The sequence below is a fragment of the Phyllobates terribilis genome, unplaced genomic scaffold (assembly GCF_046119375.1).
Source record: "Phyllobates terribilis strain yellow unplaced genomic scaffold, ASM4611937v1 Scaffold_5__5_contigs__length_657084704, whole genome shotgun sequence".
NCBI lineage: Eukaryota > Metazoa > Chordata > Amphibia > Anura > Dendrobatidae > Phyllobates > Phyllobates terribilis.
The window spans coordinates 77,264,336-77,336,424 of record NW_027362765.1 but is presented as its reverse complement, the minus strand read 5'-3'; the positions used below and the strand labels follow the sequence as shown (position 1 = coordinate 77,336,424).

The following is a 72,089-nucleotide window of genomic DNA, read 5'->3' as shown; positions in this document are numbered from 1 at the left end:
CAAGAATGTTAATTTATTTCAGTTCTTCAATACAAAAAGTGAAACTCATATATTATATAGAGTCATTACAAACAGAATGATCTAATTCAAGTGTTTATTTCTGTTAATGTTGATGATTATGGCTTACAGAAGTCAACACAAAAGTCATTATCTCAGTAAATTACAATAATTAACAAAAAACACCTGCTAAGGCTTCCTACACATTTAAAAAGGTCCCTTAATCTGTTTCAGTAGGCTCCTCAATCATGGGGAAGACTGCTGACTTGACAGATGTCCAGAAGGCAGTCATTGACACACTCCACAAGAAAGGTAAGCCACAAAAGGTCATTGCTAAAGAAGCTGGCTGTTCACAGTGCTGTATCCAAGCATATTAATGGAAAGTTGAGTGGAAAGAAAAAGTGTGGTAGAAAAAGGTGCACAAGTAACCAGGATAACCGCAGCCTTGAAAGGATTGTTAAGAAAAGGCCATTCAAAAATTTGGGGCAGATTCACAAGGAGTGGACTGCTGCTGAAGTCATTGCTTCAAGAGCCACCACACACAGACATATCCAGAACATGGGCTACAAGTGTCGCATTCCTTGTGTCAAGCCACTCATGACCAATAGACCACGCCAGAAGCGCCTTACCGGGGCCAAGGAGAAAAAGGCCTGGACTGATGCTCAGTGGTGTTGTTTTCAGATGAAAGTAAATTTAGCATTTCATTTTGAAATAAAGTTCCCAGAGTCTTGAGGAAGAGTGGAGAGGCACACAATCCGAGCTGCTTGAGGTCTAGTATGAAGTTTCCTCAATCAGTGATGGTTTGGGGAGCCATGTCATCTGCTGGTGTAGGTCCACTGTGTTTTATCAAGAACAAAGTCAGCGCAGCCATCTACCAGAAAATTTTAGAGCACTTCATGCTCTCCTCTGCAAATAGCTTTTTGGAGATGGAAATTTCATTCTCCAGCAGGACTTGGCACCTGTCCACACTGCCAAAAGTACCAATACCTGGTTTACAACCAACAGTATCACTGTGCTTGATTGGCCAGAAAACTGCCTGACCTTAACCCCATAGAGAATCTATGTGGCATTGTCAAGAGGAAGATGAGAGACACCAGACCCAACAATGCAGACGAGCTGAAGGTTGCTATCAAAGCAACCTGGGCTTCCATAACACCTCAGCAGTGCCACAGGCTGATCGCCTCCATGCCACACCGTATTGATGCAGTAATTGATGCAAAAGGAGCCACGACCAAGTATTGAGTGTATTTACTGGACATACTGTAGGCCATCATTTCAGACTTTAAAAACATTTTTCAAGCTAGTGTTATAAAGTATTCTAATTCACTGAGTTAATGACTTTTGTGTTTTCATTGGCTGTAAGCCATAATCATCAACATTAACAGAAATAACACTGGAAATAGATCACTCTGTTTGTAATGACTCTATATACACTGCTCAAAAAAATAAAGGGAACACTTAAACAACAAAATATAACTCCAAGTAAATCAAACTTCTGTGAAATCAAACTGTCCACTTAGAAAACAACACTGATTGACAATCAATTTCACATGCTGTTGTGCAAATGGAATAGACAATAGATGGAAATTATTGGCAATTATCAAGGCACACTCAATAAAGGAGTGGTTCTTTAGGTGTGGACCTCAGACCACATCTCAGTACCAATGCTTTCTGGCTGATGTTTTGGTCACTTTTGAATGTTGGTTGTGCTTTCACACTCGTGGTAGCATGAGACAGACTCTACAACTCACAGAAGTTGCTCAGGTAGTGCAGCTCATCCAGGATGGCACATCAATGCGAGCTGTGGCAAGAAGGTTTGCTGTGTCTGTCAGCGTAGTGTCCAGAGGCTGGCAGCGCTACCAGGAGACAGGCCAGTACACCAGGAGACATGGAGGGGGCCATAGGAGGGCAACAACCCTGCAGCAGGACTGCTACTTTCGCCTTTGTGCAAGGAAGAACAGGAGGAGCACTGCCAGAGCCTTGCAAAATGACCCCCAGCAGGCCACAAATGTGCATGTGTCTGCACAAACAGTTAGAAACCAACTCCATGAGGGTGGTATGAGGGCCCGACATCTACAGATGGGGGTTGTGCTCACAGCCCAACATCGTGCAGGACGCTTGGCATTTGCCACAGAACACCAGGATTGGCAAAGTCACCACTGGCGCCCTGTGCTCTTCACAGATGAAAGCAGGGTCACACTGAGCACATGTGACAGATGTGACAGATGTGACAGAGTCTGGAGACGCCGTGGAGACCGATCTGCTGCCTGCAACATCCTTCAGCATGACTGGTTTGAAAGTGGGTCAGTAATGGTGTGGGGTGGCATTTCTTTGGAGGGCCGCACAGCCCTCCATGTGCTCGCCAGAGGTAGCCTGACTGCCATTAGGTACCGAGATGAGATCCTCAGACCCCTTGTGAGACCATATGCTGGTGCGGTTGGCCCTGGGTTCCTCCTAATGCAGGACAATTCCAGACCTCATGTGGCTGTAGTGTGTCAGCAGTTCCTGCAAGATGAAGGCATTGAAGCTATGGACTGGCCCGCCCGTTCCCCTGTCCTGAATCTGATAGAGCACATCTGGGACATCATGTCTCGCTCCATCCACCAACGTCACGTTGCACCACAGACTGTCCAGGAGTTGGCAGATGCTTTAGTCTAGGTCTGGGAAGAGATCCCACAGGAGACCATATGCAACTTCATCAGGAGCACCAGGCCACACACAATACTGAGCCTCATTTTGCCTTGTTTTAAGGACATTACATCAAAGTTGGATCAGCCTGTAGTATGTTTTTCCACTTTAATTTTGGGGGTAACTCCAAATCCAGGCCTCCATTGGTTAATAAATTTGATTTCCATTGATGATTTTGTGTGATTTTGTTGTCAGCACATTCAACTTTATACAGAACAAAGTATTCAATGAGAATATTTCATTCATTCAGATCTAGGATGTGTTATTTGAGTGTTCCCTTTATTTTTTTGAGCAGTGTAATATATGAGTTTCACTTTTTGTATTGAAGACCTGAAATAAATTAACTTTTTGATGATATTCTAATTTTGTGAGAAGCACCTGTATATTATGTTGCTGATGCAAGTGCTGAACCTACACAGCTGACCATCTCCTCCCATTACATTCTATACTGTGCAGTTTCTGCTGATAAAAAAGCCACATATATTCCTATCCACTGTGTTCTAGCGCTGTACTGTATTACTACAGGGCACCGTACCCAGCACACAGCATATATCCTCAAAACTGCTGTCAAAAAATGGGATCATTTTTGCTTGTCTATTATTTTGTATTTTGAAAACCATTGGTTCTTTAATTTCCAAACAGCAAGCCTGCTGCTGATCCAAAAAAAATAATGCATAATTTTTGCTTGGCTGGTTACAAAGCCATTGCTTCATCGCCTTTTCAAACAGCAAACCTGCTTCTGATCCAAAAAAGGATAAATAATTTTTGCTTGGCTGGTTACAAAGCCATTCCTTCTTCATTTTCCAAATAGCAGACCTTTGGATGATCACATTAAAAGGAATGTTTGCAGTGAAAAACCTATTGTTTCTTCATTTTCCAAACAAGAACTTATTGTTAATGCCATAAAAGGATGTTTTGGAGCACAAATTGTCAAACAGAAATGTCTTCTTCCATGTAGAATGGCTGTGTATAGTGCATTGTGTTATTAAACAGGCTGTTGGTAAAATAAAACTTCATTTTCTCCCTGCAGCCGCTGTTCATTTAAGCCAGCCAGACACTATTTAACCCCTTCAGGACCCAGCCTATTTTGACCCTAAAGACCTTGGCATTTTTGTCAATTCTGACCAGTGTCCCTTTACGAAGTAAAAACTCTGGAACACTTCAACGGATCCTAGCGATTCTGAGAATGTTTTTTCGTGACATATTGCGCTTCATGTTAGTATTAAATTTAGGTCGATAATATTTGCGTTTATTTGTGAAAAAATCAAAAATATGGGAAAAATTTTGAAAATTTTGCAATTTTCAAATTTTGAATTTTTATTCTGCTAAACTAGAGAGTGATGTGACACAAAATAGTTAATAAATAACATTTCCCACATGTCTACTTTACATCAGCACAATTTTTGAAAAAAAAAAAATTTTTGGTAGGAAGTTAGAAGGGTTCAAAGTTCATCAGCAAATTTTCTTTTTTCCAGCAAAATTTGCAAAGCCATTTTTTTTAGTGACCACATCACATTTGAAGTCCCTTTGAGGGGTGTACATGACAGAAAACACCCAAAAGTGACACCATTCCAAAAACTGCACCCCTCAAGCTACTCAAAACTACATTCAAGAAGATTATTAACCCTTCAGGTGCATCACAGGAACTAAAGCCACATGGAAGAAAAAAATGAACATTTTTATTTTTCTAACAAAAATTTTCTTTTAGCCTAAATTTTTTAATTTTCACATGGGTAACAGGATAAAATGCATCCTAAAATTTGTTGGTCAATTTCTCCTGAGTACACTGATACCTCATATGTGGTCATAAACCACTGTTTGGGCACACGGCAGGGCTCAGAAGGGAAGGAGCGCCATTTTACTTTTTGAATGGAAAATTAGCTCCAAAAGTCAAATTGCGCTCCTTCTCTTCTGAGCCCTGCCATGCTCCCAAACAGTGGTTTATGACCACATATGAGGTATCAGTGTACTCAGGAGAAATTGACCAACACATTTTAGGATGCATTTTATCCTGTTACCCATGTGAAAATTAAAAAATTTAGGCTAAAAGAAAATTTTTGTGAAAAAAAAAGTACTTTTTTGTTTTCACAGATCATTTTGTGAAGCACCTGGGGGTTCCAAGTGCTCACTATGCATCTAGATAGGTGCCATGGGGGGTCTAGTTTCCAAAATGAGGTCACTTGTGGGGGAGCTCCACTTTTTAGGCACATTAGGGGCTCTCCAAACGCAACATGGTGTCATCTAACAATTTGAGCCGATTTTCCATTCAATTTGTTTGCGGACACCATGTCCCGTTTGGAGAGCCGCTGTGTGCCCAAACATTGGAGCTCACCTACAAGTGACCCCATTTTGGAAACTATACCCCCCAAGGCACCTATCTAGATGCATAGTGAGCACTTGGAACCCCCAGATCCTTCACAAATTAATCCGTAAAAATCAAAAAAGTGTTTTTTTTTCCACTTTTTCATTTTTATGAATCAATTTGTGAAGCACCTGGGGGTTCCAAGTGCTCACTATGCATCTAGATAGGTGCCTTGGGGGGTCTAGTTTCCAAAATGGGGTCACTTGTGGGGGAGCTCCAATGTTTGGGCACACAGCGGCTCTCCAAAAGCAACATGGTGTCCGCTAACAAATTGTCGACTCAAATTGTTAGAAGACACCATGTTGCGTTTGGAGAGCCGCTGTGTGCCCAAACATTGGAGCTCCCCCACAAGTGACCCCATTTTGGAAACTAGACCCCCCAAGGCACTTACCTAGATGCATAGTGAGCACTTGAAACCCCCAGGTCCTTCACAAATTAATCCGTAAAAATAAAAAAGTGGTTTTTTTTCCACTTTTTCATTTTTATGAATCAATTTGTGAAGCACCTGGGGGTTCCAAGTGCTCACTATGCATCTAGATAGGTGCCTTGGGGGGTCTAGTTTCCAAAATGGGGTCACTTGTGGGGGGGCTCCAATGTTTGGGCACACAGCGGCTCTCCAAATGCAACATGGTGTCCGCTAACAAATTGTCGGCTCAAATTGTTAGAAGACACCATGTTGCATTTGGAGAGCCGCTGTGTGCCCAAACATTGGAGCTCCCCCACAAGTGACCCCATTTTGGAAACTAGACCCCCCAAGGCACCTATCTAGATGCATAGTGAGCACTTGGGACCCCCAGGTCCTTAGGAAATTAATCCGTAAAAATAAAAAAGTGTTTTTTTTTTCACTTTTTCATTTTTATCAATCAATTTGTGAAGCACCTGGGGGTTCCAAGTGCTCACTATGCATCTATATAGGTGCCTTGGGGGGTCTAGTTTCCAAAATGGGGTCACTTGTTGGTGAGCTCCAATGTTTGGGCACACAGGGACTCTCCAAACGCAAAGGGTTCCAATTTGTTAGCGGACACCATTGTGTAGTGCATGTCAGGTTGGTGTGCGGTGTGGTATATTGTAGTGCATACACCACACACACACACACACACACAACACACACACACACAATCTCATACACTACAACACACACACACCAACCTGACATAGCCTCCTCAGCTGAGTACGCCCTAGACTGGGATGAGCGGGACGGGCGGGACATTTTGTGTGCTTTGTGCGTGTGTAAAAAAAAAAATAAAAAAAAATCAAAACTTTATTATAGTGTGAGTGTACGTGTGTGTGCTTGGTGTAACCTTCTGCAGTCACGTGTGGGGGCGGTCAGGCGTAGGGGCCGGTCAGGCGTAGGGGGCGGTCAGGAGTAGGGGGCGGTCAGGAGTAGGGGGCGGTCAGGCGTAGGGGGGGGTCAGGCGTAGGGGGCGGTCAGGCGTAGGGGGGGGTCAGGCGTAGGGGGCGGTCAGGCGTAGGGGGGGTCAGGCGTAGGGGCGGTCAGGCGTAGGGGGCGGTCAGGCGTAGGGGGCGGTCAGACGTAGGGGGCGGTCAGACGTAGGGGGCGGTCAGACGTAGGGGGCGGTCAGACGTAGGAGGCGGCTGAGGAGATGGAGGAGCCAGAAGCAGCAGCAAGGGGGGTGATCACTGGGGCAGGAGCCGGCAGCAGCAAGGGGGGGTAGGAGGCCGGCAGCATCGGGGGGTGATTACTGGGGCAGAAAGGGGAGCAGGAGCTGGCAGAAGCAGGGGGCTGATTACTGGGTTTTCGGGGGGGTGATCACTGGGAACAGGGGGGGTGAACACTGGGAACAGGGGGGGTGAACACTGGGGGGGTGAACACTGGGGACAGGGGGGGTGAACACTGGGGGAGGGGGTGATTATTGGGAGGTGGGGGGTGATATCACTGGGACTGGGGGATGGTGGGTTTGATCACAGGAGCAGGGCATTTACACTGAGCCTGCTGCTGCTATGATCACAGTCCACCGGCTGTCAGAAGGAGAGCAGCAGCCGGTGGATGAAGACGTGGGAGAGGGAGCGGAGGTCGGGGTGCAGGTATGAAAGTGGAGGGGGGGTGGAGAGGGGGTGGAGAGGGGGGCGGGGGGGTCGCGGGGGGGGTGGAGGGGGGGTCGGGGGGAGTGGCGGCAATACTTACCGCTGATCAGCGGTGGCGGCGGCAGACGCGATCCACAGGGTCCACAGCAGGGGGTCCGCAGCAGGGGGTCCGCAGCAGGGGGTCCACAGCAGGGGGTCCACAGCAGACGATCTAGGGTTGGGAAGGTGCTGGGAGGTTTCAGCCATCCCTCCATATCTGATTGGGGCTAGTATCCATGTGACGCTAGCCCCCCAATCAGATCTGGGGGGAGGGGGGGAACAGAGGTGACACTCCCCCCAGCCAATGGCTGATGCTGTAAGCATCAGGCAATGCCCAGATTTAAATATTACACCAATTTTCATTGGTGAAATATTTAATTCATACCGATTGGCAGTTTCACTAAAAGTGAAAATGAAACAGCCAATCGGAGGGGTCCCAGGCACGGGGGGGTTAATCCACCCCCCGGGGGGTCGACTTCAGGATGTCCAGTTGCAGTAGCAACTGTGACACCTGAGCGACCCCGCTCGCAGGCGCTGCAGGGGCTCTTTCCCTCCATGTCAGAGACGCTGTGACATGGGTCGGGAACGAACTGTTTTCCATGTCACAAACGGTGTGACACGGGTCGGGAAGGGGTTAAATGCTATTTACTAGCAGAATACCACTATATCTGTAGGTAAATAGTGTTTTGGGGTGCAACTTTTTCCCTTTTAGGTCAATTCACTATTTCTGTGTTTGCATTAAAGCGCTTGAAAAATTTTAGAATTCTAAGTGACCTCAGAGTGTTTTACACATCTTTTCAGAACAATTGGAGGTGTTGAATTTTTTTTTTAAAGTTCAGCGATGCTAACAAATTTGACTTTTAAAAGAGTCACTCTTCTCTATAATGAAATGTACATTACTAAGATCAATCCAGATTCCAGAGCATATTACTCATACGTAAAAGAAATTTCTAAAAATCATTCTCATCAAAGCCCAGCTTCAGTAAACTTCTTTTAGGCCATTGATGCGGCCTTCCGTGAGGCATTTTAGCATCTTCCATCTCCCAGCATCTATAGCGTCTCATGCGTTGACTAGGTTGCAAAGTCATGATGTCGATCCTATATAGCAGAGGTCCCCAACCGCCGGTCCGCGGACCAGGACCAGGCCGTTGGGGTTTTTCAGCCGGTCCGCGGGGAGAGGGGGCCCCTCCAGCAGGGCCGCCATCAGGGCATGACTGCCCTGACTCCAGTATGGGGCCCGGCCGGTAGGAGCCCCCTCGGAGCTCCCCTCTTGTGCGTCTCTCTCCTCATGGGGCCCCCGGCCGCATGCTAAGCGCCGGGTCCGGGACATCTTAGCGCTGCGCTGTTGCGGCAGCACCTTCATGATTCCCCTGACTTCCGGTCATGTGACGGCACCGTCACATGGCCGGAAGTCAGGAGAACCTGGTGTCAGCGATTTGGACGAGCGCCAGGATTCTGCAGGGATCGCATGGGGGTAAGTATAACAAGTTTTATTTTTTTTTAAATACAATTAACTAGGAGTGGGGGGAATGGGAGATGCACATGGGGGGAGGGGAGAGATGAGAGATGCACATGGGGGAGGGGAGAGATGAGAGATCCACATGGGGGGGAGGGGAGAGATGCACATGGGGGAGGGGAGAGATGAGAGATCCACATGGGGGGAGAGATGAGAGATGCACATGGGGGAGGGGAGAGATGAGAGATCCACATGGGGGGGAGGGGAGAGATGAGAGATGCACATGGGGGGAGGGGAGAGATGAGAGATCCACATGGGAGGGAGGGGAGAGATGAGAGATGCACATGGGGGGAGGGGAGAGATGAGAGATGCACATGGGAGGGAGTGGAGAGATGAGAGATGCACGGGGGGGTGAGAGATGCACGGGGGGATGAGAGATGCACGGGGGGTGGATGAGAGATGCACGGGGGGGGTGAGAGATGCACGGGGGGTGGATGAGAGATGCACGGGGGGGTGAGAGATGCACGGGGGGGTGAGAGATGCACGGGGGGGATGAGAGATGCACGGAGGGGATGAGAGATGCACGGAGGGGATGAGAGATGCACGGAGGGGATGAGAGATGCACGGGGGGTGGATGAGAGATGCACGGAGGGGGATGAGAGATGCACGGAGGGGGATGAGAGATGCACGGAGGGGGATGAGAGATGCACGGAGGGGGATGAGAGATGCACGGGGGTGAGCTGCACATGGGGGGGTGAGAGATGCACATGGGGGGTTATGTTTACATAACTTTGTTGCCTTATGAAGGGCGGGGGGGGCCCCCAAAAATTTCTTGCACAGGGGCCCACTACAGTCTGTGTCCGCCCCTGGGATGAAGTAAATTCAGCTGAACAGCAGCTGTCAGGACAGCTGCCCTGTCCTGCTGCAGGGCGTGATGGGGCCTCAGTGATGCGGCTCCTGGCACAGCACATTATGTGGGGCTCCTGGCATAGCTCCTGGCGGGGACCTGGTCTACACTATATGATAAGTATGCACTAAGCTCCAAATCCCTCCATTACCCCGCCCCCATATGACCAAAGCCCCGCCCACCCCACCCCCTCCTTGCTGGGCCATGGAAAAATGATCTTGCTTCAAGCCGGTCCCTGGTGCAAAAAAGGTTGGGGACCACTGCTATATAGCACAGGAGACTCCAAAGATGACAGGTGCAAGAGGATGTTGAAAATATTTCAGTGAAGTTCAACTGAGGGATGAGAAATGAAAAAAGGAAAAGGATATGTGTACATCCATAATGCATGATCCAGTCTGTCCTAGAAGAGCTAATCCGTCTCCGAATTGTTTATAGTGAACCAAATGTACAGAAAAACAACTTTACACATTTACAAAAGAATTTATTTAATTTTCTAATAAAGTATTTAAAGCTTTTTTGAAATCATCAATGGTTCTTGCTTTGACCGAGTCCTGAGGTCACCTGTTCTACAGATTAATAGTTTTCAAGATAAAGGTGGTCTCCTCTGGAGACTAAACCTTTCTGTCTCCAGGTGGACGGAGTACTCCCTTGTCTTTTGAAGGGACTTTACGGAAAATAGCTTTGACCCTCTTCCATTCAGGTGCAATTAATCTGCAGAATGCAGATTGTACCCCAATGAAAAGTCAGCTCACTGCTCAAGGAATCCAAATCCTTCAGGCCTGCACCAAAACTTAAGCCATGCATTTATCTTCCTAAGATCCCATTATCTCTCCTGTGTAGTGTATGGCATAAGCAGTTTTCCAGGGAATACTAATTTGGAGGTCCTTCCCTTCAGCTTGTAGCCCAAATCTTTAAATTAAGTTTAAGGATCCTTTATCACGTATTATGTCATTGATTCCCATGTTGACCATGACACTTGGATCTTCACCCGCCTCCACAGTGATTTATCAACCTGTTCCACCACATGCTGGTCCCTGGCACTAGGGAGACAGAAAACCAGCTTAGGCTATGTGCCCACGATCCAGAAATGCTCCGGATTTTTTCCTGAGCGTTTCTGCATCTCCCTGGCTGAAAAAACGCATGCGGATTGTACATGCGGATTGTACATGCTTTTTTCCTGCCAGTGACAAGCGGATGTGAAGCGTTCTTCACATGCATTTCCGCATGCGGGTTGTCAAGCTCTTTCCAAGCGATTATAGCATCAGTTGGAAAGTGCTTGTCAACTTGGTCACGCTATATAAATCCATGCAACCGGCATGGATTTATATAGTGTTACCGAAAGAATAGTAAAAAATAAATATTATACTTACCTTCTGATGGCCCCCGGTGTCTTTATCTGATGCGTCTCAGCTTGCCGGCAGCTCGCGGTAGAACCTGCCGACATCAGCGGTCGCGTGACCCGTCACATGACTAAATGACGTCATGGCAGGTCCTTTTCAGACCATCGCGAGCTGCCGGCAAGCTGAGACGCATCGGATAAAGGCCCCGGGGGGCCATCAGAAGGTGAGTATAATGTATATTTTTTATTTTCTTTTTTTTACAGGTTCTATGGTACCTGGGTCCGGAGGAGAGTCTCCTCTTCTCCAAACCCGGGTACCATCCGCACATTAAAATGCATGGATTCCGCATCTGCAGATCCAGTGATGCGGATTCCATGCGTTCCAATGCAAGTCAATGGTGGCGAAAATGCCGCGCTTCCGTAAAATAATTGGTAGTGCTGCGTTTTTTTCCGCAATGATAATCCGCAGCGGAAATATCCGCAGCATGTGCATAGCACATGCGGATTATCATCGGGGAACATGGCAGACCTTCTACCAAGCGTTTTTTAAGCGTTTCTGCAGCGGAATTGCTGCGGAACCACTTAAAAAAACGCATAGTGGGCACACAGCCTTACCATATCTTAAAGTCCAGCATGCACGAAATGTCCTGACAAAAACATGTGACAATAGAAAAAAGTGGGAAGATTTCAGCTTTTGGTAGTAGATGATAAAAAATATTCAAAGTTTAATCAAACATTTAAAAATCCATAACATGGGAGCAGGGAGCAGGAAACAACAAGACAGTTGGATCTTCACCAGCCCCCGCAGTAATTTATCAACCTGTTTCACCACATATTGATCGCTGGCAGTAGGGAGACAGGAAACCACTCAGTTGAGGCGCTCTTTGTGACAAACTATTCTATCCTTCTTCCGTTTTATAGAATCTACTATAACTTCCAACTGGCTAAGGGCTCATTCACATGTCAGTTTTTTCAAGTACGAGTCAAGTGATCAAGTTTCATCAGCTATTTTGGTCAGAGTTTCCTCAAAGTTTTATCAGTTTGGTACGAGTTTCTTTAGTTTTTCTCATATGTGAAAAAAATGGCATCAGAGTGCTGACCGATTTTCTTACAGACCCATAGACTTGTATTACCGATTTTGATCCAACAATCGGATCAATATCAGATATGTGTCCATGATTTTGAGCAAACTGCTCGGTCCATGAAAAATCATGGACATGTGAACAACCCCATGCACTATTGTAGGCATGAGTGCTATCCGTGAAAACTACAGAGAGTACTCGTACGCAAAATATAGATGTCTGAATGAGCCCTTACTGCACCTACATTATCTTAGCTGAGTTGCTCAGCCTGTGATTGGGAAGAGCAGTATACACTAGGATTGCCATTTCTGAGACTGACACCCTTATGTCATCACCCATTTTGGCAATTTTGCTTGGAAGACAAATTGCAGATAATAGAGCTGTGTCAGGGACTCAGTGCTGGACCAAGGGACTGTGAGCAAAGGATATTATTTTTATTTAAAACAAAGCTATAGCTTTGAGTAACAAGCAAGGCACATTCAAGAAAATTGCAGTCAAAAACATCATCGGTGTCTATCAAGTTGGCCATTCAGTGTATGAGTGAGTTATTTAGATTCTATTTGCTTTTTGATGACAAATTGATAACTTAATTTATTCCTGAATCATCAATCAATACTTTAAGTTGCTTTCCATTCCTCATCTATGACATATGACGTTATTTTCACTGTAACTGTTGTTTGTCCCTTTTACAATTTGTCAATAGTAATAAAAAAATGGCTACTTCCTTATGTGAGTGCTCTGATGTGCAAAAAAAATGATTTTTGGTTAAAACATTTTCCGTTTTCCAGATTCTAAACGTGAAAATGATTTTTTTTTGTCCCGTGTGAATAATCTGATGTCTAAGAAGATTTGATTTGTTTGGAAAATATTTCCCACATTCTGTACATGAAAATGCATTTTACCCTGTGTGAATTTTCAGATTGTAACAAGATTTCTTTTCTGTAAAAAATATTTCCCACACACTGAACATAATAATTACTTCTCTCCTCTGTGAGTTTTCTGATGTTTAGCAAGACTCTGTTTCAGGGCAAAGCATTTCCCACATTCTGGACAGGAAAATAATTTCTCCCCTGTGTGTATTCTCTGATGTGTAACAAGATGTGATTTCTGATTAAAACATTTCCCACATTCTGAACATGAAAATGGCCTTTCCCCTGTGTGAGTTCTCCGATGTGTAATAAGACTTGTTTTCTTATTAAAACTTTTACCACATTCTGGACACGAAAATAAATTCTCCCCTGTGTGAATTCTTTGATGTCTAACAAGGGTTGATTTGTCTGTAAAACAATTCCCACATTCTGAACATGAAAATGGCTTCTCCCCTGTGTGAATTCTCTGATGTGAAATAAGATGTGATTTATGATTGAAACATTTCCCACATTCTGAACATGAAAATGGTTTCTCCCCTGTGTGAATTCTCAGATGTGTAACAAGATTTGTTTTCTGATGAAAACATTTACTACATTCTGGACACGAAAATAATTTCTCAAGTGTGTGATTTTTTTGATGTCTAATGAGAGCTGATTTGTCTGCAAAACATTTCCCACATTCTGAACATGAAAATGGCTTCTCCACTATGTGACTTCTCTGATGTGTAACAAGATGTGATTTCCGTTTAAAACATTTCCCACATTCTGAACATGAAAATGGCTTCTCCCCTGTGTGAATTCTCAGATGTGTAACAAGAGCCGATTTGTGATAAAAACATTTACTACATTCTGGACACGAAAATAATTTCTCAAGTGTGTGATTTTTTTGATGTCTAATAAGAGCTGATTTGTCTGCAAAACATTTCCCACATTCTGAACATGAAAATGGCTTCTCCACTATGTGAATTTTGTGATGTGAAACAAGATTTGATTTCTGATAAAAACATTTCTCACATTCTGAACATGAAAATGGCTTCTCCCCTGTGTGAATTCTCAGATGTATAACAAGATGCGATTTCTTATAAAAACATTTCCCACATTCTGAACATGAAAATGGCTTCTCTCCTGTGTGAGTTCTTTGATGTCTAACAAAAGTTGTTTTGTGTCTAAAACATTTATTACATTCTGAGCATGACCATGTCTTCTTTCCTTTGTGAGTTCTTTGATGTTTACCATCCCTTTGGGTATTTTTATTTTGTTTAAATGTCTGTGTTGAATCAGTAGTAAAAACCCGTTGAAAGGAATCAGATGATACATCTTTGCTGTGAAAGGCTGGAGGTATATCTTGGTTAATGGCGTACTCTTCATGTGTATCTGGTGTGATACTACGGTCATCTGCTTTATCATCTGAAAATATATGTTCCTTTGAGCTCCTGGTACAGTCATCTGCCAAAAATGAAACAATTGATGTTATTCAATAACTGTGTATTTTAGGTATATTAATTATAATATACATTTTAAACATTTATTAAAGTGTCTATACAATTTGTAGTAAAATTACATTTTAAACTGAGTAAGACCTTGGCTGTAGCAAACCTCGAACAACCCCAATTCCAAAAACATTGGGACACTGTGTAAAATGTAAAGAAAACAAGAATGCAATGATTTGGAAATCTCTTAACTCTCTCATGACATAAGACATATATTGACGTCATATGTCGTGTCCCTGACTTTGATGCGGGCTCTGTCGCCGAGCCTGTATCTTTCCTTGCACATGACAGCTGACTTAATCTCTGACAGCGGGCGCTGATTGGTTGTCATAACAGCCAAGGGTCTGCAGAAGACTTGTGACTGAGATACTCCTGTGAGTATTGTGATGACAGACAGTGGCTGGCGTTCATAGGAGATTATTATTATTATTTATTATTATAGCACCATTTATTCCATGGCGCTTTACATGTGAAAAAGGGGTATACATACAAGAACAATTACAATAAGCTTGAACAAAACGTGACGGTGACTGGTACAGGAGGAGAGGACCCTGCCCGCAAGGGCTCACAGTCTACAAGGAATGGGTGAGGATACAGAAGGTGAGGGTAGAGCCCAAGTCTGTGATGCAGAGAGATGAGAAAGTCTGCAGTAAGAGGGAATGGTCTACTGTGTCGAAGGCAGATGACAGGTCCAGGAAGAGGAGGACAGAGTAGTGTCGCTTGGATTTGGCAGTTAGTAGGTTGTTGGTGACTTTATTCAGGGCAGTTTCAGCAGAATGGTGCAGTCGGAAGCCAGATTAGAAGTGGTTAAAGAGAGAGCAGGAGGAGAGGTGGGAGGACAAATCAAAGTGGACATGTTGTTCCAGTAGTTTTGAGGCATAGAGGAGACGTGATATGGGGCGGTAGATAGTCAGAGAGGATGGGTCAAGGGAGGGCTTTTTGAGGATGGGTGTGATCGAGGCATGTTTTAAGCATGAGGGGAAGACACCAGTTGTTAGTGATAGGTTGAAAAGGTATGTTAGTGTTGGGATGAAGGTAGTGGTAACGTTGGGGATGAGGGGGGATGGGATAGGGTCAAGTTCACAGGTGGTGAGGTGTGATTTGGACAGTAAAGAGGAAAGTTTATCATCCGTAATGCTGGAGAAGCTGGTTTTGGAGGAGGAGCTCCTTGGTTAGGCTGGCGTGCCAGGGTTGCCTGTTGATTGTGCGAGCTTTGGTATGTGTGAGGGGGGCGACTGAATTGAGAGCTGCAGTTGTTGTGGTGTTATATATTGTGGCAGCAACATCTGCGTCATGTAAGGAACTGATGTCAAGTGAGTGTAGGTCAAGGTTTTGAGGTTTCTGTGAGAGTATGCTAGTTTGTGGAGTGGGGATTGTTGCCCTGTAGAGGAGAGGGTTGAGGATGTAAGTAGGTAGTGGTCATAAAAAGGGAGGGGTGAGTTAGAGAGGTTAGACAGGTAACAGAGGAGGGTGATGATGAGATCCAGAGTGTGGCATCTTTGTGAGTGGCTGCGGAAAACCATTGAGTAAGGCCAAAGGAGAAAGTGAGGGATAGAAGCTTAGAGGCAGCTGAGAGAGAAGTGCCAATGGGGATGCTGAAGTTGCCCATGATGATAGTGGGGATGTCAGCGGAAAGGAAATGAAGCAGCCAGGTGGTGAAATGGTCTAGGAAGGTGGTGGCTGATCCTGGGGGAGGTAAATGACAGCCAGTTGGAGGGGGAGTAGATGCGCACACAGTGCACTTCAAAAGAGGGGAGAGTTATGGAGGGTGACAGTGGGATTTGGGTGAAGGAGCAGTTAACTGCCATGAGAATGCCAACTCCTCCACCATGCTTGCCAAAGGGGCGGGGGGTATAGGAGAGGTGGAATCCACCATATGAAAGTGCAGCTCAAGAGGCTGGTGGGGCGCCAGGTTTCGGTGAGGCCAAGTAAGGAAAATTTGTTAGTTATGAAGAGATCATAGATGTAGGAAAGTTTGTTGCAGACGGAGCGAGCGTTCCAGAGAACTCCTGTTAGTGGGACTGGGGAAGTGGGGACTGGGCGGATATGTGTGGCACCCCAGGGTTCTGGTTACCACAGTAATAGCAATATTACGTCTGTGAGCAGGTGGGAGGTCTCCTGGTCAGGAACCCTAAGCATGCCACACCTCCTGCCCAGTCCTGGGAGGGGAAGAACTTCCCCTATATAAACTGGGGCTGAGGTGGGGTTAGGAGAAGAAGAGAAGAAGAGGAGTCCCAGACAGAGACACAGTCTGGTCTGGAGTGGAGCAGATGCAGGGAGAGCAAGATCAGGAGCTCTGTGGGAGCAGTGATAAAAGGGGTCCAGGACTGGAAGCTGTAGAGCTCATCCTGACTGAAGAGATCTCACCGGACACGGAGTCCGAGGCTGTGGGGACTGTTCCATACCCAGCAGCAGAAACCGTCCGGCAGGGAATTTCAGGTCCTCTGGCCAAGAAACCCGAAGGCACGGTCACACGCAAGGGACCAGCACCGCCGTCGTGGAGCGGAGGCTACCAGAAGGCCCCGAGTCACCGGCCATACGGGTGAGCACCACATGGTACACTCAGGGACGTGGGCTACTTTTACCCGCTTCTAGCAAGGTAGCCAGGAAGAGTACAATTAGTTGGGGAGGCCTACAACTCCGCCTGGCCGGGGGAGATCCTATCTGCTCACGGACTGACCAGGCCCCGATCGCTAGCCAGTACTCCCGGGAGGGTCTACCTTTGCCACCAGTAAAGACCCTGAACTACACCGCACCGTCTCTGAGTGGTTCCTGGTGCCTGCGTGCAATTCTGCTATCCCCATCATCCACGTCTGCTGCCCTGAGGCCATACCCCTCTGGTTCCTGGTGCCTGCGTGCAATTCTGCTATCCCCATCATCCACGTCTGCTGCCCTGAGGCCATACCCCTCCCGTTGGGGGTTATACTACCCACGCTGCACAACTGTACCACCGGCCTCAGCGGTCTGCCCTGCAGCGGCGGCTTCATAACCGCATTCAACGGGTGGCGTAGTCGAACACTATAACATCTTCTGCTAAATTCCGCCACTTAGTTTGACACCCTGGGCACGGACCGGGTCACCGCCACGAGGACTACTAACCCCGACAGATCCGGCTCCGGGTATTCCCCGCGTGCGCAACGCTACACAACACAGGCCCAGGGGGCGCGTCAACTTTTGGCGTAGTCGGCAGGATCTCCGTGCCCGCAACCACCGGGTACTGCGTGCCTGAAAAAGACTGTTAAACTTACCTGTGGTGAAGATTCCCGCCATCCGACGCCATCTTTTGCCTTCTTCCCGCCATCCGTGGAGTTTTCCCGCCATCCGACGCCATCTTTTGCCTTCTTCCCGCCATCCGTGGAGTTTTCCCGCCATTGGACGCCATCTCGAGGACGCCGCGCGGGAAGAAGAGGGGCGTGGACTCCGAAAGCACGCGAGAACTGAAGCCCCGCCTCACGTCCGGACGTTGCGTAAGGTCCTGGAAGGAGCCCAGCAGACGCCGACGTCACAGGAGCGCGACGGAAGGTCCTCAACCCTGACGATCCACTGCGGAGCCGCAGCCTACAGAAGAGGATCATCGCAAGGTAGGCCACGGTCCACTAGGGGGGAGGAGGATGTCGGATACGGAGGAGAGCTTCACTGCTACAGCCACCGCCAGCACCACCGCTGCTGCGGTCATGCCTTTCACCATGCCCTACATCCCGGGGGCAGCCTGGCTACCCCAGTACTCAGGGGAGTCACATACCCTAAATGACTTCAGAGAAAGGCTGGATAGCCTCTTCCAGGTGTACCCCCTCACAGAAGAGCAAAAAGTGAGCATCCTGGTGGCTCAATTAACAGGGGCAGCCCAAAGGGAGGTAAAGTCCTGGCCACTTGGGAGGAGGAGGACTGTCGCAGAGATACTAGCCCGGCTGAAGGACCCACAAACGCCCTGCTACCACTTACCACCAGGAGACGGCGCCCTTGTCGGCAGGGCCTGTGGGAGCTGATGCGCAGGCTTTAAACAATGACTCGGCTACAGACCTGCACCATCAGGTCCAAGAGCTAACTAAAAACGTTGCCGCGCTAACCCGAACTGTGCAGTCTTTACAGGTTTCTACTCCAGGGAAGATCCAGCTGGCATCAGGACCGGAGGATATCCCGTGGCGCCGACCAAGGAGGACCCCACCGGCCAGAGGAAGACCCAGCGACCGATACAACGAGGACGGACAACCCATCTGCCGCCGCTGCAATCAACCCGGACATATGGCAAGGTACTGTCCTTTAAACTGGCACAACCTGGGGTAGAGGGCCAACCCCTAGGAATAAGATCACCAGGCCCATCGAACTGGCGTGACAAATACGTGGGAGGACGTCCAGTCTTGCCTGTAGTACTGGATGGCATTCCTATGAGTGCCCTACTTGACACCGGGTCACAGGTCACCACCATCCCGTACGTGCTCTTCAAGCAGTACTGGAATGACTCGGATATAACCCGCTACCCAGACGACGACTTGAGTATCATCGCCAGCAATGGTCAGCCCGTGCCACAGATCGGATTTAAAGAGATGACCATTAAAATCGGTAAAGTCGAACTGGCAGCACAGGGACTGATCATTGTGGACATTGACAAGCGCGAGAGTCACCCAAAGATAACTCTAGGAACTAATGTGATTGAAAATTGTCTTGCAGAGGTGATTCTCATTTTACAGCAGGTTGCCAAGAACGCCAGCTCCGGCCAGCAGCGAGTGCTCCAAAAAGAGATCCGGGCACTGATGCGACGGCAACAGGTGGAACTCTCCGGTGGTGAGATTGGTAGCGTGAGAATGTGTGACCCTTTCCCTATTGCCATGCCCCCGAAAAGTGAAATGATGATTTGGTGCCGGGCAGCTATTGGTCTGAGAGGTAGAGATTACCAGGCAATGGTAGAACCAGTCTACTCAGATAGTAGGCCCACCATTTTGACGGCACGGGGGGTGGTTGAAGTACGCCATGGGAGAGTGCCCGTTCGCATAATAAATATCGGGAAGAGGGAAGTGTACCTGCCCCGGTATGCTACGCTAGCCAAATTGTATACCATCAACCAAAATTCTGTACAGTCCGTGGAACCCTTGCCTCCATCTCATCCAGAGGAAGGTAACGGCTCTAAGCAACAAACGGAGGACTGGTGTCAGCAACTGCATTTGGGTACTGACTCCACACCTGCTCACCAAAAGCAGGGAGTCTACCGGGTGATCCAGGAATACGAGAGAGTGTTCAGTAAACACCCGCTGGACTTCGGGCGAGTAAAGGGAGTGGAACATCACATCCCCACGGGAGATCATCCTCCCATAAAGGAAAGGTATCGTCCCGTACCCCCTGCACACTACCAACACGCCAAGGGGATGCTTAGAGACATGAAGGAGGCTGGGGTAATCAGGGATAGCTGTAGCCCCTGGGCAGCTCCACTAGTCTTGGTTAAAAAGAAAGACAACACCATGAGAATGTGTGTAGATTACCGGAAAATCAACCGTATCACACACAAAGATGCGTACCCGTTACGAAGGATAGAGGAGTCTTTGGCTGCTTTAAAATCTGCTAACTTCTTCTCCACTTTGGATCTCACTAGCGGGTACTGGCAGGTTCCTGTCGCAGAGGCGGACCGGGAGAAGACCGCATTCACTACCCCGATGGGACTTAGCGAGTTTACCTGCATGCCGTTCGGACTCTGCAACGCACCAGGAACCTTCCAACGATTGATGGAATGCTGTCTGGGACACCGGAACTTTGAGACGGTCCTGCTGTACCTGGACGATGTTATAGTTTATTCCAAAACCTACGAGGACCACCTGAAACACCTGGCGGAAGTGTTCGAAGCCCTGGCAAACTACGGTCTGAAGGTGAAACCGTCGAAGTGTCACCTGCTAAAACCAAAAGTGCAGTACCTGGGACACGTGGTGAGTGCTGACGGAGTGGCTCCCGACCCTGATAAGATCACCGCGATTAAGGAATGGCCAAGACCCTCCAGCGTAAAGGAAGTGCGGCAGTTCCTCGGGTTGGTAGGCTACTACCGAAGATTCATTCCTGGTTTCACCAAAAAGGCAGCTCCTATGCATGACCTCTTGATAGGCCAGTCCAGGAAGGCCAAGAACCAGAAGCCGCCCTTCAGATGGGAGAAGCTGGAAGAAGAGTCCTTCCGCCAGCTGAAGATGGCCCTCACGGGGGATGAAATCCTGGCGTACCCTGATTACAGCCAGCCCTTTATCCTCTACACCGACGCAAGTAACATCGGGCTAGGAGCCGTACTGTCCCAGATCCAGCAGGGGAGAGAACGGGTAATTGCTTACGCCAGCCGAAAACTGCGACCCACCGAAAGAAACCCTGAGAATTACAGCTCATTCAAGCTAGAGTTCCTGGCGGTAGTGTGGGCAGTCACCGAATGCTTTAAGCACTACCTCGCCTCTTCCCGGTTCACCGTGTACACGGATAACAACCCGTTGACACACCTGAACACTGCAAGGCTCGGTGCCCTGGAGCAGAGATGGATGGCCCGCCTGTCCAACTATGAGTTCACGATCAAATACCGGGCAGGACGCTCCAATACCAACGCGGATGCCTTGTCCAGAATGCCAAACCTACCGGACGTAGGGGAAGATCCAGAGGAATTGGAAGAAGTTGAACTCCCCGCGTTTCACCGTCATGGGACTACCCAGTATTCCCACTGTGTAAGGGGTAAGCAATCCGCTACGTTCAACCCCTTACCTCATTACAACTGGGCGGAAACACAAGACAGTGACCCCACCGTCCGACTAGTGAAGGAGATGCTGACTCGGCCAGATGCCCGTCTTGACCCAGACGCTCCGGAGGAGACCAAGCAACTGTGGGCTGAGAAGAGTCGACTGTTTCTTTACAAGGGGAAGTTGTGCCGCAGAATGGTTAACTCCCGGATGCATGAACTGATCTGGCAAGTAGTGGTGCCAAGAAGAGACGCGGCTATGGTACTGGAGGCATACCACGACGGAGCTGGGCACTCGGATGGAAGAAGCTGGAGTTCCTGCTGCGCGGGCGGTTCCACTGGGTAGGCATGAGAGGGACCATCGAGAGGTGGTGCAGAGACTGTGGCCCATGCAACCTAAGAAGGAAGGACCGTGCCAGCCAGAAGACTCCCCTGCAGTCCATCGTCACCAGGCAGCCGTTGGAACTGGTAGCCTTGGACCATGTAAAACTGACCCCCAGCAGAAGTGGCTACGTCTATGCGTTAACCATCGTGGATCACTACTCCCGGTTCTTGGTTGTAGTCCCCGTCAAGGACTTAACGGCTCAAACAGTAGCTAGAGCCTTCCAGCAGCACTTCTGTCGTCCACACGGATACCCAGAGCAGGTGCTGACGGACCAAGGACCTGCCTTTGAAGCGGAAGTCTTCCAGGAGTTCTGCACTCTGTATGGCTGCCGGAAGATAAGAACAACACCCTATCATCCGCAAACCAATGGACTTTGCGAGAAGATGAACCAGGTGGTGATAGACCTTCTGAAAACATTGCCCCTGGAAGAACGCAGTCTGTGGCCTGAAAAACTGCCTGATCTGGTGGACCTATACAACCACATCCCTGTAGGTTCTACCAACTGCACCCCGGCTTACCTAATGAGAGCAAGACCTGGTAAGCTGCCTGTTGATCTGGATATGGGAGTCCTGACACCCGAGGACACTTCACCAGAAGCAGACTGGGACACAGAGAGGCAGCAGCAGTACCGGAAAGTACAGGAGAGCGTTGAGCGAAGTCTCCGTCAAGCAAGAGAAAGACAGGAGAAGACTTATAACCAGTGTGCTCCCGCTGTTCCCCTGGTACCTGGAGAGCAGGTCTTGAAGAGGAAAAGACGGCTCCACAAGTTGGACGACCAGTGGGAGAAGGACCCGTACACCGTACTGCCATCAAGCCATGAAAACCCAAAAATCTGCACAATCAGTAAGGATGGAGGAGAAACCACAGCCATTGTCTCCCGAGATCACCTGAAGAAGTGTCCCGAGCAGCTACGAAACCCTGAAGAAGATCAAGAAAACCCTCGACCCGCAGAGGAAAGGGAAGAGATGGTCAGTACTGTACTCGGAGACTTCCCTCGGTCTTGGACACAGGTAAATGGCGCTGTTGTGGTACCCGTCCTCACCTTCCTCCAGCCAGCATCCCAAGTACCTACGGAAAAACAGGTAGAGCTGGAAGAGCAGCCGGTCCAGGAGGCAGAAGACCCCACACAAGCAGACCAGGAGAATCGACCCTCTGCTTATAGTGAGCCTGCCGTGCCCCTAGTGAGCCAAAGAGTCCGTAGACAGCTGCCCAGCTTACCTTTGACAGCTCCTACACCCTGTAGCTCAGGATCGGTCAGTAAGCTCCGTAGGTCTACTAGGGCCAATAGAGGCCAGTTGCCCGTACGTTGGAGGATCTAAAGTGTTCAGACTGTCTTATTGGTATTTACCTGTTTACTGTTGCTTGTAAATAATTATGTTTTTCCAGTTATTTTATAGGTGTCTTTTGTGGATTAACCGGAACTCTCTTGTATATATGTTTGGAGCGTAACCCAGGAACGGACTATAGACTGTTAAAGACTCGGGGCAGGACAGACCCCTACCTGGTTACGGCTCCCCGTTCTTTGGTGAAATGGACACCCTTTTTGCTTCAAAAATTGCACCCTGTTGTGGACACTCCGTGACCACCCTAACGTGTTTTTCCTTATTGTATTGTTCCTGTTTATACCCTGTTATGTTTTCAAAAAAAATATGTTTAGTCCCGGAGTACTAAATTTTACTAGGGGGGAATGTGGCACCCCAGGGTTCTGGTTACCACAGTAATAGCAATATTACGTCTGTGAGCAGGTGGGAGGTCTCCTGGTCAGGAACCCTAAGCATGCCACACCTCCTGCCCAGTCCTGGGAGGGGAAGAACTTCCCCTATATAAACTGGGGCTGAGGTGGGGTTAGGAGAAGAAGAGAAGAAGAGGAGTCCCAGACAGAGACACAGTCTGGTCTGGAGTGGAGCAGATGCAGGGAGAGCAAGATCAGGAGCTCTGTGGGAGCAGTGATAAAAGGGGTCCAGGACTGGAAGCTGTAGAGCTCGTCCTGACTGAAGAGATCTCACCGGACACGGAGTCCGAGGCTGTGGGGACTGTTCCATACCCAGCAGCAGAAACCGTCCGGCAGGGAATTTCAGGTCCTCTGGCCAAGAAACCCGAAGGCACGGTCACACGCAAGGGACCAGCACCGCCGTCGTGGAGCGGAGGCTACCAGAAGGCCCCGAGTCACCGGCCATACGGGTGAGCACCACACGGTACACTCAGGGACGTGGGCTACTTTTACCCGCTTCTAGCAAGGTAGCCAGGAAGAGTACAATTAGTTGGGGAGGCCTACAACTCCGCCTGGCCGGGGGAGATCCTATCTGCTCACGGACTGACCAGGCCCCGATCGCTAGCCAGTACTCCCGGGAGGGTCTACCTTTGCCACCAGTAAAGACCCTGAACTACACCGCACCGTCTCTGAGTGGTTCCTGGTGCCTGCGTGCAATTCTGCTATCCCCATCATCCACGTCTGCTGCCCTGAGGCCATACCCCTCCCGTTGGGGGTTATACTACCCACGCTGCACAACTGTACCACCGGCCTCAGCGGTCTGCCCTGCAGCGGCGGCTTCATAACCGCATTCAACGGGTGGCGTAGTCGAACACTATAACATCTTCTGCTAAATTCCGCCACTTAGTTTGACACCCTGGGCACGGACCGGGTCACCGCCACGAGGACTACTAACCCCGACAGATCCGGCTCCGGGTATTCCCCGCGTGCGCAACGCTACACAACACAGGCCCAGGGGGCACGTCATATGGATGAGGTTAGAAGGATTGTATGAGTTTTTGATAGATCGTGGATAGGATGTGGTAGTGACTGTGGGGATGTGGTGAGGAGGGCCAGAATTTGGGGAGATACTGACAGCAGTGAGGAGGAGCAGAGAAAGTGTTAGTAGGTGGGAGCAGGAGAGGGCATGAGGTGGCTGTCTATGCTTGGAGACACAGGATTGAGTGTTTAGGAATAGTTCTGAGGAGGAGGTGAGATGAATGAGGAGGATGGAGGGAGAAATGAAGAGTTCATTACTAGGTGTTGTAAAAAGTGAAGGATTAAGGGGGTGAGAGTGAAAACAAAGACAAACATTGTTTACAGAGTTCAAGTATCCAGTTACCTTCAGGTTAAATTCAGGTATAATTCATATCTCACACTTAAGGCAATGCACTGCAGACTCATCTATAGCAGACTCCTTGTTCACAATATATGTGCTACAGAGTGCAGTCAGGTGTGAACCAGAGGGGAGTGGCCTCTGCGCATCTATATCAGATAGTTAACACTGAGCCACATGCAGAGTATTTAAGGCAGAGTAAACAAGGTCATAAGTAAGGGTGGGGATAGAGCAGTGATTAGATGAGAGACATACCAGAACACACATACAGCCAGAAAATGTATGAGGGAAACACAGTTGGAGGAAAGCTGGGTTTCATACCAAAGCATACAGCTAGCAGAGGTATGGGGGAATTATGAGATCATCAGGAGATCATGATTTTTGCTATATATAGCAATGCTGAAGCACTGCTATGTATAGCACAGATGCTCGGACGATTACATCTTCAAGTCTACTAAAAGGATTATTAGATAAGGTGTAAAAGTGTGGCCATTATTAAAGTTGAAGTTTGCATCTAAAATGTGCTTTGATGGGGTTGTCCAGTTGATGAACGATCCTTTGGAAAGTCCAACAATATCAGATTGGTGGGGGCCCGACTGCTTAGGATTACAGAACAGCTTCAATTCAATTGAACGGGAGAGTAGGAGTTATTCAGCAGTACCCAGAAGTGGACGCTACACAATGTATGGAGCTGCTGCACATTGCATCTTCTTCCAATGGCCCCAATGCATAGTGACTGGCAAATTTTAATGTTTTCATTTTAACTTAGCCTCTAGCCCAGCTCTTCTATACCATTCAAATCTGCTACAATGCCACAGTTTGCTGACAAATTCAACTATACAGCTTCGCTCAACTCTTCTGTTTCTCTCTCCATGACCCTCCTGTCATACCTAGCTTTGCTACCTCTCTGGGCTCTGCTGTACCATTTATCCATTCCACGTAAGGCTCTGTGATTTACTCTGCCCCATCGCTAAGTCTACTCAGATATGCTACTATCTCGTCTTTCCCTCTTTAGTCTTTCAACACTGACCTTCCAGCTTCTTAGTGGACTCAACAGTTCAAGTTGCTGTTTAGTCTCTACAGCCTCTGTTCCTTCTACTGGATCGAGTATTACACCAATGTAATCTGTCTGTACAGCATTACAGCTGTACATTCAGATCAAAAGCTTTGATTGAGGTGAGATTTAACACCTGGGGACATCTTTCTAAGTTAACATCCAGTTGTATACAAGACATTGGATTTTAAAATCACATTTCTTGTGGCCTACTATAGCTCAAGATGACAGGGACTGTGGCATCTGTGCCATGGCCTGTCCTTGCTATTACTACTTTGATTGTCACCTGACACAGGGTGACTATTCAGTAGCCCTGTTTTACTCCTGGGACTTGTGGCTCTGGGCAGTGAAGAAGCTTTGGGGTTAAATTCTGTTAGTTTATTATTCTACCTGCTGTCAGCCCTGGGTAGGGATGCTCACTATTTAAGCTCCTGAGAATCAGTTCCCACGACCAGTTATAACCTAAATCGCTCTGGTTGTGTATCACAGATCCTGTGTCTCAGTGGATATTCCTGGTTTTCAGTTCGCCGTCTATACTGACATTTCTCCTGCCTGACGATTTTGTATCAACCCGGACCTCCTGGTTCTGAGGTGGCTCACTTACAATTCTTCCTGCTTGCTTGCAGCATCGAAGAGCAGCTGACTCTGTGGCCCCAGCCTAGATGTACCTGTCTAAGACCAGATCCCGATGCAGCAGTTAAAGGGTGAAGGTCATGGCAACCCCTGGGATCTGGAAAATGGATTAACTAGCTACAAGCCTGGCCTCAGTAGCCATTTTAAGAGCTGCCAAGTGACCATGAAGAGTGTCCCCATGCGTCTCATCTTAAGTCAATAAGCCTAAATCATTTCCCTAGGAGTCTTGCTGTTATCTCAGTCTCCTAATCCTTTTTTTGACTTCAGGTTCGAATAAAATAAATATAAAGAGATTCGGAGTAAAATTATTATAATTATTATTTCTCATGGATTAGAAAAACTATGATATGGCATAAAGTAAAATAATAGTACATACTCATCTTATAATTGGGACCACTTCAGCCTCTCACTGACCTCAGCGGCGACCAATGCATCGCTGCTGTGATCAGTGATTGGACACAGCAATCATAATTCCATACATCCAGAACACAATGTACAGAGATTAACCCCTTAACAACCTTGGGATTTTCCATTTTTGCTTTTTCATTTTTTGCTCTCCTTGTTCTCAGAGCCATCATGTTTTTATTTTTGGGCAAATATGGCAGTGTGAGGGCTTATTTTTTGCGGGACAAGTTGTACTTTTGAACGCCATCACTGGTTTTACCATATCGTGTACTAGAAAACAGGAAAAACAATCCAAGTGCGATGAAATTGCAAAAAAAATGCAATTCCACAGTTGTTGTTTTTTTGGGTCTTTTTTTTACCACGTTCATTGAATGCTAAAACTGTCCTGCCATTATTATTCTCCAGGTCATTACGAGTTCGTAGACACCAAACATGTATTTTCCGAGACACGTAGCGTCTCCATTTTTGGGATCTGGGGCCAGGTGAGGGCTTATTTTTTTTGCGCGCCGAGTTGACGTTTTTATTGATACCATGTTGGGGTAGATACAATGTTTTGATCGCCCCTTAATTGCATTTTATTGCAATGTTTTGGCGACCCAAAAAAACGTAATTCTGGCGTTTAGAATTTTTTTCTCGTTACGCCATTTACCGATCGAATTAATTCTTTTTTTATATTGATAGATAGGGTGACTTTGAATGCGGCGATACCAAATATGTGTATGTGGTTTTTTTTTTCATTATTTTAGCTTGAATGGAGCAAAAGGGGGGTGATTTAAACATTTATATGTTTTTTTATATTTTTAAAAACATTTTTTTTTTACTTTTTGCATGCTTCTATAGTCTCCATGGGAGACTTAAAGCAGCATTTGCCTGATCGGCTCTCTGCATACAGGGGACAAGCAAATCCCCTGTATGCAGCAGAAATGCTCACTTGCTATGAGCGTCAACCACTGGGCGGCGCTCATAGCAATCAGGACATGGCAATCACAGGGGTCTTCTGCAGACCCCGGGTTGTCATGCCAACCCATCGGTGACCTGCAATCACATGACGGGGTCACCGATGGGCGGGGCTAACAAAGCGCTTCCCGGAAGCGCGAGTTAAATGCCGCTGTCAGAGATTGACAGCGGCATTTAACTAGTTAACAGCCGCGGGGGGATTGCGATGCCACCCGCGGCTGTTGCGGGCACATGTCAACTGTATTTATCAGCTGACATGTGCCCAGTTCAGTGCGGCTCAGCGCCTGAGCCCGCGCTGGACCGGCGGTGCTAGCCTGTGCCGTACTAATATGGCAAAGTCTAGAAAGGAGTTAACTCTTTCTTTTTATTTTGAAAAGCATCATTTCAATTTTGCTTAATGATATTTTGCAAAAACAATGCACCAAATATAAAAAAAAACAACTATGAAAATGCTAAGTAATACAAACTAAAAATTCATCATATAATTGTATCAGCACCTGGGTGAATAAAATCAGTGACTTCTCTGCATTTAGTGGTCACTACTCACCTGTGTAATTATCAGTAGGAATCTCCTCTTTACACCGCTCATCATCCCTCACATATGTCTCTGTAGTATTAATATGGGTCAGATCTTCACCCTAAAACAAATATTGTAAAAGTCACAGACAGATGGAAAAGTTGTGTGAAAGAATAGAAAAGATTCTAAATTAACAAGACGACCACAAATGACATGACAGCAGTAATTATCACATAGCTGCAGGTCTCCTGTATAAATCCAACCTGTCGGCTCCTAATTCTAACCAGCAATCTCCACAACCAGAAAATTGTGAGAAGATCCAGACAACATCTAATGTCTATGATCAGCTTTATTCTGTCATCTACACCAAGTATAAAATATTCACTGAATAGCCCCATTATTAGAGACACCCATCTAGTAGAGCATTAAACCTCTGTGGCCATCAGAATCTCAGAAATTTGCAGTTGTTTATTACACTTGGTGTTGAAATGTTGGCAAATGAAGACAGAATACTTTTTTACAAAAGTGATGAAGTGATCATGAAGTGATAAACTTGGTTGTCCACAATGCTTAGGTTACCTCTAGTTTATACACATCCATACACGAGTATCAGAGAACACAGGATGTGCACAGAAAACATTCCCGCACCATTACTCCATCTTTACCAGACTGAAATGATCAGTTCACTTGAATTTCTTAGTGCATTATGTTTAATTTATTGACCATCATGTGTTCCTAAGAACGGTTTTTGATATCTTCTTTGATGAGTTAACATTCACATGATCCCCTTTCAATGGGCGTTTATTCTTGATCGAAGCAATCTCTGTATGCTCCTGACACATTGTAGGTATAAGTCTCACAAAGTTGGCAGTTTCTGAAATACTGGCCCTGACCCCAGCACTGATGACTGTGCCTCATTCAAAGTTGCTTAGATCACTTTTGTTTTTCATTCTAAGGCTACAGCCCCACTATCGGTATTTAGTCAGTATTTTTTCTTAGGAGTGGGAGCCAAAACCAGGTGAGGAACAATCAGAGAAAAAGTATAATAGAAACAAGTCACCAATTCTGAATTTTTAACCCACAACTGGGATTGGCTAGCAGTCCTGAGAAAATATACTGACCGAATACTGACCAAATACTGATAGTGGGGCCCTAGTCTAATGTGAATTCACACTTAAAAATTATCACTTCATTTTCTGCTGCACTCTGAGGTCATTGGTCTAATTTCCATATACGGAAACACTAATTATGAAAGAACCGATGTCTCTAATACAATGGCCATTCAGAGTATAATACTGGTGGATAAAACAAGACTGAACATTAGACTTTCTCAGCCTTCTACACAACATAGGGGAGATTTCATGACACCTTCTCTCCATCTACCTGATGATCCGGTGAAACATTGGGATTTTCTTGATTACAATCCTGTGGAAGAAGAGGACGGGGACATCTCTCTGGTGTTGTCCTCTTACTAGATGGATCTGTAGGAAACACATACAGGGACTGAATTCATTCTTTACATATGGATAATTATAGGCCATGCGTATTTAGCTCTGTCTATTACCTGGTGATGTGAGGCGGTGGGGAACCTCCATCATGACGTCCTTGTACAGATCTTTGTGTCCTTCTAAATACTCCCACTCCTCCATGGAGAAATAGACAGTGACATCCTGACACCTTATAGGAACCTGACACATACAATGATACCGTCATCCCCCCGATCCCTTCATAGCGTTACTGTATAATGTCCCAGCATTCCCAGCAGTGTCACCTCTCCAGTCAGCAGCTCAATCATCTTGTAGGTGAGTTCCAGGATCTTCTGGTCATTTATGTCCTCATGTATCAGGGGGTGAGGTGGAGGCCCCGTGATTGGGCTCAGGGGTCTTCCCCATCCCTCAGACACAGGGTCCTGACAGCGCTCACTAGAGGTCTTCCTCACTACTGTATAATCCTGGTTATGGAGAGACACATTAATAAATCTCACTACAGACATTTCCAGAGACCTCACCTCTCCAGTTCTGTCCATCTGTTATTCCCATAGATAAGAATGATGTAATGTGACGTCATCAGAATCTCTCACCTCTCCAGTAAGCCGGAAGAGGATCTCTAGGGTGAGGTGTAATATCCTCTCCGCCATCTTGTCCCTGTCTCTATCCATCCTTGTAGGGTCAATCAGGAGAATTCTCTTATATAGAAGATCTCCACTGAGAGGATCCGATATTGTAGGGACCTGAATGGGGAGAAGATGACGATGTAACATCATAAAGATCCCATGTAATATTACACTTACTGGATAAAATAGGAGTAAACATATGAGGAAATATCACGTGTAGATTTTGTATTCTCTGTTTGTACAGACTGGAACATGTACTGTAATATTGTATGAAGGCAGCTCCGTCACTGATACCAGAAGTCGAGGATGATGAAGATGCTGAGAGCGGGATATGTGTCATAAAGATGGAGAGCGGCCTGAACGCCATGTGCTTTATGTCCGTCCCCCAGAATCTGCCGTCTACACGGGGGGCGGTGGAGATTATCACTACAGGAGCCGCTCAGGTCACAGGGACTCCAGAAATATGGAGGAGACCGGCAGAGATACAAAGAGCGATGACACTGGAGGGTCCGGGGAGCGGCCATGAGGGGGATTTACAGGAGTCATTAATTATAACAGCCGCAATTATAAATGTCACCTGAAGAAACAAGTGATATATATATAGAAAAGCAGAGAGGTTTCCCCAGGAGACGTGTGCGCTTCTCTCTATTCATCGTCTATGGGAGATAACAGAAGCTCTGGCTCCAGAGAAAGAGAAGAAACCTCCATCAGTAAGTTATATGGGAAGGAGAGTAGAGAGGTCACCAGCACTGAGGGGGTTAATAGCAATGGGGAATCTCCACATACCTCCACCTGCAGAGCCGCACACTGGATATATGGCTGTTCTGTGCACACAGGACCTGTGATGATGTCACAGGAGGGGAGGAGTCAGGGGTCACATGATCAGGGGCCTCAGTGTCTGCAGGACTCTGCTGTGCTGGTTGCACAGCTAACAACTTTTGAAGAGCAGAAAGAGGGACAAATTTTGGCCACACCCCAATCCACGCCCATTTACCATTATATTCTACCCGGCACTGGAGAAGTTGACAGAGGGATGCTGGCAGTGAGGGAAATTCAGACCACCGAGACTGCAGGGTATAGACCATACAAACTCTGGCCCACAGGGTGGTTATACAGTATTTGGCCCGCGACACCAGAACCGCCACCTCTATGTGGGGCCATTTATTCTGTATGGACGACTATGTGGGGCCCATTATACTGTATATTGGTTGGCCTGTGACTTTATCTAAGATTTTTATTTTGGCCCCCTGTGTGTTTGTGTCATGCCAGGTGTGGGAAAGTGCAACTGAGAAGGAAAAGGGAAAGGGTGCCAGACACTAGGGAAAGGGGGGCAGTTGAGACCTCCTAGTCTGGTCTAGCATCACCCTGTCGCAACTACCATCCCTATATTGCCTCCTCAGCAATCGCCGCATGCGTGCCTCGCCATACTCTCTCTGGTGTATGGCTACGGCTAGGGATGGAAGGAGATGAGCACTAGTCAACCTCCACTAAACTCTATAGACAACAAGGGTGGACAAAACAGGGGAAATGGCTTAGCTTTTGATGAACTCCAAATAAGCACACGGCCGCAAGCTCCAGAGAGGACGAAGAACTGCTCCTGCTAAGCTTCATAAGTAGAAATGGATATAGCCGGCGACTCCCTCTCAAGCACACCAGGTATATATACACCCAGGCCAGAGAGCTAATTAGCAAGAGAGAGGTAGCCCCTCAGTCCTAAAGACAGCCTCTTATCTAAAAAGCTGTCTGCAATGCCAAACGCAGAGATCTCCTGCAACCCGCTGCAGGACGACTGTCACCTCTGACACACCCGTGACAGTACCCCCCCCCCCCCCTCTACGAGTGGCCTCTGGACAATCAGGACTGTATTTCTCAGGAAAAGAGGTGTGGAATGAGCGAACCAATCTGGGAGCGTTCACCTCTGATGCTGAAACCCTCATCCTCTCCTCTGGACCATAGCCTTTCCAGTGCACCAAGTATTGCAGAGAATGACGTTGGAGACGAGAATCTACAATCCTCGAAATCTGGAACTCCAGATTACCATCAACCATTACTGAGGGCGGTGGTAGAGGTGAGGGCTCAAGAGGTTCCACATACCTTTTTAATAAGGACCTGTGGAACACATTGTGGACCTTAAGTGCCTGAGGAAGTTCAAGACGAAACGCTGCTGGGTTAATGATGGTGGTTATTTTATAGGGACCATTAAACCTAGGTCCCAGCTTCCAAGAAGGAACTTTCAATCTTTTATTCCTGGTAAACAACCGCACAAAGTCATTCACATTCAGGTCCGGACCTGGCAAGCGTTTTCTGTCAGCCATACTTTTATACCTGTCTCCCATGGTCTTTAAATTATACAGAACACCCTGCCATACCGAGGAGAGCGACGAAGCAAACCCTTCCTCCTCAGGAACTCCTGAAGCTCCTCCCCCACTGAAGGTACCAATCTGTGGATGATATCCGTATAAACCGAAGAACGGTGAAATGCAAGTGGATTCTTGACGATGATTATTGATGGAAAATTCTGCCAGAGGTAAGTAGGATGCTCAATCCTCCTGATTTTCGGAGACAAAACGCCTGAGGTATGTCTCCAAGTTCTGATTGACACGCTCGGTCTGACCATTCGACTGAGGGTGGAAGGCAGAGGAAAAGGACAGCTGCACCCCCAGTCGAGAACAGAATGCCTTCCAGAACTTGGAAACAAACTGGGTCCCCTGATCAGACACCACATTGGAGGGAAACTCATGACGCTTCACAGTATCATTTATGAACACCGGAGCAAGTGTTTTGGCATTGGGAAGTGTGGGTAATGCGACGAAGTGAACTATTTTACTGAACCTATCTACTATGACCAAAACCACCGTTTTGCCTACAGAAACGGGTAGGTCAGTAATAAAATTCATGGACAAGTGTGTCCATGGCCTACTAGGGATAGGTAGCGGAAGAAGAGTACCAGACAGACGGGTATGCGAAACCTTAGAACGCGCACAAATACTACAAGCAGCTACATGTTCAATTACATCCCGATGCAACCCCGGCCTCCAAAAATGACGAGAGAGGATGTCCGCGGTTGCCTTACCACCTGGATGCCCAGCAAGCACAGAGTTATGATGTTCCTTGATTACTTTGCGGTGCAGATTAGATGGTTCAAATAACTTTCCTGAAGGGCAGGAGGCAGGGGCGTCCCCTTGAGCCTCCAACAACTCACCCTCCAGTTCAGGATAATGAGCCAAAATGACTACCCCTTTCTGTAATATCGGAGCAGGGTTCTCATGGTCACCACCACCAGGGAAGCTCCGGTACAAAGAATCAGCCTTGACATTTTTGAACCCTGGACGAAAAGTGACAACAAAATTGAACCTAGTAAAAAACAGGGACCATCTGACTTGCCTAGGGTTGAGACGTTTAGCTGACTGGAGATATGACAGGTTCTTATGGTCAGTAATAACAGCAATAGGATGGACAGCTCCCTGCGACCAATATCGCCATTCCTCGGATGCTAATTTGATTGCCCAAAGTTCACTATTACCCACGTCATAATTTCTCTCAGCCGAAGACAATTTTTTAGAAAAGAACACCATTTACCAGGGGACGAACCCTGAGACAACACAGCCCCAAACAAGACATCCGAAGTATCGACCTCCACAGTAAAGGGTTGAGAAACATTGGGTTGACTGAGTATAGGTGCAGTGGCAAAATTATTCTTTAAGGAAGAAAAAGCCTGGAGGGAAGCATCCGACCATTTGAAAAAATCAGACCCCTTCTTAGTCATGTCAGTAAGGGGTTTCACTATAACAGAGACTTTCCGCATTGAAATCCTTCATGGCTAGTCTCTCAGGGCCAGAAAGATTATACAGTCTGGACTTCGGTAGTTTAGCTCTGGGGGTCAGGTTAATAGGACAGTCATAAACATGATGAGGAGGCAAATCCTGATACCCCTTCTCAGAAAAAACGTCTCAAAACCAGACAGAAAAGCAGGTAATATTTCCATACAGACAGTAGTAATGGAAATATCTAGACAGTTCTCATGGCAGTAATCTCCCCATTCAATAATCTCCCCGGTTTGCCAATCCACCAACGGATTATGTTTAATAAGCCAAGGTATGCCCAAGACAATCAGAGTAGGAAGATTGTCCAGAACATAGCAAGGGATGATTTCACAATGAACTGACCCCACCCTCAGTTTTACATTATGTACAATCTGAGTAAATGCTTTCTGTTCAAGTGGCGCCGAGTCAGGAGCCAAGATGGGAATAGGTTCAGCTAAAGCACAGCAATCAAGACCATGAGTTTTCACAAACTCAGCATCAACCATGCTTACTCTGGCTCCACTGTCAATAAACACAGAAATTTTTTGGGTTTGGCTCTCTAACACCACCTGTGCTGTCAGGACAAAGCGGGAACTGCAGTTTGGCCACAAATGCACCCCTTGTTTATCCAACTCCAGACTACCGAGAGTTAATCGAGTCTCCATTTTTTTACGAATTGAAGGACAGGTCCCAACAAAGTGTTCCTTTTTCCCACAAAAAAAAACATACGCCTTTTTTCTTGCAAATCTCCGGGGAGATGTATGATGTACAGACACCCTGTAACTGCATGGGTTCCTCCACTTCCCCAGTACTGGTTCACCCCGAGACCGCTCCCCTGGCAGAGGTACACAACCCTGGCAAGAAGGCCCAGGAGAAGGTGGTCGCACCCGTCTATCCCGAAGACGTCTATCAAGACATATGGCTAAAGACATGGCAGCCTCCAAGGACTGAGGGGTATCATATGTAGCCAAGGAATCTTTCAACCTTTCAGTAATCCCCTCACAAAATTTACTTTTAAGGGCTGAGTCATTCCATTTGGAATCCGTTGCCCGTCTACGGAATTCCAAACTGTATGTTTCCAATGACTGAATCCCCTGCTTAACCCGACGTAGCTTAGACTCAGCCAAGGCGACTCGGTCAGGATCAGAGCTCCGAAAAACCCCTCCACAGATTGGAGACAAACCGAGTCTTGCGTTAACGAAAACGCCCATGACTGAGGATCGCTCTGCAATAGAGAGATCACAATATCAACCCGTTGCTCCTCATTACTGGAGGAGTAGGCACGAAGTTTAAAATACAATTTGCATGCCTCCTTAAATACAAAAAACTAGTCCCTACCTCCTGAAAACCTGTCCGGAAGGGCAACCTTGGGTTTAGGCTGGACAGGCCTACATGCAAAGACCCCCATATTGATGACCTGTAACCGCTGATGCTGCTGCTGTACCTCACCATGGAGGTCATGTCATTCACCTCCAGAGACAGCCTGTGCAGCCGCTCTGCAAGCTCTGCAACTGAACCCATACCAAAGTGAGAAAGGAAAAAAAAAAAGGTGTACGCCCAAAAACACACAAAGAAAAAAACCTCAAAATGTTAGTTCCCTTTTTTTCCTTTTCAAAACGTGCACGGCCGGCTATAATGTCACACCAGGTGTGGGAAACACTTAGTGCCAAATGATTAGGGGCCTCAGTCTCTGCCGGACAGGCCAGAGAGCTAATTAGCAAGAGAGAGGTAGCTGCTCGGTCCTAAAGACAGCCTCTTATCTAGGAAGCTGTCTGCAATGCCAAACGTAGAGATCTCCTGCAACCCACTGCAGGGCGACTGCCTGTCACCTCTGACACACACGTGACAGTTTGAGTTTGACATCTGGTGCGACATCATCTGTGCGTCCTGCTCATCTCTAGTTGTGGATTATTTTTAGTTCCCTCATTCACAGTCGGAGCCGCCAGAACAATCTCATCCTTTTGTAGCTTCACTATAAAATCTGGCTTTTTGGTGTCTGTAAGGCCGTGTTCACAAATAGCAGAAATACAGTGTTTTTGTTTTCTGCAGGTGTCTGCACCAAACTACACAATAACAATCTTGTCTAGTTATTGCACTTTTGCTGCATTTTTTTTAGCCTATTTCCCTTATTTGATGTATTTTTGGTACCAATGTGAAGCCGCATTTTTAATCCCTTCACAACCTATGACATGTAGGTACATCATAGGTCGTGTCCCTCGATTTATCCCTTTGATACGGGCTCCGGCATTGAGCCCGCATTGTTTCAGGCACAAGACAGCTGATTTGATCAGGTGTCATGTGCCCCTAACAGCCGTTGGTAAAATCGCGATCCACCCTCTGCTGTTAACATGTTAAAGGCCGCTGTCAAACTCTGACAGTGGCATTTAACATGGAAGGGTGTCACATGATCGTGCGACCCCCGATGGGTTGGCATGACAGCCCGGGGTCTGCCGAAGACCCCTGTGGTTGTCATAGCCGATCTGCTATGAGCATTTTTGTTACACATAGCAGAGCTTCTGTGTAGCACAAGCTATCAAAAGATCGTAACTTCAAGTTTCCTAAGGAGACTATTGAAGCAAATAAAAAGTGTAAAAAATGTTTTTTTAAAATATGAAAAAAATGTATAAAAGATCGGTAAATGGTGTACAAAGAAAAAAATCAAAACGTCAGAACTACGTTTTTTTGTTGCCGCAACATTGCGATAAAATGCAATAACGGACTATCAAAATATCGTATCTACCCCAACATGGTATCAATAAAAACATCAGCTCGGGGTGCAAAAAATAAGCCCTCACCCAGCCCAGATCCCAAAAAATGGATATACTATGCGTCACGGAAAATGGCGCCTTTTTTTTTTTTACAAACTTTGGAATTTTTTTTCACTACTTAATTAAAAAAGAACCTATACATGTTTGTTATCTATAAACTTGAAATGACCTGGAGAAGCACAATGACAGGTTAGTTTTAGTATTTAGTGAACATGGTAAAAAAAAAAAAAAACAATTGTGGAAATTTTTGTTTTCCCATTTTCCAGTACATTATATGGTAAATCCAATGGTGTAATTCAAAAGTACAATTCGTCCTGCAAAAAACAAGTCCTCATATGGCCATATTGCCAAAAGAATAAAAAAGTTATGGCTCTGGTCAGCACAGCTGGTATGCAGACAGGTGGGTACTGGCAAGCACGGCTGGCATGCAGACAGGTGGGTACTGGCAAGCACGGCTGGAGTGCAGACAGGGGGATACTGGCAAGCATGGCAGGAGTGCAGACAGGCAGGTACTAGCAGGTTGGAACGCAGGCTGGATATGGTCCAGTACAGACTGGGAGACAGGAACAGAGCCACAGATGCGGTAGACAAGCAAAGTAAAGCGAAACCACTGGAGCGGAGGACAGGGCAGAGCAGAGCGGAACCGCAGGTGCGGTGGACAAGGCAGAGCAGAACGAAACCGCCAGAGAGTGAGCAAGCAGAGGGGAGCGAAACCGCAGGTGCGGTGGACAAGGCAGAGCAGAGCGAAACCACTGGAGCGGTGGACAAGGCAGAGCAGTGAGGAACCACCGGAGCAGTGGACAAGGCAGAGCAGAGCGAAACCGCAGGTGCGGTGGACAAGGCAGAGCAGAGAGGAACCTCCGGAGCGGTGGACAAGGCAGAGCAGAGAGAAACCGCTGGCGCAGTGAGCAAGCAGAACAAAACCGCAGGTGTTGTGGACAAGGCACAGGAGAGCGAAACCGCCAGAGCGGTGGACAAGGCAGAGCAAAGAGGAACCGCCGGAGCGGTGGACAAGGAAGAGCAGTGCGAAGCCCAGGTGCGGTGGACAAGGCAGAGCAGAGAGGAACCGCCGGAGCGGTGGGCAAGGCAGAGCAGAGCAAAACCGACGGAGCAGTGAGCAAGCAGAGCAGAACAGGGCTGATGGTGCAGGCAGAGAGGACAGGGCTCTGTTCACATGGAACAGACTGGAAGATACAGGAAGATGGCTAGAACACAGGAGGTAGATACGGAGGAAGGGAAAAGGGACAAGCAGAACCAGATACACACAAGGTACGTACAAATGAAGTAGCGAGTGGACACAAAACTCACAAACAGAAGTACAGAGACAACGAGTTGGAGTTAGGTGCAGGTTCAGACACTGCAGGAAAAGGGAGGGTACACACTTAGAGACAAACAGGTAACAGGCTAGGAGACAGTTCAGACAGGAACTGATACTGCAACGAGATACAGGAACGAGCCTGGGTATACAGCCCCCAGGGTGGCGGAAATGGACTAGAAGTCACAGATAACAGGTCTGGGTATACAGCCCCCAGGGTGGCAGAAACAGACTGGAAGTCAGAGATAACAGGCCTGGGTATGCAGCCCCCAGGGTGGCAGAAACAGACTAGAAGTCAGAGATAACAGGCCTGGGTATGCAGCCCCCAGGGTGGCAGAAACAGACAAGATACAGGACAAGACCTGGCAACTCAGAGGCAAGGAGCACACTGATAGATAGTGTTGCTCAGGCCCCTCCTTCTGGGTGGAGGGGATTTAAATATCCAGTGACTCACAGCAATAGGCTGGAGACGCATTAGGGGTGCGCCCACAGCTGCTATAAGAATCAGGAAGTAACCGGGCCGCCGCCCTAAGCAGTCACACAAGAGACATGCACACAGCATGAACTGGAGCAAGGTTTGCAGGCTGGACTGATGGGTAAGATTGCGGTCTTGAATGGTGGGAGGTGGAGCACTATGCAAGCACGCCGCCAGGGATGTTACAGTACCCCCCCTTTATGCCCCCTCTTCTTCAGGCCTGCAAGGGTCTTCTGCAGAGAATTTGGAGGCCAATCCTTCTCTTCAAGAGGAATACCTCTTCTGTCCACTAGAGGAAGCGAAACTGGTCTCATCATCTTGGTGACTAGGATGCTTCCTCCTATCAAGCCATCCTCAGCAACAGATGAAGTGGGTGAAGTACCAGGAACAGCACACAGGAAAGTCTCTCTCCATTTGTTATCAGGTAGAACGCTGGTGGATTCAGGAGACAACTGGAGGTCCCCCGCCTGCTTGGAGGGGTGCAGAGACTCGGGGGTAACCACCGCCTTGACGAACACTTTGCCAAGCTTACTGGATGAAGTGGGCGGCGTACCAGGTACCGGGTGTAGGAAAGTCTCTCTCCGTTTATCAGGTAGCACCCCGGGGAATTCAGGAGACAATTGGAGGTCCTCCGTTTGGTTGGAGGGGTGCAGAGACTCAGGGGTAATCACTGCTTCAAAGTACACTTTGCCAAGCTTACTGGATGAAGTGGGTGAAGTACCAGGTACAGGGTGTAGGAAAGTCTCTCTCCATTTGTTATTAGGTAGCACCCCGGAGGATTCAGGGGACAACTGGAGGTCCTCCGCCTGGTTGGAGGGGTGCAGAGACTCGGGGGTAAACACCGCCTTGATGGACGTAAGACCAGATTTATTAGATACGGAGGGTCCTTGTTTTGGGACCATCTTCAATCTGGTTTCAGAGATGACATGTTTGTGAGGCGAGACGGTACCTGAAGCCAGATGATTGGTACAATCGTCGAGACTGTGTGGGGACATCTCCTCCGCTTCTCTTCCTTCGGAGACTTCAGCGCACAGCGAGTCAGCGACTAGCAGATCTGGTGAAGAAGAAGAAGAAACTGCTGACTGTCCTGAAGATATGGGGACTGAACACCCCTTGTACCTTAGCAGTCCCCCAGGATACCCCATGCAGGATCCCCAGACCTGAGCGGGCACTAGATCTCTCGGCTCTGGACGACCTGTGGGTAAGCCAGTCAGCACCTGGAATGTGAACTTCTTCATGTGTAATGCTCCAATCTGGAGCTTAATTTGTACAGACATATTTTGACTGATTCTGAGTAGGGCTCGTCCTTCCGCTGACAATGCGCAAACCGGCTTCTGGAGTTTTCGGACGGGAATCAAACACTGACTCTTCAAGACTTTAAGCCCAAAACTTCCAGTTAATCCGAGGCCTTCACTTGCCACGGAGACAGTCATGGTCATCTGTGGAGAGGAAACACTAACGCCAAGGGCAGCCTCTCCTACAGGCCTAATGTCTTGGGATTCTCCAACCTTCGCTGGACAAAGACCATCAGGGGGTCCCTGTTATAATCTGCTACAAGAACTAAGGAAAGATAGGAAAACTGTCCCTACAATAGGACTAAGCTGATTCCCTACGATGCAGCGGGCAACCTGTTCCTTGTGAACAGACCCGCCTTCGTCCTCAGCTAGTCTGAACGCAGACCTATAGATATAAGGGAGGGGTCCCTAAAAGTACTAAGGACTGGGACAAAATTGGACACCTTCTAGCAGAAGTTGTAGCGGAGCAAAAAGACGGACAAAAATACTTAGAGGTCCAAGGACCAAGCAAACTATAGAGATAGGTACAAAGCACCTGGCTAGATTAAGAGTCAAAGTAACACTGAAGTCCAGCAAAGCCAGAAGGGCGGAGCTGGAATAAATAGGCAGCAGGTCACGTGACCACAAAATAGAAAAAAACTAACAGGAGGGTTCTAACAGTACCCCCTCTTCTATGAGGATCTTCTGGATCCTCCAGGCCCAGGCCTATCAGGAAACCTCCTGTGAAACGCTCTGATAAGTCTAGGAGCAGAGACATCATCTGCCCTTACCCAGGAGTTATCCTCAGGACCGAAACCTTTCCAAGCAACGAGATACGGCAATCTCCCTCTATGCCTTCTGGAATTCAGGATACGAGAAATTTCATATTCACCGTCTTCCACAATCGGAGGAACTGTGACAGTGGCATCCCTATCCGATACATCAGCTTTTTTCAACAAGGAAACATGAAACACTGGATTAATCTTCCAGGAGGAGGGAACCTCCAACCTAACAGCAGACTGGTTAACCACCTGAAGCACCTTAAATGGTCCCACAAACTTCGGACCCAATTTCTTAGAAGGAATCCTCAACCGCAGATTCTTTGAGGACAACCAAACCATGTCACCAACCGTAAACAAAACCTCTTGACGTTTCCTGTTAAAATACTTCTTAGACTTTTTGTTAGCCTCTTGAAGGTTACAACGTACATCAGTCCAAACTCTCTCTAAATCACCGGAAAAATTCTCCTCCTCCGGCACAGCCGACCCCAATTTGGAGAACGAACCAAAAGACGGATGTCTCCCAGTACAACAAAAAAAAGGAGAACACCCAGCAGAAGAGGATGTATGGTTGTTAAGAGCAAATTCTGCAAGTGGCAGAAACTCAGACCACCCCTCTTGATTGTCTGCCACAAAACAACGCAAAAACTGCTCAACATCCTGGTTCTTTCTTTCTGTCTGTCCATTAGACTCAGGATGATACCCACATGAAAATGACAAATGGACTCCCAACCTGTCACAAAAAGCATGCCAAAAACGAGCCACAAACTGAGGTCCCCTATCAGAAACAATGTCGGTGGGAACACCATGGAGTCTGACAATTTCCTTGACAAAAGCCTTAGCGAGTGTCTTAGCGCAGGGTAGTTTAATGAAAGGAACCAAGTGACACATCTTGCTAAAACGGTCCACGACCACCCAGATAACAGTGAAACCCTCGGTCAGTAATAAAATCCATTGCAAGATGCGTCCAAGGTGCACTAGGAACCTCCAGAGGGCAAAGCAACCCCGCAGCAGGAGCATGTGAAGCCTTTGATGTGGCACAAACCGTACATTGACGCACCCATTTAATGATTTCCTTCTGCCACCCAGGCCACCAAAAACTGCGACCTACCCAGGGGCGGAACTACCGCCCGTGCAGCCCGTTCATTGAACGGGGGCCCCGAGGGAGAGGGGGCCCCTCCAGCCTCCAGCAGGGCCGCCATCAGGGCATGACTGCCCTGACTCCAGTATGGGGCCCAGCCGGTAGGGGCCCCCTCGTGTGCGTCTCTCTCCTCATGGGGCCCCCGGCCTCATGCTAAGCGCCGGGTCCGGGACATCTCAGAGCTGCGCTGCGCTGCTGCGGCAGCGCCTTCATGACTCCCCTGACTTCCGGTCATGTGACGGCGCCGTCACATGGCCGGAAGTCAGGAGAACCTGGTGTCAGCGATTTGGACGAGCGCCAGGATTCTGCAGGGATCGCATGGGGGTAAGTATAACAAGTTTTTTTTTTTTTTTAAATGCAATTAACTAGAAGTGGGGGGAGATGAGAGCTGCACATGTGGGGGGGGGGATGAGAGATGCACATGTGGGGGGGGAGATGAAAGATGCACATGTGGGGGGGGGGAGATGAGAGATGCACATGTGGGGGGGGAGATGAGAGATGCACATGTGGGGGGGGAGATGAGAGATGCACATGTGGGGGGGGATGAGAGATGCATATGTGTCGGGGGGAGATGAGAGATGCACATGTGTGGGGGGGGAGATGAGAGATGCACATGTGTGGGGGGGGAGATGAGAGGTGCACATGTGTGGGGGGGAGATGAGAGATGCACATGTGTGGGGGGGGGGAGATGAGAGATGCACATGTGGGGGGGAGATGAGAGATGCACATGTGGGGGGGAGATGAGAGATGCACATGTGGGGGGGTGAGAGATGCACATGTGGGGGGGGATGATAGATGCACATGTGGGGGGGAATGAGAGATGCACATGTGGGGGGGGATGAGAGATGCACATGTGGGGGGGGGTGAGAGATGCACATGTGGGGGGGTGAGAGATGCACATGTGATGAGGGGGATGAGAGATGCACATGTGGTGGAGGGGGATGAGAGAGGTGCACATGTGGTGGAGGGGGATGAGAGAGGTGCACATGTGGTGGAGGGGGATGAGAGAGGTGCACATGTGGTGGAGGGGGATGAGAGAGGTGCACATGTGGTGGAGGGGGATGAGAGAGGTGCACATGTGGGGGAGGGGGATGAGAGAGGTGCACATGTGGGGGAGGGGGATGAGAGAAGTGCACATGTGGGGGAGGGGGATGAGAGAGGTGCACATGTGGGGGAGGGGGATGAGAGATGTGCACATGTGGGGGAGGGGGATAAGAGATGTGCACATGTGGGGGAGGGGGATAAGAGATGTGCACATGTGGGGGAGGGGGATGAGAGCTGTGTACATGTGGGGGGGTGAGAGATGTGCACATGGGGGGATGAGAGATGTGCACATGGGGGGGTGAGAGATGTGCACATGGGGGGGGGTGAGAGATGTGCACATGGGGGGGATGAGAGATGTGCACATGGGGGGATGAGAAATGTGCACATGGGGGGGATGAGAGATGTGCACATGGGGGGATGAGAGATGTGCACATGTGGGGGAGTGGGATGAGTGATGTGCACATGGGGGGATGAGAGATGTGCACATGGGGGGAGATGAGAGCTGCACATGGAGGGGTGAGAGCTGCACATGGAGGGGTGAGAGCTGCACATGGGGGGGTGAGAGCTGCACATGGGGGGGTTTGAGAGCTGCACATGGGGGGATGAGAGCTGCACATGGGGGAATTGGGAGAAAATGAGCTACACATGGGGGAATTGGGAGTAGGGGGATAATGAGCTGCACATAATGAATGTGGGGTGGGGGAGAGTAAATGATGATGGGGTGGGGAGAGCACAGACATGATATAATGAATTGGGGCAGGGGGTGCATGTAAATAATGAATGCGGGGAGCAGGAAGTATAGAGTAGGGGGCGTTGCGGATGCAGGAGTGTAACTGGTAACAAATTGGCGGAAAGAGTAGAGGTTCTAATTAAATTATATATTAAGTGCCTATTTACAGTTAATGGGGGCACCGTGGTGGATTACAATTTATATTTGGAATGGTAGGTTGTATAATAACTAACCATATATTGATGGTGAATGCACGTCTGTATTCAGCTGCGTAATGTAGAAGTTGGGGAATGTGCTCTAGATAACTGTGTTATTTTATGCAGAGACGAGTCCTGGCTGGAAGACGTGATGGCGGTCTGTGCTGGATGAAGGAGAAAAGCGTAGCTGAAGGACTTCACCTAGAGACGTCACCAGTGAGTCAGTGTATTACATGTACACTTACACTATATACTATGTACCGGGCTCCTGTGTATAATGTCACTGGTGATCACTGTATTACCTGTACACTATATACAGAGCTCCTGTGTATAATGTCACTGGTGATCACTGTATTACCTGTACACTATACACTATATACAGAGCTCCTGTGTATAATGTCACTGGTGATCACTGTATTACCTGTACACTATATACAGAGCTCCTGTGTATAATGTCACTGGTGATCACTGTATTACCTGTACACTGACACTGTATACAGAGCTCCTGTGTATAATGCCACTGGTGATCACTAGATTACCTGGACATTTACATTATACATACCATGTATAGAGCTCCCGTGTATAATGACACTTATGGTAATATTAGTAATGTGGTGGTAATATTAGTACTGTGGTGGTAATATGTGGTCTGGTCATGGTGTGGTAGTTTTTCTCCCTTCTGTGTGGCATTATTCGGTCACTATGTTGTGGTAATATGTGGTCTGGTCATAGTGTGGCGGTATTCCCTGTATGTGGTATTATTGGTCATTTTAAAAAAAAATGTATATGACACATTCCCTTAAAGAAAACTAAATAAAAATATATCTAAAAAGAGTATTGGATATTTTAAGAAAATTTTAATAGGTTAGAGTAGGGCCCGGCCAGAAGGTGGTGGCGGCTTTAAAAATCTTTTGGCCAAAACAAAAGCTGCTGGCTATGCATGTGGCGCCGTCACATGGCCGAACGTCAGGAGAACCTGGTGGCAGCGACGTGGACGAGCGCCAGGATTCTGCAGGGATCGCATGGGGGTAAGTATAACAAGTTTTATTTTATTTAAATACAATTAATTAACTAGGAGTGGGGGGAATCAGACATGCACAGGGGGGATGAGAGATGCACAGGGGGATGAGAGATGCATGGGGGGGTGAGAGATGCACAGGGGGATGAGAGATGCACATGGGGGGTGAGAGATGCACATGGGGGGATGAGAGATGCACATGGGGGGATGAGAGATGCACATGGGGGGGGATGAGAGATGCACATGGGGGGGTGATGAGAGATGCACATGGGGGGGATGAGAGATGCACATGGGGGGATGAGAGATGCATATGGGGGGGATGAGAGATGCACATGGGGGGGATGAGAGATGCACATGGGGGGGATGAGAGATGCACATGGGGGGGATGAGAGATGCACGGGGGGTGAGCTGCACATGGGGGGGATGAGAGATGCACGGGGGGGAGATGAGAGATGCACGGGGGGATGAGAGATGCACGGGGGGGATGAGAGCTGCACATGGGGGGGTGAGAGCTGCACATGGGGGGGATGAGAGCTGCACATGGGGGGGTGAGAGAAGCACATGGGGGGGTTATGTTTACATAACTTTGTTGCCTTATGAAGGGCAGGGGGGGCCCCCAAAAATTTCTTGCACAGGGGCCCACTACAGTCTGTGTCTGCCCCTGGACCTACCAGTCTCTTAGTCTCAGAAATTCCTGGATGACCTGCCAACCGAGACTCATGATACTCCACAAACAACTCTCTCCTAAAGGTTCTAGGTACAAAAAACCTCCCATGGGGAGTTTTAGATGGGGCATCCTCCTGGGCTTTCAGAATCCCATCTTCCAAAACGGAGTCCAATGCTGCTATCACAACTCCTTCCTGTAAAATGCTTTCCTCCTCCTCGGTACCAACCATGGGAGAAAATCTGCGAGATAAAGCATCAGCTTTAACATTCTTAGTACCAGGGATGTAAGTAACAGAAAAATTAAACCGCGAAAAAAAAGAGCCCACCTAGCCTAACGGGCATTCAAGCGCTTGGCAGCATCTAGATAGATCAGATTCTTATGATCAGTGAAAACCTGAATGGGAAATTTAGCACCTTCCAAGAAATGACGCCAATGTTCAAATGCGAGTTTTATAGCCAGCAATTCCCGATTACCAACATCGTAATTAAGTTTGGTTTCAGAAAATTTTTTCGAAAAAAAAGCACAGGGATGAACCCCATCCTTGTTCTCCTGAGACAAAACCGCACCGACCCCCACCGAAGAAGCATCAACCTCGACCAAAAAAGGCTTGGTCTCATCAGGCTGCATAAGAATGGGGGCAGAACTGAACCTCTCCTTGAGATACACAAAAGCTTCAATGGCCTCAGTAGTCCACTGGACGGTATTCGCACCTTTCCTGGTGAGATCGGTTAGAGGCTTAACAATTACAGAAAGATTCTTAATGAATTTTCTGTAATAATTGGCGAAACCCAAAAATCTCTGTATCGATTTTAAACCAATAGGCCTAGGCCATTCTTGCACAGCCTGAACCTTCACCGGGTCCATCTCAAAGCCCTCGCTGGAGATAATGTAGCCCAAAAAACTAATTCTCTGCACAGCGAACTCGCATTTCTCCAGCTTAGCAAAAAGTGAATTGTCACTTAATAACTGCAATACCTCACGTACGCTCTGCCAATGAGACTCCAGATCTGGCGAGTAAATCAAAATGTCATCCAAATACACCACCACATTCTTACCAATCAAAGGTTTCAGGATGTCATTAATAAGGTTCTGAAAAAACGCTGGTGCATTGGTAAGACCAAAAGGCATAACCAGATTCTCAAAATGACCCACCGGGGTGTTAAAAGCAGTCTTCCATTCATCACCCTCCTTTATTTGCAACGAATTGTATGCCCCCCGGAGATCAATTTTAGAGAACCACTTGGCCCCCACTAACTGGTTAAACAAGTCAGGAATTAACGGCAGTGGGTAGGAATTGTGTACAGTAATTTTATTAATTTCGCGAAAGTCCAGACATGGACGTAAACCGCCGTCCTTTTTTTTTTTACAAAAAAAAATCCAACAGCCACAAGTGACTTAGAAGGTCTAATGTGACCAGCAGCCAAGCTCGTCTGTATGTATTCCTCCAAGGCCTTTCTTTCAGGGATAGTAAGATTAAATAAGCGATTCTTGGGAAGAGTAGCTCCAGGAACAAACTCAATGGTGCAATCATAGTCCCTATGAGGAGGTAGAATTTGCGACTCCTCCTCTGAAAAAAACTTCCAAAAATTCTGAATAGGTACAGGTAATTCCCCTTTTTCTACAGCCGCAATGCAACCATTACAACATTTATCATAGCACTTAGGACTCCAAGACTTAATCTCATTAGTAGACCAGTCCAGTAAAGGATTGTGCAGTTTTAACCAAGGCAAACCTAAAACTACTGGAGAAGGTAAATTATTTAATACCACTAAATCCAAATTCTCTTGGTGAATACCATTAATAGTGAGAGGAAATTCAAAAACCTTGTGAGTAACACATTTCAAAGGAGTGTTATCAACAGCAACCACAGAAATAGAAGATGACAAAGGTTTGGGTTCCAATTTAAGTTTTTCCAAAAATCCCTTATCAATCATATTCAGTGTAGAACCACAATCCACAAATACCTGAAATTCAATCAACTCCTCCTGCAATGAGGTACTCCCTGAAAGAAATACTCCCTTAGAGTTTAAACAAGCAATACGGGCGTAACTGACCTTTTTTTTTTCTTTGTTTAACAGAAGCTCACAGTTGTTAACATAATGGTCAGATTTACCACAATAAAAACACAATCCCTTGGAAAACCTGCGGTCTTTTTCCTGAGAGCAGAGTGACATCGCCCCAATCTCCATCGGTTCTCCGTCGTCCGAACAGACCCTCTGATGACTAGGAGCTGCCATAGCAGGAGTTTTCTCCTCATTAACCCTGGCACGCAGTCTCCTGTCCACCCGTATAGCTAATTGCATGGCTTCTTGCAAGTTTCCAGGTGCATGGAAAGCAATCAGCAGATCCTTAACCCTTTCACTTAAACCAGCAAGAAACAAACATTTTAACGCCAAATCATTCGTCCTCAGCTAGTCTGAACGCAGACCTATAGATATAAGGGAGGGGTCCCTAAAAGTACTAAGGACTGGGACAAAATTGGACACCTCCTAGCAGAAGTTGTAGTGGAGCAAAAAGACAAACAGACAAAGATACTTAGAGGTCCAAGGACCAAGCAAACTATAGAGATAGGTACAAAGCACCTGGCTAGATTAAGAGTCAAAGTAACACTGAAGTCCAGCAAAGCCAGAAGGGCGGAGCTGGAATAAATAGGCAGCAGGTCACGTGACCACAAAATAGAAAAAAACTAACAGGAGGGTTCTAACAGTCTCAAACAACCGCAGCGGGACCGCAATCCGATTTTGTGACTGAGTTCTGGCCTCTGCTTTGCCTGACGAACCTAGTCATCCTTCATGGATTCAGTGCGGATAGCTGCCTTTACAAGCTGGGGAACAGGAGGTCTTTTGGAGGACAGAACCTGGCGTGATGGTTTACCTCTACGCCTTGCACGTCTGGACTGCCTCTTGAGGTTGGGAAGAGAAGTATTCTGTGGAGCATAGTCATCCTGTGTGGATTCTGGGTGGGCAGCAGTCTCTTCAGGCTGGAGAACTGGTAGGCTACCTACACACATTACCCATCTGGGCTGCTCGGGGATATTGGGAAGGAAAGCTTTAGCAGAGGCTTCAGGATTAGAGTCATCGAAGACCATTAGAAAGGCCACCAGGAAGGCCTGCAGATCAAAGACGATAGGATCCCATGCTTCCCACAGGGGGGTGATCCATTTCAAGGCATCACCCGCTAGGTAGGACATCATAAATGCCACTTTAACCCGATCGGTAGGAAAATAGTGAGCATAGAACTTGAAATGCAGCATGCATTGCTCCACAAACGCACGGCTACGTTTTGGATCCCCATAGTACTGTGGCAGATCCGCAGGAACGAGTGCTGATAGATCCATTTGGGCTGGTGCGTAAATCGCCGGGACCTCGGCTTGCGAAAAATTTTTTTCTTGGTGCACGTATTCGTCAGACAAGGATTCAAATGTCTATGAGAGCGAAGGGCCGTGGGGCTTAACGGGAACCATGGCCTGAGCAAACATTTACGCTCACGCCCAGACTGACTGGGTGAGCGTGATTAGTGATCCCACTGTACCATGAGCCGAGGAGTGCCTGAAGGGGTGTAACTAAGTATCAACCCGATCCGACCAAGGTCGCACGGCGGCTCAGTCGACTCCGTGAACCAAGGAGGAACCGAGCAGAGGGACCAGGTGCTACTCCACGTCAGACCCCGGTCACAACTGTTGACCCACACCGGGGAATGCAGGAACAGACAGGTTAGACTGGCGTACAGACAGGTGGGTATTGGCAGGCACGGCTGGTATGCAAACAGGCGGGTACTGGTAAGCACGGCTGGTATGCAGACAGGTGGGTACTGGCAAGCACGGCTGGTATGCAGACAGGTAGGTACTGACAAGCACGGCTGGCATGCAGACAGGTGGATACTGGCAAGCACGGCTGGAGTGCAGACAGGGAGATACTGGCAAGCACGGCTGGAGTGCTGACAGGCAGGTACTAGCCGGTTGGATTTCAGGCTGGATAGGGTTCAGTACAGACTGGGAGACAGGAACAGAGCCGCAGATGCAGTAGACAAGCAGAGTAAAGCGAAACCGCTGGAGCGGAGGACAAGGCAGAGCAGAGCGGAACCGCAGGTGCGATGGACAAGGCAGAGCAGAGAGGAACCGCCAGAGTGGTGGGCAAGGCAGAGCAGAACAGGGCTGATGGTGCAGGCAGAGAGGACAGGGCTCTGTTCACATGGAACAGACTGGAAGATACAGGAAGATGGCTAGAACACAGGAGGTAGTTACGGAGGAATGGAAAAGGGATGAGATACACACAAGGTACTTACAAATGAAGTAGCGAGTGGACACAAAACTCACAAACAGAAGTACAGAGACAACGAGTTGGAGTTAGGTGCAGGTTCAGACACTGCAGGAAAAAGGAGGGTACAGGCATAGAGACAAACAGGTAACAGGCTAGGAGACAGTTCAGACAGGAACTAATACTGCAACGAGATACAGGAACGAGCCTGGGTATACAGCCCCCAGGGTGGCGGAAATGGACTAGAAGTCACAGATAACAGGCCTGGGTATACAGCCTCCAGGGTGGCAGAAACAGACTGGAAGTCAGAGATAACAGGCCTGGGTATGCAGCCCCCAGGTTGGCAGAAACAGACTAGAAGTCAGAGATAACAGGCCTGGGTATGCAGCCCCCAGGGTGGCAGAAACAGACAAGATACAGGACAAGACCTGGCAACTCAGAGGCAAGGAGCACACTGATAGATAGTGTTGCTCAGGCCCCTCCTTCTGGGTGGAGGGGGTTTAAATATCCAGTGACTCACAGCAATAGGCTGGAGACGCATTAGGGGTGCGCCCACAGCAGCTATAAGAATCAGGAAGTAACTGGGCCGCTGCCCTAAGCAGTCCGACAAGAGACATGCACACAGCATGAACTGGAGCAAGGTTTTCAGGCTGGACTGATGGGTAAGATTGCAGTCTTGCATGGTGGGAGGTGGTGCACTATGCAAGCACGCCGCCAGGGATGTTACACATACAATACACAGACATGTACATACACAAACTTATTCGCAGATACGTACACATACAGGTATATGTACATATTTAATGACAAATCAAAGCACAGGAAGCATCCACACTGTCCAGACAGAAGGGCTTCTGCCATTGGCTGCTGAAATCACATGTCCTCTCTATAAAAAGAGAGACCATGTTCCCACAGCGTCATTTTATGCATGTCACTGCTGATAGATGCTGCTGCTCAGCGTGTTCCTGTTTAATGAGAGATATTAGCTAGATAGATGGGCACTTGTTTGGAAGTCAGATGGTGTAGATAAGTCTTCTGCTGTGTACCTGTGAAATCGAGCTTGCAGCACATTTTTTTTTTCTTGTGCAATTACTGAGATTCAGACAGAAACAGCATGTCCCATGGCATAGAGCTGTGTTGTGCACTGCTTGTATTGTGCTGTATGCACCATTATCCCTTGTACCCACCTTTTGATTTTGTGCAGTTGAAATTCAGCTGTATGCATACTCTGCAGAGCTTCTGAGTGCAGAGCACAAAAAAACTTTTTTTTTTCATTTGCTAATGTGATAGTGCAAGCTATAGTAGCCCACTTTGTCATTTTTTGCGGGTGAAGTTTAGCTGTATGCACAGTAAAAAATATTTTTTTATGTTGCTAGCCAGAGTCCATAAAAGTTTTTTTTGTGTCGCAAATGTGTTACATTCTGCTATAAGCCAGCTAGTACTTTATTGGCGTTGAACTTCAGCTGTTTTCAGAGTACAAAAATATATTTTTTGTGCTGCTAGCCAGAGTCCAAATAATAATTTTTTTCTGTGACAAACGTGATACACTCTGCTATAATCCAGCTACTACTTTAGTGGCATTGAACTTCAGCTGTTTTCAGAGTAAAAAAAATATTTTTTCTGTTGCTAACCAGACAACAAAAAGTATTTTTATCTGTTGCAAACGTGATACACTCTGCTAAAAGCCACCTACTACTGTGACAAATGTGATAGAGTCTGCCATAAGCCACCTAGTACTTTAGTGGCATTGAATTTCAGCTGTTTTCAGAGTAAAATAATTGATTTTTTCTGTTGCTAGCCAGAGTCCAAAAATTATTTTTCTGTGACAAACGTGATAGAGTCTGCCATAAGCCATCTAGTCTTTTTGTGGAGGTGAAATTCAGCTGTACGCAGAGCTTACGCAGAATAAAAAAATCTATTTTTTGCTGTGACTAACGTGATACAGCAGGCTAGATCTGAGTTTGAAATATCTTGGAACATATATTCTATGTTATACAGGCCTCATCCACAGTAAAAAAAAATACTTTATTCGATTCCTAACGTTATACAGCAGGGAACATATCAGTTTGAAATAGTTTGGAGAATATCTCATATGTTATACAGGCCTCATCCACAGTAAAAAAAATACTTTCTTCTCTTACTAATATATAGTAAGGAAATCTCAGTTTTAAATTGTTCGTAGCATATCTCCTATGTTATACAGGCCTCATCCACACTAAAAAAATACTTTCTTCTGTTAGTAATGTGATACAGTAGGGGACATCTCAGTTTGAAAATTTTTCGTACCATCGCTTCTATGTTATACAGGCTTCATCCACACTAAAAAAATACTTTCTTCTGTTACTAACGTCATACACTAGGGGACATCTCAGGGTGCCAAGGGAGTTTGGTTCTCTGCGATCGAGGGGGGTTGGTGATACCAAACAAACTGTTAGGCTGTGTGCCCACGATGCATTTTTAATGCGTTTCTGCAGCATTTTTGCAGCTGCGGAAATGCTGCGGAAATGCATTAAAAACGCATGGTAGAAGGGCAGCAATGTTCCCCAATGATAATCCGCATGTGCTGTGCACATGCTGCGGAAATTTCCGTTGCGGATTATCATTGCGAAAAAAAACGCAGTGCTACCAATTATTTTGCGGAAATGCTGCGTTTTCGCCGCCATTGACTTGCATTAGAAGGCGCCAATTCCGCAAGACTGCATCTGTACTTGCGGAATTGGCGCTTTCTAATGTGCGGATGGTACCCGGGTGTAGAGGAGAGGAAAGTCTCATCCACACCCAGGTACCATTAAAAAATCTGTAAAAAAAGAATAAAATAAAAAATAAATGTATATTTACCTTCCGGCGGCCCGCGGTGCGCTCCTCCTTGCTTCCCGACACTTTGCAGTGGATTGAAGGACCCGCACTGACGTCAGAGTCATGTGACGGGTCACGCGATGCTGACGTCGGCAGGTCTTTCAATCCACTGCAAAGTGCCGGCACCGAGCGAAGCAAGTCAGCGCGGGCCATTGGAGGGTAAGTATATATTAATTTTTTTATTTTTAACCACTCTCTCGGGTCATACTATATAAATCCATGCAGTTTGCATGGATTTATATAGTGTGACCTAGTTGTCACAAGCACTTTCCAAGTGATGCTAAAATCGCTTGGAAAGCGCTTGTCAACCCGCATGCGGAAATGTCAGTGAATAACGCTCCATTTCCGCATGTCCCTGGCAGGAAAACGCATGTACAATCCGCATGCATTTTTTTCTGCCAAGGAGATGCAGAAACGCTCAGGAAAAAATCCTGAGCATTTCTGCATTGTGGGCACATAGCCTTAGTGAAGGTGCAAGAGGCGAGGAACAAATGGAAGAGGAAGAGGTGATGGGCGAGGATAATCATCTCCTCTCTGTTCGTGTTTGGAGGGAGTAGACGGAGGAAACAAGCATCAGAGTTACCTAGCCACCAACACAGCATGGGCTTGAACCTCAAGGAAAGAGCTCGACATATGAGTGCTGCACTATCTGCAACATGATCCCAATATAGTTATGATTCGAAATAGTGCTGACTACTGGGTTGCCACTCTGTTACATCCACGTTATAAGAGTTAATTTTGCCAGATGCTTCCCTCCCTGGAAAGGGACCCGCGAATGCTGGAGTAATAAAACACACTTTAACACAACCTTAAGATAGGTTTTCCCCAAGACAGCAGTGAGGCACACAGAGTAGGCATCGCAGCTCTACACTTCCAACCTCTGGCACGTCAATTCGTCAATGCCAAAATATTAGCAGCAGCAGTAGTGTAAGTGGCAGAAGCAATTTCTGTGAGTCCTTTCACACATTTTTTAAGACCAGCTTGTGCGCCAGCACGACAGAGTACAAGTCTGACGTGGTGAAAGACTGGAGAGAATGGTGCACTCCTGATTGAGTCTCCATCTGCTGGATTGGCTGTAGTGGAAGAGGTGGCATTTCTAATTCAACTATTTCTACTGTACTGAAATTGATGCCACTTTGTTTGTGTATGCCACTAATTTTTGTAAATGTGGAGAATCCTGATTGGGTCTCCATCTACTGGGTTGGCTGTACTGGAAGAGGTGTCTGCCCTCATTATACTACTTCTAATCTACTGAAATTGATGCCTATTTTCTTTTAATATGAACACTCCTGGTTGGGTCTCCATTTGCTTGGTTGGCTGTAGTGGAAGAAGTTTTGGTCTCTATTATAATAGTTATACTGTAGTGGAATTAAATTTTTGGTGCAGATATTGTTTTCTACACAGGGGTACACAAACATTATAAACTCAAAATTGGTTTTCAATAAACAACCATCAGCGTCCCATAAAACGCATCTGCTGCTTCTTACTCCTCAGTTACCATGCCAAGTTTTGTCACGCAGGTTTCCGACCGCAGAACCTCCGGTTGTATACCTGCTCCAGTCAGGCTGAGTGAGAGCCCGTCAGTTCTAATGGAAGCAGACACGCATACTATGTTTGTTTCACCGAGCACACCACATGTTTCTTAACCCACTGTAACATCTTTGCCTGCACATCACTCACGGTCCAGCAGTTTGTCCAGTTCACCATACTCCACCCTCTCTCAGCACTGCAGCCAACCCTCGGTCCCGCAGTTGTGGTCACATAAAAGATTGTTTCCTCCTACACATGTCAAAGCTAAGAGGTTGAACTCCACCATCTCCAATCTGTTGGCTACAGAAATGGTGGTCTTAGGCCCTATTTTTTTTAAATGTGAACAGTCCTGATTGTGTCTCCATCTGCTGGGTTGGCTGTAGTGGAAGAGGTGTCGGTCCCCATTATACTACTTCTACTCTACTGAAATTGATTTTTTAATGTGAACACTTTTGATTGAGTCTCCATCTATTGGGTTGGCTGTAGTGGAAGAGGTTTCGGTCTCCATTAAATTACTTCTACTTTGGTGAAATTGATGCCACTTTGGTGGTTTTAGGCCCTAATTTTTGAAAATGTGGAGAATCCTGATTGGGTCTCCATCTATTGGGTTGGCTGTAGTGGAAGAGGTTTTGTTCTCCATTATACTACTTCTACTCTAGTGAAATTGATGCCACTTCGGTGGTGTTAGGCCCTAATTTAGGGAAATGTGAACACTCCTGGTTAGGTCTCCATCTCCTGGGTTGGCTGTACTGGAAGAGGTGTCGGTCCAAATTGTACTATTTCTACTGTAGTGAAATTGATGCCACTTTGCTGGTGTCTGCCACTAATTTTTGAAATGTGAAGAATCCTGATTTGGTCTCTCCATCTGCTGGGTTGGCTGTAGTGGAAGAGTTTTTTGTCTCTATTATACTACCTCTACTCTAGTGAAATTGATGCCACTAGATGCCACAGTGTCGAGAACTACTACAGCGGAATCGGGAGCTGTTCTCAGAGTTGCCGGGCCATACTCAAGTGGTAGAACATGATGTGCTAACAGAGCCACACGTAAGAGTGAATCTGAAGCAGTACCAGAAGCACGCCGGGAGGTGACCTCGGCCGAGGTGAAGAGGATGTTAGACCTCGGGATGATCGAGGAGTCAAAGAGTGGGTGGTTGAGTCCAATCGTCCTCGTGCCAAAACCCAATGGAGAATGGAGGTTTTGTAATGACTACCGCCGGCTGAATGAGGTTTCCAAGTATGACGCATACCCGATGCCCCGCGTCGATGAACTCATCGAGAGGCTTGGACCGGCGAGGTACATCACCACTCTTGACCTGACGAAGGGCTACTGGCAGATCCCCATGTCCCAGACGGCCAAGGAGAAGATGGCTTTCTCGACACCTGATGGGTGTTTTCAATACATGCGGATGCTGTTCGGACTACAGGGGGCCCCAGCCACATTCCAGAAGTCTATGGATCGGATCCTAGCCCCACATAAGAAGTATGCCGCTGCCTATCTTGACGACATCGTGGTCTTTAGCCCAGACTGGGCTAGTCATCTACCTAAACTGCAGGCCATTCTGGATGCTCTGAGAAAGGCAGGATTTACTATAAAGCCGAAAAAATGTGCCGTTGGAAAAGCAGAGGCCAAGTACTTGGGTTATGTCATCGGGAGAGGCGAAATAAAGCCGCAAGTCCAGAAAGTGGAGGCAATCCAGACCTGGCCGCAACCGCTCTCCAAGAAGCACCTAAGAGCGTTCCTGGGAATGGTGGGATATTACCAGTGGTTTATCCCGAATTTCGCCATGATGGCCGCACCACTGACGGAACTTCTAAAAGAACCATGGTGAAATGGACGGAAGAAACAGAGACCGCCTTTCAACAGTTGAAGCTAGCACTGTGCAAGCAGCCGGTTCTGGTCGCGCCAGACTTTAAGAAAGAATTTGTGGTCCAGACGGACTCTTCAGAGGTTGGTCTAGGGGCCGTACTTTCTCAAGAGATAAATGGGGAAGAGCATCCCATTCTCTATCTGTGCTGGAAGCTTTCGTCCTGCGAGAAGAACTACGCAATAGTAGAGAAAGAGTGTTTAGCCATAAAGTGGGCTGTGGATACACTAACATATTACCTACTAGGCCGGAAGTTTAAATTAGTATCAGACCATGCCCCATTGAGATGGTTGAGGGAGAAGAGGGTTCTTAGGTAGATGGTTTTTAGGGCTCCAAGCTTTTAACTTTCACGTGGAGAATAGGCCCGGGAAGTTACATGGGAACGTGGATGCCCTCTCTAGGATTCACTTCCTGGTGGCGGTAGGTGCCCAAACCCCCGACTTTGGGCAGAGGGGGGGAATATGTGACAGAGTCACTGGTATATGCGAGGGGAGGTATGTGTCACGCAGGTTGCTGGCCTGTGTGAATTGAAACCAATAGATTTTCTGCCAGCATGTTATAAACTGGGGGTTACCTCTTTAAAAGAGTGTGGTTTTATGGGAATGACGTAGAGATGGGTGGGAAGTCATTCCCCATACCTCCCCTCAGGGTGTGGCTGAACAGGGTATAAGTGTTCAGTCAGTTTGTTCCTGGGTGGAGTGTGTGGTCTGGAGATTGAGGTCTCCAGGCTGTGTGTGTGGCTGACACCAGAGAGCAACACCGGAGGACTGGTGTTGCGGACACTACACAGGACTATCTGCAGCCGGCAAAGGCCTTGCTGGCTAAGAGGACTCTGTTATATTTTCATCTTTTGATTCCCCCGTTAACCCCAAGAGGGACTGTTTATTTTATTGGGACGCTGCTGGAGTTTATGCTGCACAATAAACCCGCAGGAAGCTTACCCAAACCGTGTGTCCAATGTCTGCCTCCGGAGAGCCGAGGGAGTTGTCTTGCCACAATATATATGAAATACATGCAAATAGGTATAATAAAATTATTTATTTAATTGATCAACAATTTTCTCCCTGTGTATTACGACTAGCTGTACCCTGACCCACTGGCACTTTCCAGGTGTCTACCCCTAATTTTATGTGCTTTGGCAGCTTTTGGCCCCGTTTGAAGGTTTTGTACATGCAATTTTTTTGCCCCCCATTGAATCTTATGGTGTTTGGTAATGTTAGCGAATATTCAACAAATAAATCGGCGAATATTGCAGATTCGACAATCGTAATCCGAAACGAATTTTGAAACACTCGCTCATCTCTAGCCACAACCACAGTTGTGGCTAAGGATGCAGTGCTCCTCTTGCTTGCATCACTCTGTGTCTGCACCGTAGGGCGAAACGTAACCTCCTCGTCTTCCTTCTCCACCTCCTCAGATGAGCTACTCGACTGCGTTCTCACCAAGTAGGATCTTCAACCTCATCATCATCCAATGTGTTATCCCATTCCTCACACTCAGAGTGACCCTTCTCCTCTTGTTGCCCTCACAGCACAGTACAGTCCGCATGAGCCTCAGGTATCTGAGTCTCATCAAGATCACCTCCCTCCCCGGTGGTTAACATCTGGTGACGAGGGTCAGGAACCTGCTGAGACTCTACTTCGTCCTGCCCTGAATCCAACCTAAAAAAATGTTGGGCATCGGTGCAGATGCTTTCCTCCTCTTGACTCTGTGAATATTTGGAGTACACTTCTGATGCCCATGGTATAGAATGGGTGAACAGTTCTACAGACTCTCCCATCTGTGGTTTGCTACAGTCAGTTGAGAAGTTGGACAATTGTGACACGGGGGGAAGCAAGGGTAATTGAGGTGCCACCTCTGTGAGCTGTATTGTGTGTGATGTTGAGGTGGAGGAAGAAGAGGAGAGGCCACTTGAAGCAGCTCTTGTCATCCACTGGAGCACCTGCTCTTTCTGGCCCTTATCAACAAGGCATATCGCTGTGCGGCTGCCAAAGAAAGGGAGTCCAGCAACAGAAGTTGTCAGTTGTCTTCAGATATGACATGACCTTGTTGGTTCACTAGTGCTTTCACTAACATTACCACTTACCCCATGTATACCTTGAACACCAAGCCTATTCTCCCTTCCACCACGACCTCTCTTTTTCCCACTCATGTTGCTCAGATACTGTGGTAGGAGCATGCTATTAACAAAACAAAATTAGATTTTTTCCTCTGCAACAGCTCTGCACACACCTGAATTTCCGCTGCACTAAATGACAAGGTAAGATATGACTTGCTGTATAATGTTACTAACAGAAGAAAGTATATTTTTAGTGTGGATGAGGCCTGTATAATATAGGAGATATTCTCCAAACTATTTCAAACTGAGATGTCCCCTGCTGTATAACGTTAGGAAAAGAAGAAAGTATTTTTTTTATTGTGGATAAAGCCTGTGTAACATAAAAGATATGCCACGAACAATTTCAAACTGAGATATCCCCTACTGTATCATGTTAGTAACAGAAGAAAGTATATTTTTAGTGTGGATGAGACCTGTATAACATAGGAGATATGCTACGAACAATTTAAAACTGAGATGTCCCCTGCTTGTATAACGTTAGGAACAGAAGAAAGCATTCTTTTTATTGTGGATGAGGCCTGTATAACATACGGGATATTCTCCAAACTATTTCAAACTGATATGTCCCCTGCTGTGTAACGTTAAGAACAGAAGAAAGTATTTTTTTTGTGCGGATGAGGCCTGTATAACATAGGAGATATGCTACGGACAATTTCAAACAGAGATGTCCCCTGCTGTATAACATTAGGAACAGAAGAAAGTATTTTTTTTATTGTGGATGAGGCTTGTATAACATAGGAGATATGGTATGAACAATTTCAAACTGAAACTGCCCCTACTCTATCACGTTAGTAACAGAAGAAAGTGTTTTTTTTAGTGTGGATGAGGCCTGTATAAAATAGGAGATATACTAGGAACAATTTCAAACTGAGAAGTACCCTGCTGTATAACGTTAGGAACAGAAGAAAGTATTTTTTTATTGTGGACGAGGCCTGTATAACATACGAGATATTCTCCAAACTATTTTATAACTGAGATATCCCCTGTTGTATAATGTTAGGAATCGAATAAAGTATTTTTTTTGTGTGGATAAGAACTGTATAACATAGAATATATGCTCCAAGATATTTCAAACTCTATCCTGCTGTATAATGTTAGTCACAGCAAAAAATAGATTTTTTTATTCTGAGTAAGCTCTGCATACAGCTGAATTTCACCTCCACAAAAAGACTAGGCGGCTTATGGCAGACTCTGTTACATTTGTCACAGAAAAAATTATTTTTGGACTCTGGCTAGCAACAGAAACAATCAATTCTTTTACTCTGAAAACAGCTGAAGTCCAATGCCACGAAAGTACTAGGTAGCTTATAGCAGAGTGTATCACGTTTCCAACAGAAAAAAATATTTTGTGGACTCTGGCTAGCAACAGAAAAAAAATATTTTTTTACTCTGAAAACAGCTGAAGTTCAACGCCACTAAAGTACGAGGTGGCTTATAGCAGAGTGTATCACGTTTGCGACAGAAAAAAATATTTAGTGGACTCTAGCTAGCAACATAAAAAATATATTTTTTTTACTGTGCATACAGCTGAATTTCACCCACAAAAAATGACAAGGTGGGCTAGTATACTCGTAGCTTGCGCTATCACATTAGCAAATGGAAAAAAAAAAAGTTTTGTGCTCTGCACTCAGGAGCTCTGCAGAGTCTGCATACAGCTGAATTTCAACTCCACAAAATGAAAATGTGGGCTACTAGGGCTTGCTTGCTTGGTGTATCACATTAGCAAGTGAAAAAATAGATTGAAGGGATACTGGTGCATAGAGCACAATACAAGCAGTGCACAACATAGTTCTATGCCATGGGTCCTGCTGTTTTTGTCTGATCCTCAGTAATTGCACAAGAAAAAGAAAGTGCTTCAAGGTTGATTTCACAGGCCCACAGCAGACTACTTATCTAAACTATCTGATTTCCAAACAGCTGCCTATCTATCTAGGTAAAATCGCTCTTTATACAGGAGCACAGTCAGCAGCAGCGTCTGTGAGCAGTGACATGCATAAAATGGCGCTGAGGGAACATGGCCGCTCTTTATATAGAGAGGACATGTGATTTCAGCAGCCAATGGCAGAAGTCCTTATGTCTGTACAGTGTGGATGCTTCCTGCCCTCTGATTGGCTAGGCACGACTTGCACACTTAAAGTTAAAAAAAGCCACTCTTTTGAGCTCTCCCCAGCCCCTCCACTCATCAAACATGTCCCCCCGCTCATCATACACAAGCAGTATGCTAGCCAAACACTGTAGTTGCACCGCAATCATTTTCCCGCACTTCTTCACTGAATGTTACCGATTTTCCCAAATTCAAGTAAAAATACTCGTGTTTGTGATCACGAATTCAATTGTTTCGTATTCGTGTCGAATCTAACTTTTGAGATTGGATTTCGAACATATTCGCTCATCACTAATCGTGTTCTCTCTGGTGTCTTCTTAAAGCTAAGTGTTTCCCCTTGTATGTTTCCCTTGTTTTGACTTTAGTTGCAGTGGGCTGACTATTGCTCATTTCTCCCTCCCTACCTAGGGCCCAGTTGTAGGGACAGCCAGGGTTTAGGTATCCTGCTCGGCGATGATAGATGAGGACCCTTTTTATGGACGATAGGTGAGCCAGGGTGTTGTTAGCTCTACCTAGGGGTTACCACTCACCCTTTTCCTAGTTGCTGGGCTTCCCCCCTTTTCCCATCATTGTTCGCTGGGTCCTTCCCATACCCAGCATGACATTATCACCGGCCATTTAAATAGAAAAAAAACCTGACGTTTGGGGGTTTTTTTGTGTGTGTTTTTTTTTGTTTTGTTTCCAGGTTTATGGATCCCGTTTTGGTGTTGGCAGAGCATCTTCAGCAGCTGTCATTGGAGGTGACTGACCTTCACTTAAAGGTTCAGCAGCAATGGCAGCGGCTGCAGATTCCAAATATTGGGAACTGTACGGGTAGGCCAGTCCAGGTTGAATTCAAAATTGCCCTCTTGGACAGGTTTTCATGAGGTAGAGAGAAGTTTTTTGTTGTTAAAGAAGCTTGTAAGTTGTATTTTAAGCTTCGACCTTACTCCTCTATAGATGAGAAGCAGTGGGGATTATGATTTCACTGTTGTAAGGAGATCCTCAATCCTGGGCTTTCTATTTGCCACAGGGTTCGGTTTGTCTCCAGTTAGTTGAGGGTTTTTTCAGGCCTCTCGCCCTCATCTATGATGATCCTGACTAAATCTCCTTGGCTGAATCTAGGCAGCATCACCTTGAGCAGGGGAATCGGTCAGTGGAGACTTATAGTTCTGAATTCCGTAAATGGGCAACCGATACCAAATGGAGTGACCCGGCTCTTAGAAGCCAATTTTGTCAGGGCCTATCTGAAAGGTTGAAAGATGCCTTGGCAGTTTGTCATTGGTTGGTTATACGCCTGGATAGATGCTTTCGGGATAGGTGGGTGAGACCATCTTCTCCTGAGCTCTCTTTTCGGGGCAACACCCCTTTGTCGGGGGGTGGTCTGGGGGTGAACCTGTACTTATGGATTTGGAGGAAACCATGAAGTGAGTGGGAGTAGGGGGAGCTACTGCATTGAATATTTCCCCTGACATCCGCAAGAGAAAGGGCGTGTGTTTTTTTTGTCCTAAAAAGTGCCATTTTATTGGGGTCTGCCCCTCAATCCCTAAGCAAAAAGAAACTCGATTAACTCTTGGTAGTGTGGAGTTGGATAATCAGGGGGTGTGTTTGTCTTCAACATGCAGTACTCGGTTTGTCCTGACAGCAGAGGTAGTGCTAGAGAGCAGGACTGAGAAAATTTCTGTGTTTGTGGACAGTGGAGCTGGAGTCAGCATGGTTGAATCTAGCTAGGTTTGTGAGAACTCGTGGGCTTTTTTGCTGTATGTTAACTAAGCCCATCCCTCACCTCATTTTGCCATCAACTCAGCGGCATTTGCACAGAGATCTCTGACTCAAATTGTACATATTAAAAGAGGGTGGGGTCTTTCATTATGAGGTAATTCCTGGTTATGTCCTGGAGGGCCTTCCCACTCCAATTGTACTGGGTCTACCCTTGTTGGTGAAACATAATCTGATAGTGGATTGGCAATCCAGGGAAATTGTTGAATGGGGAGATTACTGTCATGAAAACTGTTTAAACATTTCCCTTTCTGCAGTCTCTACGGAGACCTTACCTGCGTTTTTGTCTGTTTTTGAGGTCCTATTAACCTCACTCCCGGAGCTAAACTACCAAGTCCAGACTGTATAATCTTTCTGGCCCTGAGAGACAAGCCATGAAGGATTTAATTGCTGAGAGTCTGGAGAAGAGACATATCAGACCCTCATCTTCGCCCATGGTGGCAGGGTTCATCTTTGTTAAGAAGAAAGGTGGGGGTCTGCGTCCCTGTTTAGATTTCTGGGAATAGAATCAAATTACCGTCCGTGATCCGTATCCGCTTCCTCCGATTCCAGATTTATTCAGCCAGGTTGTGGGAGCTAAGGTGTTCTCCTAGTTGGATTTAAAGGGAGCCTACAATCTGGTTAGAATCAGAGAGGGGGATGAATGGAAGACAGCGTTCAATACCCCTGAGAGTAATTTCGAAAGTCTGGTTATGACTTCTGGTCGGACCAATGCACCTGCGGTGTTCCAGCATTTCATAAACAGTATTTTCCATAATTTAGTAGGCAGGTTTGTGGTGGTCTATCTGGATGACATTTTTGTTTATTCACCTGATTTTGAGACGCATCAGGGTCATGTTAAACAGGTACTACAGCTATTAAGAGATAACAAACTATATGCCATACTAGAGAAATGTGTTTTCGCCATCCAGAAGTTGCAGTTTTTGGGGTACCTGTTGTCATCATCGGGTTTTTAGATGGATCTGGAGAAGATCCATGCTGTACTTGATTGGGACAGTCCCAAGAACCTGAAGGCATTACAGCGCTTTCTAGGCTGTACTAATTTTTACCGGAAATGTATCCAAAATTATTTGGTAATTGTGAAACCCCTCACTGACATGACAAGAAAGGGGTATGATTTTTCTAATCGAATCGAATGCTGCTCAGTAGTCTTTTTCCTCCTTAAAGAAATGTTTTGCCACAGTACCTGTACTCAGTCAACCCGAAGTTGATGTATTGGAGGTGGGGGTTGGCGCTGTTTTGTCTCAGGATCCGTCCCCTGTTAAATGGTGTCCATGAGCTTTCTTTTCCAAAAAATTATCTTCGGAGCTTTTGGCGATTAAATAGGCGATATTTGTTGGAGGGGACAGTCCATCCTATTGTTGTTATCATGGATCATAAGAACCTGTCATATCTTCAGTCTGCTAAACGTCTCAACTCTAGGCAGGCTAGATGATCTCTGTTTTTTAATAGGTTCAATTTTGTTGCCACTTTCTGTCCAGGGGTTAAAATTATCAAGGCTGATGCTTTGTCCCGGAGCTTCCCTGGTGGTGGTGACCATGAGAACCCTGCCCTTATTTTGCAGAAGGGGTAGTCATTTCGGCCTTGTACCCTGACCTGGAGGGAGAGGCGTTGGAGGCTAAGGGGGACGTTATTTGTACCATCTAATCTGAGCTGTAAAGTAATTAGGGAACATCACAACTGTGTGCTTTCTGGTCATCTGGGTGGTAAGGCAAATGCGGACCTCCTTTCTCGTTGTTTTTTGTGGCCGGGGTTGCATCAGGAAGTGGTTGAACATGTGTCTGCTTGCAGTATTTGTACGTTCTAAAGTATTGCATACCCGTCCGTCTGTTCCTCTTCTGCCGCTGCCTATTCCTAGCAGGCCATAGACACACTTGTCCATGGATTTTATTACTGACCTACCGGTATCTGCAGGCAAGACTGTGGTTCTGGTGGTTGTAGATAAGTTCAGTAAGATGGTTCATTTTATCGCATTACCAGCACTTCCGAATGGCAAAACTCTTGCTCAGGTATTCATTAATGAGATTGTGAAGCTTCAAGGGGTTCCTTCCGATATGGTGTTAGATCGTGGAACAGAATTTGTTTCTAAATTCTGGAAAGCTTTCGGCACTCAACTGAGGTGCAGTTGTCTTTTTCTTCTGCTTTCCATCCTCAGTCAAATGGTCAGACCGAGAGCATTAATCAAAATTTGGAGACTTACCTCAGGTGTTTTGTCTCCGAAAACCAGGAGGAATGACTTTGTATGGTTATCTACCGGGAATATCAAGTTGAAGGTTCCTTCCTGGAAGCTTGGATCTAGATTTATTGGTCCCTATAAAATAACTGCCGTCATTAAAACAGCAGTGTTTTGCCTTGAGCTACCTCAGGCTCTTAAGATCCATAATGTGTTTCACAGGTCTCTACTAAAGAACTATGTGGTCCTCTCCCCTGCCGTCGCCCCCAATCATGGTTGATGGCAATTTGGTGTCCCAAATTTTGAAGATTGTGGATTCTCGTTTTCAACGTCGTTCCCTTCAGTACTTGGTGCACTAGAGGGGTTATGGTCGAGAGAAAAGGATGTGGGTTTCAGTATCTTTCCATGCCTCTCATCCAGAGAAACCTGGTCCTGAGTGTCCGGAGGCCATTCGTAGAAGGGGGGGTGTACTGCCACGGGTGTATCAGGTGTGACAGGCAGTCATTCTGGATCCGGCTGTAGAAGGTCGCTGCGCTTGGCTTTGCAGACACCTTCATGATCCTTTCACCATTGCTCCCTCTCTAGGATACAGTGGTGAGCTCCACTTTCTACTGCTAATTAACACACTCTTGCTGGATCTTTAAAGAACACCCAGTCTCTCCAGAGAATGTCTGATGATAGCAGTATATTCCTCTATTCAGGCCTGGAGTTCTAGCAGTTAGCTAGTTTCTTCTTGGAGTTCCTTTGTGATCGTTGTCGTAATCGCTCTGGTGTCTTCTCAAATTAAAGTGTATCCCTTTGTCTGTTTACCTTGTTTGTCTTTAGTTGCAATGGGGCTAGCTAATGCCCACCTCTCCAACTCCCTACCTAGGGCCTAGCTCCATGGTCAGCCAGGGCTAAAGTATTCTGCTCGGCGATAGGTGAGGAATCTATTTAGGGACCAGGGTGTTGTAAGATATACCTAGGGATCTCCACTCTCCCTTTCCCTAGTTGCTGGGCTTCCCCTCCTTTTCCCCTCATCATACGCTGGGTCCTTCCCATACCTAGCATGACATTATTACCGCAGTAATATGGGATCACGTCTGATGACCATGGTTTTAGGCATTGGCCTATTAGTATGATATTGGTCAGCGACCAAGTATGAATAGGGTGAACAACACACAACAGCAGGCTTTAACATGAGTGTAATATTTGACACGTTCCAAAAAATGTCGTGATAATTACCTCAGTAATATGGGATAATTTCTGATGACCACGGTTTTAGGCAGTGGCCTATTAGTATGATATTGGTCATCGACCAAGTGTGACTAGCTTGAACAACACACAACTGGCAGACTTTAACTGGATTGTAATATTTGGCACGCTCCAAAATATGTCATGATTATTACCGCAGTAATATGGGATCACGTCTGATGGTGGACAAGTTTCTCTGCTTCCACAATACAGCAATGTGAATAAAATCAAAAAAATCTGTCTGTATTCTGCTAACAAGCAAATGGAGCAGTAAAATGGTGTACTGTATTGCTTTTTAAGCAAATAATCAGGATTAAGAGCAAAAAAAAATTAGCCCTGATATCTAGGGCTATGGATAGCTCTAACAGCAGCAGCAGACAGAACTTGCAATGCTCCCTATTCTGCTGTATACACTGTCCACAAACTCTGCCTGCCTAACTCCTTCTATCACCAGGATTAATATATGCAGCTAGATTAGTCCTTAGTAGGACTGTTAGTTTAGATGGATATATATCTTGCTGTGGAATACCTTTACCTAACTACTAAACCGCCAATTCTCTCCCTCATTCAGCAGCACCTCTATCTACTCTGCCTGTTTCAGGGGTAGACTGTGATGAGCATAAGGTCACCAGGTCTTATATAGACCCGATGACGCTATGCGGCCAGCCAATCACTGTAATGCCACAACCAACATTACAGTGAGTGACAGACAATCCCCGCATGTTTATTCGCTGTCTAAAGAGCGCCAAACATGCGGGGTGGGGACCAAAGCTCCCTCCCGAGCAACCCGGAAGTATTCGCTGAGCACTGAGCATCTCGAGACCCTCGGGCGAGTACCAAGCAGTTGCGAGCACGCTCGCTCATCACTAGTTCTTTACAGTCAGAGCAGTCGGACTGTGGAATGTCTTACCACAAGAGGTAGTAATGGCTGACACTATAACAGCTTTAAAAAAAAGGGCTGGATGATTTCCTCAATACACATAACATTGTGGGTTACAGTTAAATTAGACAAAATGTTACAACTACAGTATAGTAGTAATATAATTAGGTTTGATCCAGGGTCCTAAGACTGATTGCCTTTTCTCGGGGTCAAGAAGGAATTTTTCCCCTGTGACACAAATTGGCTAAAGGTGTACTGTTTTTTTTTCCTTCTTCTGGATCAAAAGATTTAGGCATAGGGATTTTAGTAATACCATTATTAGAATCACAAGAGTAATAGAAAATATAAAACTAATTTAAATTTTTTTATTATAAACGAGTACATTTTTAATTGTAATAGTGTAGCAATTATAAAAATGGTAATAATAATAATACATTTGCGAGGCCTAGTTAGTTAGTAAGTTAGTGTAGTGTTAGTGTACGGAGTACAATTGGGGGAGGAAGGTTGAACTTGATGGACCTAGGTCTTTATTCAACCTACGTTACTATGTTACTATGTCATGGATTAAAATCCTGCTGGGCATGCGAGATCGCTCTGCTCACACCAGCACATGTCCAGGCCTAGGGGCGGACACTGAAAGCTTGGGGCCCCTGTGCAAGAAATGTGTATGGTCCCCTGTCCTTTTATGGTGACAAAGCTACAGATATTTATATAGCCATACACACAGACATATATACCTCTTAAACAGCCTCCTTTTTTATGTACATTGCTGTCCCTCATTACACAGTGCCCTCTCTTGTTATGTACAGCTCCGCCCCTTACATATCGGATTATATTGCACCCTGTTTTTATTACATACCGTCCTCTCTTGTTAGATATATAATGCAATGACTGCTGATGGAGCAAGGGAAAGCTTCTTTTCTGATGTAGGAGCTGATGCACTGGTCTTCTGGTCACTGGCTGCTCCATCAGCAGTCATTTTATACCTAACAAGAGACGACTATGTAATAAAGAGAGGGCGCTGTTGTGAATAACAAAAGTAACAAGAATACACTATGTAAGGGACAACACTTTACAAAACAGCAGAGGAAGCTATATAATAAAGGACCGCACCATGTATAACTAGAGAGGATGACATGTAATAAGGGACAGTGTTATACATAATAAAAGAGGAAATTATGTAACTAAGGATGGTGCTATACATACTAAGGGACTGTGTTATACATAATAATGCTTCATTCCTGTATCCGTGTGCGGTGTCGGTGTGCCTGATTTTACAGATGCATTGAGCATGTCCTATTCTGATCCTCAAAATCGAATCAGAACAGGACATTCTCTAACCCTCATAGTTCTCATTCTCAGATCCGTGATTTTCACAGATATGTGAAAGGATCTATAAATCTCTATGAGTCCATGTGCTGTTCGATAAAAAAATATGGCAGCACACGAATATTTCACACAAATGTGAGAATGCAGCCTAAGGGACGTTATAAATAACATTATCACTCCAAGTCACACAGTGTAGATACAGAATAATATTTACATCCAGACGTCTCGTCTGATTAGAGTCCTTTTCTGCTGTTCAGACTTTCATGTCGACATCTTACAGCCACGACTCGTCTTGTCACGATTATCGTTGCATACATGTGTCTCCCCCACACTGTGCCACTGAATACAGATATGTCCCCACAACTAATATACTATTAGCCACACACCAATCAAAATATAAAGTTATAAGCAGCACTGTGCCTGTTATGGATATCAATATTATATGGAGATATTCAAAATGGCGCTGGCTTCCTGCACCACACCTATGCTATGGGACTTTTAAGAGTTGTTGTATCTCTTGTATCTCCTTGTTTTATGACGTGTACGTTGTTCCTACAGGGCGCAGAACTAGTAATATCAGAAAGAGGTTGGCGGATAGAATGGGTACTAGACTCGCCCTTTGCCAGAGAAGAGACAGGCTATAGACAGTTCTCTGATAGATATCCAGGATTGAAAGTGTTGTGGTATAGTGACAAGCTTGGCTATATGCAGAGGTAAAACATGGGGTACTGTCTCTTTAAATTTTCGGGTTAGTCTATTTAGCAGTCATAAACTACCCTGGAGTCCATAAAGAAAACACAGCCCATTCAGCTAAAGAGACAAAACAAAATAAAAAACTTGCATGTATCTCAACCAAGGTCTGGCCAATCACGATTAGCCACACACAGGTTCAGCACAGCCCATGCTAGCTCCTTCCGGGAGCAAGATTTTCCCAGGTACTGAACACATCTGAGTGTCAGGGCTGGCTATTTAAAGCCCAGACATTCCCCTGATTGATGGGATGGTGGATAACGTCCCTCCCTGCACTTTCGTTATTCACTGAAAACATCCCCTTGTATATGTGGTTCTATTAACTCTCTGCCCTGAATGTGCAGGAGAACTCGCGTGTTTTCACATCACTGAGGCTAAGAGTCTCAGCGACACATACTTCCCTTCTGACACACTACCAGTGACTTTGTCACAGTGTTTAGAGTTAACATCCACAGTAGAATAATATTAAGATGTCCAATTGAGACACGATGGAGGGACATTATTAGGAGCCGTTTGTACGAACAATAGCACATACCTTTAGGGTGCCCAGAGATTGCTGAAGGTCCGGGAAGCTGTGGGAAAAAAGCGAGGTGTGACGCTCTTGCATTGGGTTTTGAAGTACTAAGATTGAGTTTTGACTTGCCTGAGTCGGCTAGTAACTTGCAAATTACTGTTTAGTGTGTCTGATCAGATATTAATTTTCAGTCTCTCACTTGCAGAAGGTGAGGTTTTAAGTTCCGCTTTTGGTGGAACACACAAAAAAAAAAAAAAGAAGATAGGAAGGAAAGAGATGTTAATAGCTATAGAACATCTCTTATGACTTCAAACAGAGGCTGGACAGACATCTGTCTGAGATGATTTAGTGAATCCTGCTTTGAGCAGGGGGTTGGACCAGATGACCCAGGAGGTCCCTTCCAACTCTACCATTCTATGATTCTATGATTCTATGACTTGCTCTAGCTGTGTACTATCTATATCAGGACAGGGGTGACGCATCACGAAAGTACAGTAGCTGATGACCCATTCCCTAGATATCAAATGGGTTATACACCCCTTTCAGCCACATTTCCAGAATTTAAAGTATTCCGACTAAATATACACGCTAGACTTACCGCTCCAAACCCAGAAGGAATACTGCTACGGGAGATAGAAGACAGGAGATTGCATAACCTTGTACACAAATAGTTTTGCTGTAGAGGAAACCGGAGCAGTCCGGAAGCTGACAATATGCTGGCAAAACAGGAAGTGCTGTGTCTAGGATTCAAGTTATTACATAGGTGGAAATAATCAGTCCACTCACACAGAATTCACCCCAAAAGAGTTAGTGGCGGAGATAGAGGGAAAAAAGCATGTGAAAAATATGAAAAATCTCTTCAAATGGTCAGGGCTACTAGCCCCTGGAGGAAGATTAGATGAGAAGGAATAGAAGAATGTGTTAATTAATAAGAAGGGGTGTTAAACTTATCAGTCACCGCCCGAGAAAATGGCACCGACAGCAGCGGCCCCACCCGAACAGTCCAGACCACCACCATATTCCCCGGAAGGCTGGACGTGCGCAGTCTGTCAGACGCAGAACCCAGACTGGCATAACTACTGTATGTCTGTGGAGTACCACGCCTGCACAGACCTATTTCCTTGTACCCTGTCATTAATATCGATGGCACGCCCTACACCCCAGAGGCCATCTTAGCGCCAGCCACTCCCTGCCCGGCAGCCATCTTAGCTGCTCAATCCACTCCCTGCCCGGCAGCCATCTTAGCTGATCCAGCCACTCCCTCCCCAGCAGCCATTTTAGCTCCAGTGGCTACCGGAATCTTCACGAATGGTACTGGTTCAGTGCATGATGAAGATGATGAGGGGCATAAACAAGAAGGACAGGAACAACTGGAAACAGCAGCTCAGGCTGGAATATCCCAACATGGAGAACCAAGCGACATTCTGCAGCAGCACTTGGACACCCCTCGTGCTCATGTCCAAATGTCTCCATTTATTGGTATGGGGTCCACTTCTAGTCCATTTGGCCATCAGTGAGGTCCCTACTATGTCCCCTGGAAACCTAGAGAAACCAACATTCTAATGGATGGCTTACCGGACCCGGATAAGCACCCCATGTCATTTTACAAGAAGATAAGCCAAATAGAGAAGACACACTCTGCCTCATGGAAAGATCTTTACGGACTCATTGAGATCAAAGCTGGAGATTCTTTCTGGCCAGTGATGCGACCGGCCCTGGAGCTAGATGTTATCAGACGAGATGACTGGTGTAAACAGTACAGTCAGGAGTAGATTTCTGTACTAAGTTATACAACTGGGCAAAGGACCGCCTAGCAGATCAAGCCACTTCCCTGCAGGATGTCATACAGGAGAAAGAATTTCTCCACCGTCTCTCTATCACCGACTGAACTTGATGTTCACTGATCTTGGATTTGAACAAAGAGAAGTCTCACCACTTGATCCTGCTACAAGCTTTTGTTCAAGGACTCAGAGAACCTATACAGAAACTATTGCAGACTACGAGACCTGAATACCGAAACCTGGATATGGGTACTCTCTTCCAAGTAGCGAGAAGGGTTGAAATGAACCAAGGACCTATAACCCCTCGTACAAACCTCCTGGTGACACAAAACCGCCATGGAACAAGGATACACCAAAAACCAAAGTCATCACCTGTTTCAACTGCGTCAAAGTAGGACACATCAAAAGGCAATGCAAATCAGCCCCTCAAAAGAAAGAATCTGGACAACAACGGCAACCACCCCAATGGCAACCACCCTAGTGGCAACCACCACAATGGCAACAAACACAAGAGCCACAGGGTTTGAAACCACAATAGGACATTGGCAAGCCGGATCCACCACAAGCACCAGAACCACTCATACTCTTACACTCTACAAGACAACCGAGTGGACCAACTCCCACCATCCAGATAGAAGTTGAGGGAAAACCTCTCAGTTTCCTGGTGGATACTAGTGCAGCCAGAAGTCTAATAAGAAATATCGATTTACCAGACCCAGATTGTCTCACAGATGAAGTGGTGCCCTGTGTGGGGGTGGATGGAACCACACGGTAAATACCAATGACTAAACCCCTGAACATAGACCTGCAGCCTACTCAAAATATGTTAGCCCAGTTGGTTGTTTCCACAACCTGCCCAATGAATCTACTGGGGTCTACTAGCAAAAATCCAGGCCAATATTCGATTTCATGATGATGGGACTGTAACCTTGACTACTCCATTGACACAGGAACACTCAGCTGAAGTGTATGACCTCTTCTTACTACAGGAAACACCTGCTGATCCAGTGGATGCAACGTTAATAGCACAAGTCCAAAATAAGTTAAGGGATCAAAGCCCAGAAGACATTGGAAGACTCCAAGTACAACCTGTAGAAATAAAGCTCAAGCCAGGAGCTCTGTTACCACGTAAACCCCAGTATCTACTCTCCATTTCACAATCTGCTGCTATTGCACAACAACTCAAAATCTACCTCAAGAATGGAGCTGTTATTCCTACTAAGTCACGTTGCAACACCCCATTGTTCCCGGTGAAGAAGAAGACACCAAAGGGTCAACTCACCAAGTTCTGCATGGAGCAGGATCTACATGCAGTCAATAAAGTCACGTTACTGGACACCCCAATTGTGCCAAACCCACACACTCTTCTATCTCGATCCCATCTACCTCTCCATGGTTCACAGTGATTGATTTGGCCAATGCTTTCTTCAGTGTTCAATTACATTCTGACTGCCAGTACCTGTTTGCCTTCATGCATGAAAATTAACAGTACATATGGACTGTGATGCCTCAGGGAGCTCAGAATAGCCCCTCAATGTTCAGCCAAGCCCTGACTACTGTCTTGGAGCCATGAAAAATGACACACCCAACAGTCACGCTCCTGCAGTATGTTGA

General features: G+C 46.6%; 1 protein-coding gene across 1 annotated transcript; it reads right to left on the bottom strand.

Moving 5' to 3' along the window:
* Positions 1 to 12,329: 12,329 nt before the first annotated feature.
* Positions 12,330 to 69,426, bottom strand: LOC141271470 (uncharacterized). Its single transcript, XM_073681539.1, has 8 exons — positions 69,293 to 69,426; positions 68,716 to 68,752; positions 30,084 to 30,233; positions 29,775 to 29,954; positions 29,568 to 29,691; positions 29,387 to 29,484; positions 28,034 to 28,124; positions 12,330 to 14,231 (listed from the first exon to the last, which is right to left on the bottom strand). Exons 3-8 carry the CDS (start codon positions 30,159 to 30,161, stop codon positions 12,892 to 12,894), a joined length of 1,911 nt encoding a protein of 636 aa, XP_073537640.1. The 5' UTR covers positions 30,162 to 30,233; positions 68,716 to 68,752; positions 69,293 to 69,426; the 3' UTR covers positions 12,330 to 12,891.
* Positions 69,427 to 72,089: the final 2,663 nt, after the last annotated feature.

Bases quoted from the DNA above. Each gene is read 5' to 3' on its own strand.
- LOC141271470 (XM_073681539.1), bottom strand. From the start codon at position 30,161: ATGGATAGAGACAGGGACAAGATGGCGGAGAGGATATTACACCTCACC. The intron at 28,125-29,386 runs GTAGATGGAGAG...TATTTGTTTTAG, and splicing joins ATGTTTCACCGGATCATCAG to GGTGAAGATCTGACCCATAT. The intron at 14,232-28,033 runs GTGAGTAGTGAC...CATTTTTGGCAG, and splicing joins TCCTACTGATAATTACACAG to ATGACTGTACCAGGAGCTCA.